Source organism: Triticum urartu, chromosome 2A, assembly GCF_056163025.1.
Source record: "Triticum urartu cultivar PI428250 chromosome 2A, HENAU_Tu73, whole genome shotgun sequence".
Taxonomy (NCBI): domain Eukaryota; kingdom Viridiplantae; phylum Streptophyta; class Magnoliopsida; order Poales; family Poaceae; genus Triticum; species Triticum urartu.
Window position 1 is genome coordinate 28,579,264 of NC_141874.1, and position 72,089 is coordinate 28,651,352.

At 44.9% G+C, this 72,089-nt stretch overlaps 1 pseudogene; it reads right to left on the reverse strand.

The window, feature by feature from the left end:
• Window positions 1–24,949: 24,949 nt before the first annotated feature.
• LOC125535247 (putative nicotianamine synthase 2 pseudogene) lies at window positions 24,950–26,290 on the reverse strand (annotated as a pseudogene).
• Window positions 26,291–72,089: the final 45,799 nt, after the last annotated feature.

Below are 72,089 nucleotides of genomic sequence, written 5' to 3' on the forward strand. Positions count from 1 at the left end.
CTTTTTGTGAATTCCTAATATGTATGTCCTTGGTTTTTTTTCGTTTCTTTATTCGGGTTTTTTAGTTTCTATATATATATATATATATATATATATATTTTCAGCACATGTCTACATTTTAGTACACACAGTACATTTTTTGTATACATCAAGAACATTTCTTTATACATATTGAACATATTTTAAAATATATGTTCTGATATCTATTTCTTCATACACATTTTACATTTTTATATACATATTTAAAAATTACACATGTTATAATACAAATACATGATTAGCCCTTTTTCATACACATGTTGCTTTTCAAATATTTGTTAAAAAGTTCAAGTACACAGTGAAACATTTTTTGGAATGGTGCAATTTTTAAAACTATGCATTTTTTACATTGTATATATTTTTTGTTAATATCACCAACATATTCTTGAAAATCATGAATACTTTTGGGAATGTAACATACTTTTTTAATAGTTATCCCTCCGTAAGAGAAAATGTAAGAGCATTTAGATCACTACTTTAGTTACCTAAACGCTCTTATATTTGTTTACAGAGGGAATACATATTATTTTTTATGAATTACATGAATATTGTTTTACATACTAGATTTTTTTGAAACAAGTGTACATTTTTCAAATGTCACAAACATTTTTATTGAATGATTTCACATTTTTAAAATTGCATGAACTAGTTTTTAAACTACGTTAATATTTTGCATATTCGAAGTAATTTCTTTAAATAAATTTAGCAAATTTAATAAATTATTTTTTAAAATGTATGTACATCGAATATCTCAAAATATGAACAAAGATTTATAAAGAAAAAAGAACGAAGCTGGTGAAATAAGGTCACCGGGCCGGCCACTTAGCGTGCTCGTAAGGCGAGGCATACCACTGTCGAGACAAACGCACATCCGGCATTCTCTGCTTTTTTCCAGTGTTCTCCATTTACGTCTGTCGTCAGCGAGGTCCTGAAATCATTAATTAAGGAGTACCCTTTCTAAAGATTACTATCATTGCATCAGGTTGCAACTAGGAATATTTCCTTTTTTCGTAAATTTGTTGATTGAAAATGATTTTCTCCTAAACCGTGCGTCCAAATCGTGAACCGTATCTACTGTTGAATTGAGATATTTGAAAATGAATCCCATGTTAATAGGATTCGAATAATTTTTTTCCACAGAAAAACAAAAGGAAAATACCGAGCTTGAAGATTGTTTCCCCAACTTTTTTCCTTTCCGAGTGTGCTTCTCGTGGAAGTAAAAAAAGAAATATGTTTTTCCCTTTCGGTGAGGCACAACTATGCCTCTGTGGGATCGTAAGTAGGTCTAGGGGTGATTAGACTAATTAACCAAATAAAACCTAGCCTTTTCCCATTTTAGTTCTTGGCAATTTTTAGCAATTCACACACATCAAGCAACACCCTACACATGCAAGTCTAGATAATAGGTAGCGGAAACTAACAACTTTGCATTTGAACGTAAAGGAGGGATTGGAGAAATCAAATACAATGACGAGACGATGATTTTTGGCGTGGTTCTATTAGGTGGTGCTATCGTACATCTACGTTGAACGAGACTTCAACCCACAGAGGGTAACGACTAACGAGTCCAAGGAGGACTCCATCCACAAAGGAGGGTACCAACTTTTCTTTTCTTAGTTGATTTTTGGCATTACGGAATATTAAGTTCTCTCGCTATTAGAATTTGATCCAAAACTAACCCCTCAACATTGAACGACCTCTAGCAACCGTAGCCAGCCCGTCAGAGCTGAATCTGATTATTGATGGGTCAACTTTGACCGGTTAGTGATGGTGAAGCTATCACAATGGGACTTTCCCAGGACCATTTTTGTTGAATTCATGGTTCAAAACTTTGATGAAATTTTCAGAAGTTCATGAAATCTCGTTTGTTTCGAGGGTGAGCTAAATTTTTGCATATTGTTCAACTTTTGTGGTAGGCTTGAGTATTCATGATAAAATGGTCCTCAGATCATAGTAATCAACATACTCTGCATGTCTAGAGTTTGAGTACCAGAAGACTCATATTTCTATTTAAATTTGTGTCAAATAAAATTCTACCAAAAATAGTAAGCTTGCCAAGCTTCGAAACTGGGACAACGGATATTTGCATACCAAACTCACTGGTAGACCAGAACAAGTCTTACATACTAAAGGCGCTAAGAATTCCCTTTATGAATGTGTTCTCAAAATTGTCCAAACTTAGACAAAAAATTATGAATTTGTTTAAAATTATTTTTGAATTTACCAAATATTCTGCAATTTAAGGGTCACCGAAATTTCAGAAAATTTCAACAATTTTGAGGGTCAATGAAATTTTTACCCAATCAAAATATTTTTCCTTGCTTGAATGGGATTGCCAAATCTACGAGATGACAATAGTAAGCCAGTCGTGGGCACGCCCAGCTTGACATGCCACAACATACATATCACACCCTTATGTAAGGAGGTCAACAACCTCAATCATCAGAGAAGAGGAAACCGCAAGTTACCACGTTACTACCCCGGCCTCCACCAGCCCCGAATCCTATTTGGCACCTTCAATGTTAAATAGTGTGTAATTGGTACGGGGCGCACACCTACCTGCTTGCTAGACGCTGCCAGCCCATTTCATTCCCTGCATTGGTTTTGGTAACCTTCTACAAGATTCCCACTAGTTTTACTAGGCTAGGATTTGATCGATTTTTCAGACATTTGTCTTGGTTGGTTTTTCTTGTTTTATTTTTAATTTTTCTTTCTATTTCTTTTTTTTCAATTGTGTGAACTTTACCAAACTTCTTTTTCAACTTTTTCCAAATTTGATTTTTTTTTAAAAAAATTGTGAATCATTTCCAAAATTCAAGAAGTTTTCAATTCTTCGAAAAAAATCAAGTTTTTGTGAACTTTGTTTTTATTTTTGTGAAAATTTTTAAATTATGAAGTTTCCCGTGTCTTGAAATTTTCTCAAATTCACGAAAGTTTTCCAAATTACATGACCATTTTTTGAATTTATGAACTTCTTTCAAGCTCATGAGCTCTTCTCAAATTCATGAACATTTGAAGCCCAGGATTTGTTTTCAAAGTTGTGTACTTTTGTCAAACTCTTGATTTTTGAATACTTGAACTTTTAAAATTCGTGAATTTTCTGCAAATTTATGATTATTTTTCGAGATTCAATTATTTTCAAAATAAATTCAACTATATATGTGAGTCATGTTGGTGAGTAATTATGCTCTAGTAAGAATATTGGTGTTAAGATTTGTGATTCCCTGTGCAATCACGAAAGTCAATAGTTATGCAACGAAATTACATCCTATTTGTGGCGCATTATTTAGTGTTAGTTATGTTCAATGCATGTTAATGATCGTTTTCATTTTTTGGTTGGTCGCTTCTCAATCTATTTGCTATCATTCATTTGTACTAACTGGGAATGCTACTTGTGCATCCAACTCCTTAAACCAAAGTTGTGCAAAATGAGTCCACTATACCTACTTATATACGGCATTTCCATGCCGTTCCAAGTAAACTTGTATGTGCCAACTCTGATATTCAAAATGAATTTCCATTTTGTGTGCCCATACCGCTCATGAAGCGGCAGGGGGTGGCCAATATTTTCCATGCTAGGTATGTTATTCTTAAGATGAGTGTTTATTCACTTGTCATTGCACGAGAGTGTGGCAGGTAATAGGAATGCACAATCCCGAAATGATTTTTTAATATGTTGTTAATAATAAATTCCTTGGAAAGTGTTGGTATGGAAGGCACCCGTGGATATGGCTAGCCATGGATTGTGTAAGAATGGTGGAAAGGAAATAAACTTTCTTTTCTGTTTAGGAACCGCCTATGATTTATCTAGCATGGAAGATATTGGGAATTTTCGGTCGTTTTCGTTGTTAGGAAAAGCATGCCTCTCAAAATAATTTTACTCTCAATTTAAGCTATGAGCTCTAGCACCTCTACAAATCTCTGATTTCCTCTGCGAAGGGCCTATCTATTTACTTTTATGCAATTTTAATTTTAGTTTTGAGTCTCTATCTTCTCTTATAAAGCACCAACTAGGGAACACTATTATCATACTTGTGCATTGTATGTAGCTAATATTTGAGTGTGTTTCATGAAAGGATCAATGATTGAGCATAATGGGCTAGGGATAGCTTTCTTTAGCGTTGATATTTTGAAAGAAATGGTTGCTTGTTGATATGCTTGAGTACTAATGTCTTCATGTCAAATTATAGACTCTTACTTTGATTCATTTGAAGTCCAAATATCCATGCTACAAAAGAAAAGAATATATGATGAACATGTTAGGTAGCATTGCACATAAAAAATTCTGTTTTTATCATTTACCTACTTGAGGATGATCATGAATTAAGTTTGGGGATGCTTGATACGTCTCCAACATATCTATAAATTTTTTATTGTTTCATTCTATTATATTATCAATCTGGGATGTTTTATATACATTTACAAGCAACTTTATATCATTTTTGGGGACTAACCTATTAGCTTAGTGCCCAATGACAGTTGTTGTTTTTTGCTTGTTTTTGGTTTCGTAGAATATTAGTACCAAACGAAGTCCAAATGCCATGAAACTTTTTGTAGATTTTTTTCTGGACATAAGAGACACTAGAATATTTGAGAGAATACCAGGCGTGGGAGCATGGGCCCACCACCCACCAGGGCACGCCCTGATGGGTGGTGGGGCCCACGTGGCTCCATTTGACCTAACTCCGCCTCTGTAAATTCCTAAAAATGACTCAAACAGAACTATGGTTTCTAGGTTAAACTTCAGTCCTTCACAATGAACTTATTATTATCCAGGATCTAAGACTGAACAATCGCATTGTTGATATAATTCAGATCACCCTTGCAAATAAAGTTGAATGGGCTGGAGACATAGTTCTAACATTTCATTAACTCGAAGTAGGCAATGTCCTTTTTGAGTGGTCTTCTTTCTTTCTCATATGTAAAAGGCAAGCAAACATGCCTCTGTTGAGGCTTAGAAGAATCCAAGGCATATGTGTCCAGGTCACTTTTATATACTAAGCAGTACTTTTTCCTTTGTTCCTAAATGCACATGATAGACCTGAAAGAGTTCTGTTATTTTACTATTTTTTTGTTTGTGTAGGTTTCTTCTCACCCAGCAGCTTCTAAAAAGTAGAGTTTATCGCAACTTTGGAAACTTATTGAAGATGATGGTTCTGATGTTAATGTCCAGGATGATGCGATAAGCTCATTTGATAATTTATCAGAAGAAATAGCAGAAGAAAATGGATATACTAAAATGACTCAAACAGAACTATGAAATATCTATTCCACCAAGCTAGGTATGTCCAAGGAAATAATATGATGCATTGTATTTTGTTTATATGCCTAAGTATACTGACACGACGGTAAGCGATATGATATTGTTGAACAGTGAACGCCAATCCAAAAAAAAACTAAGAACAATCGGTATGCATGAGTTGAGCTGGTATCTAGCGATGCTATTTTTATGCAAGGTGCTGAAATTCAATAGCGCATTCATGATAATCCCCAACTTAGTATCCAACAAAAGAGAAGTTATGTTACAAATTCACAACTCAACTGCGTAGACACAAGTCGATATATTGACAACTGAATTTTCAGGCATCCTTACTAATGTTGAGCTAGTGAGCTCTTATCATCAGACATGACTTTTTTTTATCATGTCGAGTTGGTGATCTCTTATCATGTTGAGCGTTGATTTTTGTGAATTAACTCAAGTTGCACCTCCAAAGATTTTGGCATGTTTTGAATGCTTCCTGAGCATTGATTTTTGTGGATATAATATCACAAGTAGAAAATAGTTTATGACTGAGTAACTATCTCCGAAAAAACAATTGCAATGAAATCCGTAGAACATCTTGTTGGGGAACGTAGCAATTTCAAAAAAATTCCTACGCACACGCAAGATCATGGTGATGCATAGCAACGAGAGGGGAGAGTGTTGTCCACGTACCCTCGTAGACCGAAAGCGGAAGCGTTATGACAACGCGGTTGATGTAGTCGTACGTCTTCACGGCCCGACCGATCAAGCACCGAAACTACGACACCTCCGAGTTCTAGCACACGTTCAGCTCGATGACGATCCCCGGACTCCGATCCAGCAAAGTGTCGGGGAAGAGTTCCGTCAGCACGACGGCGTGGTGACGATCTTGATGTTCTACCGTCACAGGGTTTAGCCTAAGCACCGCTACGATATGACCGAGGTGGAATATGGTGGAAGGGGGCACCGCACACGGCTAAGGAACGATCACGAAGAACAACTTGTGTGTCATGGGGTGCCCCCTTGCCCCCGTATATAAAGGAGGGAGGGGGAGGTGCGGCCGGCCCCTAGGGGTGCGCCTGGAGGAGTCCTACTCCCACCGGGAGTAGGACTCCCCCCTCTTGCCTTGTTGGAGAAGGAAAGGGGACGGGGAAAGAGGAAAGGGGGGCGCCGCCCCCCTTCCTTGTCCTATTCGGACTAGGGGGGAGGGGGTGCGCGGCCTGCCCTCCTCTTCTCCCTTAGGGCCCATGTAGGCCCATTAACCCCCGGGGGGGTTCCGGTAACCCCCCGGCACTCCGGTAAAATCCCGATTTCACCCGGAACGATTCCGATATCCAAATATAGGCTTCCAATATATCAATATTTATGTCTCAACAATTTTGAGACTCCTCGTCATGTCCGTGATCACATTCGGGACTCCGAACAACCTTCGGTACATAAAAACATATAAACTCATAATGAAACTGTCATCGTAACGTTAAGCGTGCGGACCCTACGGGTTCGAGAACAATGTAGACATGACCGAGACACATCTCCGGTCAATAACCAATAGCGGAACCGGGATGCTCATATTCGCTCCCACATATTCTACGAAGATCTTTATCGGTCAGACCGCATAACAACATACGTTGTTCCCTTTGTCATCGGTATGTTACTTGCCCGAGATTCGATCGTCGGTATCTCAATACCTAGTTCAATCTCGTTACCGGCAAGTCTCTTTACTCGTTCCGTAATACATCATCTCGCAACTAACTCATTAGTTGCATTGCTTGCAAGGCTTAAGTGATGTGCATTACCGAGAGGGCCCAGAGATACCTCTCCGACAATCGGAGTGACAAATCCTAATCTCGAAATACGCCAACCCAACATGTACCTTCGGAGACACCTATAGAGCTCGTTTATAATCACCCAGTTACGTTGTGACGTTTGGTAGCACACAAAGTGTTCCTCCGGTAAACGGGAGTTGCATAATCTCATAGTCATAGGAACATGTATAAGTCATGAAGAAAGCAGTAGCAATATACTAAACGATCAAGTGCTAAGCTAACGGAATGGGTCAAGTCAATCACATCATTCTCCTAATGATGTGATCCCGTTAATCAAATGACAACTCATGTCTATGGTTAGGAAACATAACCATCTTTGATCAACGAGCTAGTCAAGTAGAGGCATACTAGTGACACTCTGTTTGTCTATGTATTCACACAAGTATTATGTTTCCGGTTAATACAATTCTAGCATGAATAATAAACATTTATCATGATATAAGGAAATAAATAATAACTTTATTATTGCCTCTAGGGCATATTTCCTTCAGTCTCCCACTTGCACTACAGTCAAGTAATCTAGATTACACAGTAATGATTCTAACACCCATGGAGCCTTGGTGCTGATCATGTTTTGCTCGTGGAAGAGGCTTAGTCAACGGGTCTGCAACATTCAGATCCATATGTATCTTGCAAATCTCTATGTCTCCCACCTGGACTAGATCCCGGATGGAATTGAAACATCTCTTGATGTGCTTGGTTCTCTTGTGAAATCTGGATTCCTTTGCCAAGGCAATTGCACCAGTATTGTCACAAAAGATTTTCATTGGACCCGATGCACTAGGTATGACACCTAGATCTGATATGAACTCCTTCATCCAGACTCCTTGGTTTGCTGCTTCCGAAGCAGCTATGTACTCCGCTTCACATGTAGATCCCGCCACGATGCTTTGTTTAGAACTGCACCAATTGACAGCTCCACAGTTTAATGTAAACACGTATCCGGTTTGCGATTTAGAATCTTCTGGATCAGTGTCAAAGCTTGCATCAACGTAACCATTTAAGATGAGCTCTTTGTCACCTCCATATACGAGAAACATATCCTTAGTCCTTTTCAAGTACTTCAGGATGTTCTTGACCGCCGTCCAGTGATCCACTCCTGGATTACTTTGATACCTCCCTGCTAGACTTATAGCAAGGCACACATCAGGTCTAGTACACAGCATTGCATACATGATAGAGCCTATGGCTGAAGCATAGGGAACATCTTTCATTTTCTCTCTATCTTCTGCAGTGTCGGGCACTAATTCTTACTCAACTTTACACCTTGTAACACAGGCAAGAACCCTTTCTTTGCCTGATCCATTTTGAACTTCTTCAAAACTTTGTCAAGGCATGTGCTTTGTGAAAGTCCAATTAAGCGTCTTGATCTATCTCTATAGATCTTAATGCCCAATATGTAAGCAGCTTCACCGAGGTCTTTCATTGAAAAACTCTTATTCAAGTATCCCTTTATGCTATCCAGAAATTCTATATCATTTCCGATCAGCAATATGTCATCCACATATAATATCAGAAATGCTACAGAGCTCCCACTCACTTTCTTGTAAATACACGCTTCTCCAAAAGTCTGTATAAAACCAAATGCTTTGATCACACTATCAAAGCGTTTATTCCAACTCCGAGAGGCTTGCACCAGTCCATAAATGGATCGCTGGAGCTTGCACACTTTGTTAGCTCCCTTTGGATCGACAAAACCTTTCGGTTGCATCATATACAACTCTTCTTCCAGAAATCCATTCAGGAATGCAGTTTTGACATCCATCTGCCAAATTTCATAATCATAAAATGTGGCAATTGCTAACATGATTCGGACAGACTTAAGCATCGCTACGGATGAGAAGGTCTCATCGTAGTCAATCCCTTAAACTTGTCGAAAACCTTTTGCGACAAGTCGAGCTTTGTAGACAGTAACATTACCGTCAGCGTCAGTCTTCTTCTTGAAGATCCATTTATTCTCAATTGCTTGCCGATCATCGGGCAAGTCAACCAAAGTCCACACTTTGTTCTCATACATGGATCCCATCTCAGATTTCATGGCTTCAAGCCATTTTGCGGAATCTGGGCTCACCATCGCTTCTTCATAGTTCGTAGGTTCATCATGATCTAGTAGCATGACTTCCAGAACAGGATTATCGTACCACTCTGGTGTGGATCTTACTCTGGTTGATCTACGAGGTTCAGTAACAACTTGATCTGAAGTTTCATGATCATCATCATTAACTTCCTCACTAATTGGTGTAGGTGTTACAGAAACCGGTTTCTGTGATGTACTACTTTCCAATAAGGGAGCAGGTACAGTTACCTCATCAAGTTCTACTTTCCTCCCACTCACTTCTTTCGAGAGAAACTCCTCTAGAAAGTTTCTGAATTTAGCAACAAATTTTTTGCCTTCGGATCTGTGATAGAAGGTGTATCCAATAGTCTCCTTTGGATATCCTATGAACACACATTTCTCCGATTTGGGTTCGAGCTTATCAGGTTGAAGCTTTTTCACATAAGCATCGCAGCCCCAAACTTTAAGAAACGACAACTTTGGTTTCTTGCCAAACCATAGTTCATAAGGCGTCGTCTCAACGGATTTCGATGGTGCCCTATTTAAGGTGAATGCAGCCGTCTCTAAAGCATAACCCCAAAATGATAGCGGTAAATCAGTAAGAGACATTATAGATCGCACCATATCTAGTAAAGTACGATTACGACGTTTGGACACACCATTAAGTTGTGGTGTTCCGGGTGGTGTGAGTTGCGAAACTATTCCTCATTGTTTCAAATGTACACCAAACTCGTAACTCAAATATTCTCCTCCACGATCAGATCGTAGAAAATTTATTTTCTTGTTACGATGATTTTTAACTTCACTCTGAAATTCTTTGAACTTTTCAAATGTTTCAGACTTATGTTTCATTAAGTAGATATACCCATATCTGCTTAAGTCATCTGTGAAGGTGAGAAAATAACGATATCCGCCACGAGCCTCAACATTCATCGGACCACATACATCTGTATGTATGATTTCCAACAAATCTGTTGCTCTCTCCATAGTTCTGGAGAACGGCGTTTTGGTCATCTTGCCCATAAGGCACGATTCGCAAGTACCAAGTGATTCATAATCAAGTGGTTCCAAAAGTCCATCGGTATGGAGTTTCTTCATGCATTTTACACCGATATGACCTAAACAGCAGTGCCACAAATAAGTTGCACTATCATTATCAACTCTGCATCTTTTGGCTTCAACATTATGAATATGTGTGTCACTACTACGAGATTCAATAAGAATAGACCACTCTTCAAGGGTGCATGACCATAAAAGATATTACTCATATAAATAGAACAACCATTATTCTCTGATTTAAATGAATAACCGTCTCGCATCAAACAAGATCCAGATATAATGTTCATGCTTAACGCTGGCACCAAATAACAATTATTTAGGTCTAAAACTAATCCCGAAGGTAGATTTAGAGGTAGCATGCCGACCGCGATCACATCGACTTTGGAATCATTTCCCACGCGCATCGTCACCTCGTCCTTAGCCAATCTTCGCTTAATCCGTAGTCCCTGTTTCGAGTTGCAAATATTAGCAACAGAACCAGTATCAAATACCCAGGTGCTACTGCGAGCATTAGTAAGGTACACATCAATAACATGTATATCACATATACCTTTGTTCACCTTGCCATCCTTCTTATCCGCCAAATACTTGGGGCAGTTCCGCTTCCAGTGACCAGTCTGCTTGCAGTAGAAGCACTAAGTTTCAGGCTTAGGTCCAGACTTGGGTTTCTTCTCCTGAGCAGCAACTTGCTTGTTGTTCTTCTTGAAGTTCCCCTTCTTCTTCCCTTTGCCCTTTTTCTTGAAACTAGTGGTCTTGTTAACCATCAACACTTGATGCTCCTTCTTGATTTCTACCTCCGCAGCTTTTAGCATCCCGAAGAGCTTGGGAATTGTCTTTTCCATCCCTTACATATTATAGTTCATCACGAAGCTCTTGTAGCTTGGTGGCAGTCATTGGAGAATTCTGTCAATGACGCTATCATCCAGAAGATTAACTCCCAGTTGAATCAAGTGATTATTATACCCAGACATTTTGAGTATATGCTGACTGACAGAACTATTCTCCTCCATCTTGCAGCTATAGAACTTATTGGAGACTTCATATCTCTCAATCCGGGCATTTGCTTGAAATATTAACTTCAAATCCTGGAACATCTCATATGCCCCATGACGTTCAAAACGTCGTTGAAGACCTAGTTCTAAGCCGTAAAGCATGGCACACTGAACTATCGAGTAGTTATTAGCTTTGCTCTGCCAGACGTTCATAACATCTGGTGTTGCTCCAGCAGCAGGCCTGGCACCCAGCGGTGCTTCCAGGACGTAATTCTTCTTTGCAGCAATGAGGATAATCCTCAAGTTACGGACCCAGTCTGTGTAATTGCTACCATCATCTTTCAACTTTGCTTTCTCAAGGAACGCATTAAAATTCAACGGAACAACAGCACGGGCCATCTATCTACAATCAAACATAAACAAGCAAGATACTATCAGGTACTAAGTTCATGATAAATTTAACTTCAATTAATCATATTACTAAAGAACTCCCACTTAGATATACATCCCTCTAATCATCTAAGTGATTACGTGATCCATATCAACTACACCATGTTCGATCATCACGTGAGATGGAGTAGTTTCAACGGTGAACATCAATATGTTGATCATATCTACTATATGATTCATGCTCGACCTTTCGGTCTCCGTGTTCCGAGGCCATATCTGTTATATGCTAGGCTCGTCAAGTTTAACCTGAGTATCCCGCGTGTGCAACTGTTTTGCACCCGTTGTATTTGAACGTAGAGCCTAGCACACCCGATCATCACATGGTGTCTCAGCACGAATAACTTCCGCAACGGTGCATACTCAGGGAGAACACTTTTACTATGATAATTTAGTGAGGGATCATCTTATAATGCTACCGTCAATCAAAGCAAGATAAGATGCATAAAAGATAAACATCACATGCAATCAATATAAGTGATATGATATGGCCATCATCATCTTGTGCTTGTGATCTCCATCTCCGAAGCACCGTCATGATCACCATTGTCACCGGCGCGACACCTTGATCTCCATCGTAGCATCGTTGTCGTCTCGCCAATCTTATGCTTCTATGACTATCGCTACCGCTTAGTGATAAACTAAAGCATTACAGGGTGATTGCATTGCATACAATAAAGCGACAACCATATGGCTCCTGCCAGTTGCTGATAACTCGGTTACAAAACATGATCATCTCATACAATAAAATATAGCATCACGTCTTGACCATATCACATCACAACATGCCCTGCAAAAACAAGTTAGACGTTCTCTACTTTGTTGTTGCAAGTTTTACGTGGCTGCTACGGGCTTAGCAAGAACCGTTCTTACCTACGCATCAAAACCACAACGATAGTTTGTCAAGTTGGTGCTGTTTTAACCTTCGCAAGGACCGGGCGTAGCCACACTCGGTTCAACTAAAGTTGGAGAAACTGACACCCGCCAGCCACCTGTGTGCAAAGCACGTCGGTAGAACCAGTCTCGCGTAAGCGTACGCGTAATGTCGGTCCGGGCCGCTTCATCCAACAATACCGCCGAACCAAAGTATGACATGCTGGTAAGCAGTATGACTTATATCGCCCACAACTCACTTGTGTTCTACTCGTGCATATGACATCTACGCATAAAACCTGGCTCGGATGCCACTGTTTGGGGAACGTAGTAATTTCAAAAAAATACCTACGCACACGCAAGATCATGGTGATGCATAGCAACGAGAGGGGAGAGTGTTGTCCATGTACCCTCATAGACCGAAAGCGGAAGCGTTATGACAACGCGGTTGATGTAGTCGTACATCTTCATGGCCCGACTGATCAAGCACCGAAACTACGACACCTCCGAGTTCTAGCACACGTTCAGCTCGATGACGATCCCCGGACTCCGATCCAAAGTGTCGGGGAAGAGTTCTGTCAGCACGACGGCGTGGTGACGATCTTGATGTTCTACCGTCGCAGGGCTTCGCCTAAGCACCGCTACGATATGACCGAGGTGGAATATGGTGGAAGGGGGCACTGCACACGACTAAGGAACGATCACGAAGATCAACTTGTGTGTCATGGGGTGCCCCCTTTCCCCCGTATATAAAGGAGGGAGGGGGGAGGTGCGGCCGGCCCCTAGGGGTGCTCCTGGAGGAGTCCTACTCCCCCCGAGAGTAGGACTCCCCCCTCTTGCCTTGTTGGAGAAGGAAAGGGAAAGGGGGAAAGAGGAAAGGGGGGTGCCGCCCCTTCCTTGTGCTATTCGGACTAGGGGGAGGGGGCGCGCGGCCTGCCCTGGCCGACCCTCCTCTTCTCCCTTAGGGCCCACGTAGGCCCATTAACCCCCCCCCCCCCCCCCCCCGGGGAGGGGGGGTTCCGGTAACCCCTCGGTACTCCGGTAAAATCCCGATTTCACCCGGAATGATTCCGATATCCAAATATAGGCTTCCAATATATCAATCTTTATGTCTTGACCATTTCGAGACTCCTCGTCATGTCCGTGATCACATCCGGGACTCCGAACAACCTTCGGTACATCAAAACATATAAACTCATAATGAAACTGTCATCGTAACGTTAAGCGTGCGGACCCTACGGGTTCGAGAACAATGTAGACATGACCAAGACACATCTCCGGTCAATAATCAATAGCGGAACCTGGATGCTCATATTGGCCCCCACATATTCTACGAAGATCTTTATCGGTCAGACCGCATAACAATATACGTTGTTCCCTTTGTCATCGGTATGTTACTTGCCCGAGATTCGATAGTCGGTATCTCAATACCTAGTTCAATCTCTTTACCGGCAAGTCTCTTTACTCGTTCCGTAATACATCATCTCGCAACTAACTCATTAGTTGCATTGCTTGCAAGGCTTAAGTGATGTGCATTACCGAGAGGGCCCAAAGATACCTCTCCGACAATCAGAGTGACAAATCCTAATCTCGAAATACGCCAACTCAACATGTACCTTAGGAGACACCTGTAGAGCTCCTTTATAATCACCTAGTTACGTTGTGAGGTTTGGTAGCACACAAAGTATTCCTCCGGTAAACGGGAGTTGCATAATCTCATAGTCATAGGAACATGTATAAGTCATGAAGAAAGCAATATTAATATACTAAACGATCAAGTGCTAAGCTAACAGAATGGGTCAAGTCAATCACATCATTATCCTAATGATGTGATCCCGTTAATCAAATGACAACTCATGTCTATGGTTAGGAAATATAACCATCTTTGATCAACGAGCTAGTCAAATAGAGGCATACTAGTGACACTCTGTTTGTCTATGTATTCACACAAGTATTATGTTTCAGGTTAATACAATTCTAGCATGAATAATAAACATTTATCATGATATAAGGAAATAAATAATAACTTTACTATTGCCTCTAGGGCATATTTCCTTCACATCTGCCTTGCATTGTCCAAAAAAAACTATCTCCAAAAACAGTTGTAGCAATCTATGTGGAATTTAAACTTTTGACTGTAAAGCGTATAAAACAATTTATTATTTATCAACCGGGCCAAAGTACAATGGCTACAATGGCTAATGCTATCTTATTAATTATCAATGTGATTAGTTTATGTACCAAAATTTAGAAAACAGAGAGCATATCTGCATATGTATGGTATTGTTTGCAGGACTGAAGGAGGTGCACCTTTATTTTCAGGATCCGTAGAAGCAGATATGTTTCTGTTTTCTATACCGAAATTCAAAATTCAAAAGTCTATTATCTGAAGCAAATCGAATCCAACCTGCAACAAATAGGCCTCGAGCACTCACGTGGGGATAGTTTAGGTTGGGGAACCAGCCAACTACCATGCACAGTCCATCTGTAGATCGCGGGAGAACTGAACGAGGGTGACAACGGGAGGGCGAGCAGGACGAGCGGTCAGATCGACAGACAATATCAGGTTCTGGGTGAAACGGGTGATGGGGAGAGGCGACTACGAGTGCGATACTGGGAGACGATGATTCAGGCGACAGGTGATCGGGCAACCTGCTTGTTTCGCTGGGCTCCTGGTTTGGCTACCGTGCATTTTTTTGAGAAAGGCTACCGTGCATTTTCTTTTTCAGATTATAATGCAGTCTACCCAACACCTACTGATTTGGGGGCCCCAAAATTTTTGGGGCCCTGTGCGGTCGGCCAATTTGGCCTGCCCCATCGACGGGCCTGTAGTGTACCACAACATCTCCACACAGGATACAAACTCATTGGCCAAACACTAAGTCATTTTTCCTAATGTCAAATGTATATTTTTGAAAAACGTTAACATTTTTATAATGTGACCATATTTTTTTAATATGCTATCAACATTTTTCATATACATCTGAAACTTTTGTTTTGGATATGTTTAACCTTTTTCTCAATATATTATTAACTTTTTCTATGTCACATACATTTTTGAAACATGTGAACATTTTAAAAATTACCCAGTACTTCTTTACTATGTTATCAACATTTTCTGAATTAAGCTAACAATTGTTTTACATTATGTTAACATTTATATATACATACATACATACATAATACAATTAAAAAAACAACAAAGGAAGAACAGGAGGAAAAACGAACTTACCTCATACCCACATGGGCCGGCTCATCCTCGACGGCCTGAGACATATTTATCTCTCGCTTATAGTGCGACTAACATACGTCGTATTGAAAGTTACCTATAGTTACTAGACTGGCCTATCTTCATCTTCTTTTCTCTCTTTAGTTTCCTTCGCTAGTTTTTTTTCTTCCGTTTCTTCACTTATTTTCCTTGTTTTTCTTTTTTCTTTGTTTTTCACCGTTTTTATTTATTTCTTCCTTGGTTTTCATTGGTTTCCGTTGGTTTTCACCTTATGTTTTCCGTTGTTTTCTCACCACTTTTCTTTGTTTGTTTCTCAGTTTTGACTGTTTTCTGCTTTTCTTTTTCTGTATGTTTTTCTCGGGTTTTATTCAATTCTTTCCTTGTTTTCACCGTTTTTATGGGTTTTTCTCCATTTTATTTTGTTTCCTTCTCGGTTTTCATTGTTTTTTTCTTTTTGTTCTTTCTTAGTTTACTTTGTTTCTTTCTTGGTTTTCATCATTTTTTGTTTTTCTTTGTTTCTTTTGGTTATCACTCTACGTGTTTTATATATGTCATGAACATTTTTCTAATACACGATTAACATTCATAACATACAAGTTTAACATTATTTTAATATATGGTCAACACATTTTCCATACGTAATTTTAATATTTTAAAATGCTTGATGAACATATTTGAAATACAAGATTAACATGTATTTCATACATGGCCAACAATTTTTCTATACACATGTAACATTTTTCAAATGCTCGATTAACATTTTCGCAAATGCAGTACCAATATTTTTTTAATACATGTTCAACCTTTTTTTATGTACATTTAACAATTTTGAAATTCTTGATTATCATTTTCATATAAAATTTTAATGTTTTCTGAATAAATACAAGATTAACCTTTTCTAATACATGGTAAGCTTTCTCCTGTACACATTTTAAAATTTTCAAATGCTTGAATAATATTTTTAATTAATTATTTAACATTTTTTATAATGCTTACCTAACATTTTTTACATACATGATAAGAAAATTTCACACAGATTGTACATTTTTTGTATACATTTTTTGTATCCATGAGAAAAAATTTCTCAATATACATTTAATATTTTTCAAGTGCTTGGTTAACATATTTTTAAGTGTTTATGTAAATTGTTTTTGTAATATATTTATTTACAATATTGGGAAGTATAAACGATATAAATCAATCAAAAACATGAATAGAAAGAAACGAGGCCGTGGCCTCCCGCGTGCTTGGGCCGGTCTATCGGTGTCTCCTCTGACGTGAGGCTTTCATACGTCTCGTTATAAGTGAGACATATGGGCCCCCGTTACATCAAACGATGTATAGACGCACCTGAGGACTGCCTTGGCTTCACGGGCTCATGGCCACTCTAGAAAAACTTGAAAATAGGAGGGAAGTAAAAAAGACTACTTTGTCTAAAAAATGTAAAAAAAGTGCCTAGAACTCTTCTATATTTTTTTACTCTATAAACACATCTAGATGAGATATACTTTGGTCTTATTCAGCTGAAATCACCTCATTTTCTTTCCCAACCCGTAATTGTGTGGACAATCACCATCCTGATTCCCCATGGTTGACTGGGTTATTGTCTGTTGTGGTTGCCGATTTTGGGCTTTTTATTTGTTGGCTCGTAGTTTGTAATTTGGGCATAGTTCCCTTTCCCCCTTTTTACATCGTGTGCATGAATCACGTCTTTGATGTTGTACAAGAACACTAGCCAACACTTAGCGATTAATCAGACGAGTCGCTGGATGGAAGGTGCAGATTACTAGTTACAATGCTTACACTGGCTTGTTCCCCGGTCCGCCACTTTGATGTTGTAGAAGAATAGTGCAAAAAAGAGGAGTCCAACAAAAGCAGCTACTAAAGGTGCCCTAGATGACAAAAAAAATTCATTTCCTTCACTGCATTGTTCTTCTACCTCATATGCGAGACAAAAGAAAGCTTTTGTTTTGGGCTGTTGTCTGCTGGGTTGGTAGTACTACATGTGCAAAAAATGTTCATGAATTTGAAAAAAGTATGCTCGGAGTAAAGAATGTTTGCACACCTGGAAAGAATCACCAAATTTAGATGACCATGATTTTTAAAAATATCAAATTTAAAAACAATTAGGTTTGCAAAAACTTGATTTTTTAAAGAAGAAGAAGAAGATTAGCCGCTAGTTGCAATCGATTGGGGGTCATTGAAGTTGTAGTTAGGGTGGCAATACTTGCAGTCGCGTTGTTGACCTATGCAGTTGCAATTGGATACAATGCTTGCGGTTACAACTTCTAGTGGACATGCAATTAGCCATGGAAAAACACTACCGGACCCGATTGTAGTCCCATTGGGGCCATATGCAGTTGCACTTAGGTTGCAACACTTGCGGTTACAACTCTATTGGTGGACATGCAACTGACTAAAAAGAATAAATTTTTAAACAATATTTTTTATAAAATTTGAAAAATAATACACGGTTTTGATATATTACACAAAGAATACGACGTCGGCTTGGGGTAAGCCGACTGAAACTAATCGTCTTACACGTAGCCGATTAGGGTCCAGTCGGCTTACACCAGCCCGACTGACCAGTCGGCTTAACCACTGCCTCTAGTCGGCCTCGGGTAAGCTGATTACCCTCTAGTCGGCCTCCTGTAAGACGATTGGAACTAATCGTCTTACCCGTGAACAATTATTTCCAATCGGCTTAGGCTAAGAAGACATGGTACCAAATTTATGAGCTAATGGAACTATATTTCGGACCATAATTTTATCCCACCACCCTCGCTCGAGCCTGGCCTAATTTTCTGCAACACTTTTTCATAATATGTTCCAGGCAACCCTTTCCCGCCAACTTCTTTCCTGCCAACCCTTTCCCTCCAACCCTTCTGTTCCCGCCATCTTTCTCTTCTCAACCTATAACCCCTCCCCCATTCACAAAGGTTGGTAAGCAGCATTGTAGTCTCGTCAAGATGTCTGATTACCCTTTCGATCGTAGTTTCCACCTGAGTATGTAGAAATGTCTTCTGAGGTTAGCCAACAATTTCAAGATAGACAATAGGATAGTTCCATGGGACAAACTCATCAGTAGTGACACCGTACTGAATGAGTTGGGTCACGCATTGAGTAGGTGCGGGTGGCCTGCAAGGACATTTGAGGAGATAAGGTAAGAACTTCTCTGGTTGCATCGAAGGTGGAAGAAGCAACAACATAAGAGTGCAACTTTCCTAAGGATTGCAGCAGAACATACTTATGTATGGACTACCGACAGTGAAGACGAAGACGATATATTCATGCCAAGCACCAAGGCCAAGACACCCGCATCGTCGAAGGGCAAGAGTGCCTCATCATTGAAGGGCAAGAGTGTTGGATCGACGGAGGATGACAATGATGTCTTCATGTAGTATGTATGATGTATTATTTAAGCTCAGTCGTACCGTTTAATTCTCATGTACTTGTATCTTAATTATCTGTAGCAGTCTCTCTAGAAATGTAACTCATTAACAATGCGAATGAATAAAAATATGTGTCTCACATACATAGGTAGAAATATGTCTGCTGCATACATAGCTAGATATAAGTCACACACATACATAGGCAGAATATGTCTCTCGCATACATACATATGTACCACTCAACCCATCCCTCGTGTATCTTCCAGTATTCCTTTTGAGTGCGAGTGACCAGCGCCTCAAGCTTGCGCTCAGAACCTATCGCAGCATGATGCTTTCTTGCAATGCCAGGACTAAGCAACCACATTCCCGCCATTCCTGCACATACAAATTTCAAACATAGTGTCACACTTAATATAAATTTCAAACATAGTGCCACACTTAATACGAATTTAGAACTTAGTGCCACTCTTAATACAACTTTAGAACTTAGTGCCACACTTAATACAAATTTAGAACTTAGTGCCACATTTAATACAAATTTCAAACATAGTGCCACGCAGCCTAGCTTCTTCCTCTCCTTCTTCCTCCTCTTCCTCCTCGTCCCCGGTTGCCTCTTCCACGCCTAGTACCATTGGCAGTGGCGAAAGTGGGAGAATTAGTGTCCCTATGGCCAAATTCATTGCATAAAATGCATTGTATAGTGGCGCCTCCCGCTTCAGATTCATCCGTATCATTCCGGATGCGCCGACACTGTCGTCTACCTCTACTTGTATGCATATTCTCTAGGTCTGAAATGTACCGCCTTTCAACACGATTAATGGTGTTGAAGTTACTCATTGAGCGAAATCCTAGCAACTCACATGTCCATGTATTAAGGACGGACTCTTTCAAAAAATATGGAGACACGAACGAGATTGCGTCCATTCCAAGCTGCCCGCAAGCAACAAGTATATGGGAGCATGGTAGGTGAAGCAACTTCGGTTTGTTGCATGTGCACTCACATGTTGGCCAGACTTCATTTCTAATTTTGACCTCATGGGTCCTCAGCTCATTTGCATAGCCAAATTTTTTGTTAGCTAAGCGGATCTCAGACCTTCTTTCTTGATAACCAACGGGGACTAAAGCGTGTGACCTAGCTTTTTCCATCTTTTCTTCCATGTACTTCATAATCCTTTCACAGTAACGTGTGCTTGGGTTGTTCAAGCTATGTTGCTATGCTTTTTAACATCTATCTCTGAAATACTTCACGGTTCCATAGAAAATACCCTCAACGATGGTTGTAAGTGGCAATGCCTGATTTCCTCTGAGGACAAAGTTGTATGTTTCTATGAGGTTGGTAGTCATGACACCCTACCTTGCTCCCTGTGTGTCATGTAGTAAAGACCACCTCTCCAGAGGCTCATGCTCTATCCACTGCTCGAAGGTTTTAATCGACCTCCCGAGCCTTCTCCTATTACCAGGTGGGTCAAATCCTAGCAAGTCACAAAGCCCAACAAGCTCCTCCACGGCCGCTGTTCTAGTTGCTAACTGTGCTGCTACTACTTCAACATGTGCTCTCACCGCTGCATCTCTTGCAGCTTTCATGTCCCTAACGTGTCTCTGCGTGCACACATTAAGTCTGTCATGTATCAAATTGTACTTCCATAGCTGGTTCTACTTGCGGAGTTTTTTGAACAGATTCATCAAGTACATGACATGTGCGATATAACAGATTAGATCACAAATCAGCGATAGGTGGACGAGGGGGGAATCAGGAAGGACCGAAGGAAGGATAGGTCGCCGCATATTGACGCGGAGCCGCAGAAGAGATGCACCAAGAAGTGGACGAACTTGGCCCCTCGAATCGAAGTACAAGGTGGATGCGGTGGTGTAGGCCAAAAGCTAGGGTTCGCAGCGATACGACATGGTCATGTCGGATCTCTAGGGTTGCAGCAATGAACGATCTCAGTGTAGCATTCGCGTGGTCATTTCCGTAGCTGCTAGTGCGTGCGTCTAGGCCTTTGGGCGATTGAGGCCAGGTTGGGGGCCCGGGGCGGTCGCCCCTCCAGCCCCCCCGTCAGAGGGCCGGACCTTATTGGAAGGAGTCCTCCAACTCATGTTCTCCCTTATATCGTGGGACCTGGAATACCCTATTTGTCTCTCTTTGCGACAAGTTGTCGCTGTTTCGCACAAGGGATCGAGCGACCGTTTTGGGGTGGGCCAACCCATTTAGTGCTTCAGGGATACCGGTTTTGGGAACCTTCTATGATGTTTCCAAGCGTTTTTATTTTCTGATTTGGAACCTTCTAGTAGATTCCTGAAACTGGTTTTTTCTTTTGCAATTTCTGTTTCTTTTTATTTTTTCTATTTCTCTTCTTTTTCATTTTTCACTTTATTTTCTTGCACTTTTTCTTTTTTTATTTCAAAATTCCAAAAAACAAATCTTCAGAAATTCCAAAAAACTAGAATTTCAAATTTTGTTCGCTTCAATAGAAAAAATGTTCGGAATTCTAAAAAGTTTAAAATTTCAAGTTTTGTTCGCTTTTTGAATTGTTTCCTAAAATTCATAAAAACAGATTTGAAAAAAGGTCCGCATTTTAAATTTTATTCACAAAATAAAAAGTATTCAAGAACTTCAATATAAATTCAAAATTTTATTCACAAAAAGGTCCTTTTTAAATTCTTTTTGCATAGTAAAAAGAATGTCCATGATACAAAATTTGTACACAAATTCAAAAATGTTTGACAACTTTAAAAATGTTCCAGTTATCCATATTTGTTCACAACTTCAGCAAATGCTGTTTCGGAATTTTTTTCTCAACTAAATGTCACATTGAAAAATTCGCAAATTCAAAAATGTGCGTGAGAATTTAAAAAAAGTTTCGTGTTTTTCTAAAAGTTGTTCGTAATTTTTAAAATATTTTTTAAAAAAATTCACGTTTTGAAAAACAATTCTTGTTTTCCAAAAACGTTTGCATTTTCAAGAAAAGTTCGGAATTTCGAAAAATGTTCTCCTATTCAATTTTCTTCCGTTTTTCCATAAAAATAATGAGTTTTCCCAAATAATGTTCGCGTTCCAAAAAAGTCAGTTTCAATCTTTTAGAAAAAAGATCAAATCTTCAGCGGCTTATGGTATCTTTTCAGACCTTTTCACAACTTTTCAGCAAATGTTCAGAATTTAAAATTTTGTTTGCATTTTATCACTTTATCCACAAAATGATCGGTAATTCCAAAAAAGTTCCCACTTTTATTTGTTTTAAAAAAAATCATGTTTATGAAAATTAGTTGGCAAAGTCAAAATATGTTCGAGGAATTTGAATAAATGTTCTCATTTCTGAAATTTGTCATAAATATGGAAAATTTTCTCTAATTTTAAAAAATATTGCAGCTTGTCCAATTTTGTTCACATATTCCAAAAATGTTCATGTTTTTGGAACTTTTGAAAAAATTGCGTTTTGGAAAAATTCATAATTCCAAAAAATGTTCGTGTTTTGAAAAAATTGTTCGTAATTTTGAAAATATTTTGCGTTTTCAAATTTCGTTGACAACTTCAGAAAATTTTCAGGTATTTCAAATCTCCAAAAATAATCACATATTCAAATCTGTATGCTGCAGTACATGTACAGAAAATAACATGTAAGAGAAATATCCCACAATACAAAGTTCTTAAATACAATCGCGATGCGGTATAGTTCATATGCGGCCGTTCAGTCCTGTGGTTAGCAGCGCTTGTTGAGGATAGGGACGTCGTAGGTTTGATTCCTCATGGCGTCATTTCCTGTTTTGCAATTTTTTACCGCTGTAGACACACCTCGGGGTCCTCATACTGGGCCGGCCCAGTCGGACGCCTCCTGTGTGCATCACGCTGGCTATTCGCCGCAAAATGCGGCACATAGGACCTCCTATACCATGCATTATGCCTTTTTTTAGAAATATACCATGCATTATGCCTCAAACAGAAGCTCGACGCACATGCACGATGCACGACTGGGCCGGCCCATCGACGCGAAAGCCACCTGTGTTTCGTGTACAGCGGGTGACCTGAAAAAACGCCGACAAACAGGTTGGCTACGCTAGGATTCGATCCCACCACCTCACGCACACGAGATAGCAGAGACCGCGACCAGCTACCCACTAGACGACAAAGGTGCTATTGAATGTTTAAGCGCGGAAGACTAAAACAACATCCAAAAGGGTTGAGAATTTAGAAAAAATAGTTTAGAAACATTTCTTCAAAATTTCAAACAATTCAAAATGCCACAAATATTTTCTGATATTCTAAGCTTATTTTCTAAAAAAATGTGATCAATTTTTCTAATCCGAATTTTGAAAAAACTCGGACATTTGGTACAAAACCTAACAGTTTTCTAAAACATGAACAATTTTGGAAAAATTGAAACTTTTCTGACGTTGTGAATATTTTTGAAAACAAGAAACATTTTCTGAAATTCTTGAACTTTTTTTGAAGCGTGAACATTTTTCTGAAATTGGGAGCCAACTTTGGAAATGAGAACATATTTCGAAATCCTGTACATTTTCTGAAACATGAACATTTTATGAATGACATCCTGAACATATTTCGAAAAAGAGAACAAATTTTTAAAACATGAACATAACAAAAATTTGAAAACGAGAACATCTTTTTGAAATTAATGAACATTTTTCAAAACATGAACGTTTTCTGAAATTTTGCACAAAATTTATAACAAGAACATTTTCTGAAATTCCTGAAAGACTTTTTGAACCATGAACATTTTTTGAAATTGTGAACAAAATTTGAAAACCGGGAAATTTTATCAAATTCCTGAAAAAAATTCAAAACATGTACGTAACAAATTATTTGAAAATGAGAACATTATTTTGAATTTACTGAACATTATTTTAAATTGTGATAAAAATTTAGAACAAGAACTTTTTTTGAAATTCCACAAATACTTTTTGAAACACATACATTATTTGAAATTGTGAACATAATTGGAAAATGGGAGCATTTTATGAAATTCCTGAACATTTTTCAAAACATGAACGTAACAAATATTGGAAAACGAGAACGTTTTTTTGAATTTATGGAACATTTTTTACAACACAAACAGTTTCTGAAATTATGAAAAAAAATAAAACAATATTATTTTGTTGAAATTCCTGAAAGTCTCTTTGTAACACAAACATTTTTTTGAAATTGTGAACAAAATTTGAAAACAGGAACACTTTATGAAATTCCTGAACAGTTTTTCAAAACATGAACGTATCAAATATTTGAAAACGAGAACATTTTTTTGAATTTACTACACATTTTTTGAAATTGGTAACAAAATTTAAAAGAATAACATTTTTTGAAATTCCCGAAAGACTTTTTGAAACATGAACATTTTTTGAAATTATGAAGAAAATTTGACAATGGGAACATTTTATGAAATCTCTGAACGTTTTCTGAAACTGAGAGCAAATTTTGACAACAAAAATATGTTATAAAATTCTGAATAAATATTTGAAATCTTGAAACAAAAGAAACATGAAAAAATAAAAAAATGAAAGAGCAAAGAAAAGAAAAGAAAACAGAAAAAGAATAGGAAAAATTAAAATGAAAAAATAGAAAAAGAAAAGAAACAAAAAGGAAATAGAAAAACCGGTTCAGGAACTTCTAGAAGGTTCCCAAAACCAGATTCGCACAATTGTTTGAACGGGCTGGCCCATCTGAACGCTTGTCAGATTTGCCCCTGTGTGTTGCGTCGACTACTTGCCGCAACGAGCGGCAAATAGGAATTTCCTTATATCGCCTCTCTAATTGACAATATGAATTTCCCGTACGAGTATGTACTCTCTATTTGTGAACTAAAATTCATCATTGTCCACACTTACACGTACAAAGGTGTACAAGAAATTCACGTGTAAACATCACACTTACATTATTGAGTACAAACAACACATGACTTGAAATGCAGTAGTAGTAGTAGTAAGTAGTAGTAGTAGTAGGGAAAATAACACGTACAGTTGCAAGCGATCAATCAGCGAGGCATGGATGATGATCGCACATGCACAACCACTACTGCCTCTGGACGATCGATCAAAAGACCACTTCGGCGTTGGCAAACTCCTCTCTCTTCTGGGTCATGTCTGTCACCATTTCACCAAACCTGCACGGTGGGTTGACCACTGGCACCGTGCCATGCGCGCACTGTCCACCATGCCCACGGTGAAGTCCATTGGCATGCAAGTCCTTGGACTTCTGTGCGATGATAACGGAGTTCACCACGTCGTCGTCGGGGTGGCACACGGCCAGCACCTTGAACCCGCCTCCGGCGATGTCCTGGGGGTCTACGATCGGGTACAGGAACCCCCGTGCCCCTTGCGCACTGCGTACAACGAGGGCCGCCCCGTCTGCCATGTGTGCACCGAGGTGCGCGATCACCTTGGCCTTGTCCTCCGCGGCCATGCCCACGAGCGCAGCCAGGAAGACAACGTCATACTTAGCGAGCTCGCCGGCGAGGTCCGCAACATCGGCCGTGTGGAACGACATGCGGGCGCCCACGTCCTTGTCCGCGCGGAACAGCTTGCTGGCGCGATCGTTGGCCGCGCCGCACAGGTCGTAGTTGTCGAACATTGTGTTAGGCAAGTGGCGCGCAGCGAGGACGAAAGAGCTGAACGGCAGTGGGCCGGAGCCGATGAAGGCGACGCGGGCCGGGGCGATGCCGCCGGGCACGTAGCGCGCCAGGAGCTCGTACTCGAGCTTGCTGAGGTTGATGTAGTTGTTGTAGTAGGGGAACATGCCGAGGTGGTCGAGCGGGTTGTCGAAGGCGGCGAGTATGTCGGAGTAGTGCGCCTCCAGCTTCCCCTCGGCCTCGGAGCAGAGGCGGATGAGGCCCTCCCGCATCTCCTGCGCCTCCGGGCCGAGCTTGGTCACGTCCACGGGGCTCGGGGGAACGCACGAAGTGACCAGCTCGGTGAAGAGTGCGTCGACGTCCGGGGACGGGCTGAGCGACGGCAGCTTGGCGATGGCGGCGTGGAGTCCGGTGATCTTCTGGACCAGGGCATCCACCTCCTTGTTCTGGGCAGCCATTTTACTGGTGTTTTTGGTACCTCAGGCACAGGTGTGGAGTGGAGAGTCTTTGATCGAGCTGCTTTCTTGACGAGCTATGGTCCATGGAGCGGGCAGTACAGGGATATATATATGTAGCTGCCGTCTAAAGAGGACCGGTGGAGACGCAAAAGGGCGCATGCATGCACGCTTCACGCGTCCCTGCCCAATGAGGCTGGTTTCATGCCTCTGTTGCGACCTGTTCAGTGTTCACGTTCTGTTGTTGAAGTGGACAGCGTTTTCTATGTCTATTTGTAGACAGCATTGAATAAAGAGCTTAGGGCAAAACAAGGAAGCAATGATCATCGTCTATACCAAATTAAATTAAAATTTAATTAATAAATTAATTATGAGACATTTAGCATAATTAAGAGTGGATGTAAAAAACTCACAACTAAGAATATGTAAGCATACGATGTGAAAGGTAGGACAGATACCTCAATCATTGCAGGGTTAATCATTAAATTGGTGTAAAATTATCGGATGAACATTTAATTTGTATTCCACGAACACTTAACTTGTGCTCCACTTATTTTGATCTTTATTTGATGAACAGTTAATTGGTGTTCCACTTATTACAATGAACACTTACTTTATTGCTTAAGGAGAAGTTTGGTCCTTTATATGAGGCCTATGTCAGCGGACTCATTTTAAACCCGGTGGATCTCACAGGATTCGGCCGGCTATTATTGTCTTTGATGGATCTACGTGGATTCGATCTTTGTTCGTTTGTGTTTATGTGCCTACATATTGGATTCTTCTGATCTACACATCTCTTCATCAGCGGCGGTTGTTGTCCTGGTGCGCTGGTCCTATGAGGCTTAGCACAACGTCTTTCCAACTTTCTACTAAAGCAAGGTTTGCCCGTCTCCGATGAGGGTGGAGGGCTGACGGCGGTGCACCTTTGGCTTTTTTTTGCAGGGAACTTGTGAGAGCTTTATTCAACGAAAGCATTCGCCGAGCAGTCCGCCAACAGGCTACTGATCAGGAAGCTTGGAGTAGAGTCTAGCCAGCTATCAGTCACTATAAGCGTCAATCCACGCTTAGCACAGAGATGTGCACCTTTAGCTTGCTCCAGTGCTTGTAGTCGTCGTTAAATGGTCTACGGATCTGGATGTATTGTTTACTTATATGGTATTCTTTATACTACCTTGATAGTTGATGAATAAATAGGAAATTTTCCTCGCAAAAAAAGATATTTTTGAGGGCTAATTTAAGAAGATATAACCAGCGAATCTTTCCGAGAAAATGAACCCGTAACTTCTTAGCTGATCCTAGTTGTTATCCCGCCACATTCGATATCCACCGTTCTATTTTATTAATGTCTTTGCGCAGCGGTATGCTCATTCTGAACTTAACTTAAGAACAGGAGAGCGATCCTGAACATTCAGAGCTTTGACACCCATTCCAACAACAGAAAAATAGAGTTATGACACCAGTGACTTGGAGAGGCGTCAAGATCCTGTGCTTGACCTTGGTTAAGTTTCTTGTTATCTGAGGGGAAGTTCACATCGTCAAGAGCCAGACAAAAACCTATTTGTTGCGGAAAAAGTAGTGTGAAAAACGCGAGAGAATGGATGGATTCCGTGCATGGAACTGAAACTGGTCGGTCTCCTTAATATAACGAGTCATGATGTACAGGAAAAGGGAGGTCGATGTGCCGAACAACCGGATCGCAATCGTACTCGTACCTGAGTTAGTTAGTTAGGTGAGATAGTAACAACTGTAGAACATGAAGTATAGGCTGTGCAAACACATTGCATTGATCGGTGCACCAAACACGTATATATGAGTACAGAAAGGGGCCACAACCTCGACTATACAAAGGAAACAGGAGGTGGACTCAATACACAATATACACGTACACAATATACTCAACCCCCCCCCCCCCCCCCCCCCCCGTCGAAGCGGCGCCAGTGACGCAGAGACTGGAACGAAACTCCTCGAAGGTGGAAGTCGGCAGGCCCTTTGTCATCACATCGGCGAACTGTTGTGCAGCTCGTGCACAAAGTGAATGCCCAGCTCAATGTGCTTAGTCCGGCGATGATGAACGGGGTTGACGGAGAGGTACACCGCAGAGACGTCGTTGCAGTAGACAACCGTAGCCTGGGAGATATCGTGATGCAGCTCCTGAAGTAACTGTCATAGTCAGGTGCACTCGGCAACAGCGTTAGCCACATCTCGGTACTCAGCCTCCGCGCTGGAGCGCGATACTGTGGGTTGTCACTTGGACGACCACGAGACGAGTGAAGGACCGAGGTAAACGCAGTAGCCGGAGGTGGACCGACGGGTGTCGGGGCAGCCAGCCCAGTCTGCCTCGGAGTAGGCCACCATCTCTAGAGAAGCGGACGCCGTGAGGGTGAGCCCAAGAGTTATCGTGCCACGAATGTAACGAAGGATCCGCTTCACGAGAGTCCAATGGGAGTCACGAGGGGCGTACATGTGGAGACACACCTGCTGAACTGCATACTGTAGATCTGATCGGGTGAGAGTCAGATACTGAAGAACACTGACAATGGACCGGTAGAAGGGAGTATCCGACGCTAGCGAGCCCTCAAGAGCAGAAACCTTGGCCTTCGTGTCAACAGGAGTAGCAACAGGGTGACAGTTGAGCATGCCAGCACGCTCAAGGAGCTCGTGTGCATACTTCTGCTGACGAAGAAAGAAGCCATTCGGTCGCCGAACGACCTCAATGCCAAGAAAATAATGTAGAGCACCCAAGTCCTTGATGGTGAACTCGTCACGCAGCCGGAGAGTAATCTGCTAAAGAAGAGCTGCGGAGGAGGTCGTCAGGATGATGTCGTCGACGTAGAGGAGAAAATATGCAGTCATGTCACCATGGCGATAGACAAACAGTGAGGCGTCCGAGCGAGTGACGCTGAAGCCCAGTGTCTGAAGAAACCCGGCGATCCGCTGGTACCAACTGTGAGGTGCTTGCTTGAGCCCGTATAGAGACCGGGAGAGCAAACACACATGGCCAGAAAGAGATGCGTCGACAAAACCGGTGGGCTGCTCACAATAAACCTGCTCCTCAAGATGGCCGTGGAGAAAGGCGTTGAAGACAACCATCTTTTGAACTGGCCAGCCTCGGGACACCGCAAGTTGGAGGACGGTATGGATCGTGCCCGGTTTGACAACCGGTACAAACGTCTCAGTGAAGTCAACTCCAGCGCGCTGTCGAAAACCACGAATCACCCAGCGAGCCTTGTAGAGCTCAAGTGTACCATCCGAGCGGGTCTTGTGGCGAAAGACTCACTTGCCGCTGATGACATTGGCGCGAGGAGGCCGGGGAACCAGTGTCCAGATGCGGTTCCGATGGAGAGCGTCGAACTCTTCCTGCATCGCGGCAAGCCAGTGAGGATCACGAAGGGCTACGCGAGCGGAAGCAGGAATAGGGGATGGCTCCGCGCTGCAGGCGGCGAGGAGGTACTCGTCGCTCGAGTAACGCAGACTCGGATGATGAACGCCAGCTCGGGCCTGTGTGACGGGGCGAGACGGGCGGCGAGACGGCCGGCGATGCTGCCTGCGAGGCAGCCGGCGTGGCAGCCGGCGATGGGGCCGGCGACGGGGCGGCCCCCGAGGTGGCCGGTGAAGATACCGGCGACACGGCGGCCGGCGAAGAGGCCGGTGAAGATACCGGCGACGCGGCAGCCGGCGAAGATGTCGGCGACGCAGCGGCCGACGAAGATACTGGCGAAGCGGCGGCTGGCGAGATGGGTGATGCCGAGGCCCCTAAGGAAGTCGGCGAGGGCGACGTGGGGGCGCGAGGCATAGCTTGTCCCACGGCGCGAGGACCACCAAAGCCCAGAGGCGGTCCAAGAACCGAGTGGGGCCGTCCACCTGACGGGGTCGCTAGTGGGCCGCCGGTGGCCGGCGGCGACGGGGCGACGGGAGGTACCTGCTGAAAGGGAAACACCTTCTCATCAAAATAAACATGCTGGGAGGTGAATACACGATGTGAGACGGGATCGTAGCAGCGGTATCCTTTGGTGTTAGGTGGGTAGTCGAGGAACATGCAAGCGACAGAGCGAGGTGCAAACTTATGAGGCACAGTGGCGGCGATGCTAGGATAGCAGAGACAACCAAAGATGCGAAGGCCATCATAAGATGGGGGCGCACCAAACAGGAGATGATGAGGGGCATAGTTCCAGCATGGGCGACACAGACGGATGTTGATGAGGAGAGTGGCGGTGGCGAGAGCGTCCAACCAAAATCGGGGAGGCACGTTAGAGTGAAAGAGCAACATGCAGACGCAGTCGTTAAGAGTGCGAAGGATACGCTCGGCACGGCCATTTTGTTGGGACGTGTAGCGACAGGTGAGGTGGAAGATAATGCCGTGAGAGGCTAGAAGGTTATGAACAACGATGTTGTCAAACTCTTTTCCGTTTTCAGTTTGTAATGCAAGGATAGGACGACCGAACTGTGTGGTGACATAGGAATAAAAGGCGGTGAGTGTGGCAAGGGCGTCGGACTTGCGACGAAGAGGAAATGTCCACACATAATGAGAGAAATCATCAAAGATCACCAAATAGTATAGGTAGCCCGTGTTGCTCGCAACCGGGGATGTCCAAACATCACTATGCAATAACTGAAACCGAAAAGTGGAAATAGTGGTAGAAGCGCTAAAGGAAAGACGAATGTGCTTGCCAAGACGACAAGCCTCACAAGTATGGTCGTCGATCTTATTGCATGAGAATGAAAAACTCTGAATAATTTGACGCAAAGTGATGGGGTTTGGGTGTCCCAAACGAGCATGCCAAAGGTCGACACCTGCAGCGAGGGCGACTGGGGTGGTGGAGGCGGTGGCAGAGGAGTGTGCCAGATAGAGCTCGTCAGGACTATCACACCGGTGAAGGACCATCCGAGTACGGGCGTCCTTCACAGAAAAACTGACATCATCGAATTCAACGGTAATGGTGTAAGTGCATCTAGTGCCACCCCTAGTTGGTTTTGGAGTATTGACGACAAACCTAGTTGAGGGACTAATGTGTTTGTGAGAATTGCAGGATAACACAGGTAGAAGTCCCTCATTGATTTGGTTTTCCTACCAGAGATGACCCCTAAAAATGTATGAAGACATTGAAGTCAAAGGTGGTATGTGAAGATATTCACATTGAAGACTATGACAAGAGAAGACATCGCATGAAGCCTATGGAGCTCAAAAACTTAGATCTTTCGTAGCTCTTTTTTTCTTTGTTGAGTCATAGGAACCACCGTACTGTTAAGTGGGGTCCAAGAGAACCAGTCAGAATGACTGAAGTGATGCTTAACCAAAATCCTATGTCTTCGAGTGAAGACTATGAGAGCGAATCTTGTCCAGAGTTGGACAAGTCAGCTTTGCTTGTAGCCCAAGTAAAGTTGCCGTGTGTGTTTGAAATCTGACCGTTGGAATACGTGTCAGTTCCTTAGTGACCCAGGGTCATTTCGGACAAATCAGGTCGGGTTGCCTAGTGGCTATAAATAGCCCACCCCCTACAACCATAAATGGTTGGCTGCTCAGAGTTAAAGTACGGCTGTTGTCGTTTGAGAGCAACCCACCTCAAAGCCTTTGAGAGAGAATTCCTTGCGAGGATAAAGTCCTAACCACCCAGAGCCAAAGAGTGTTAGGCATCACTTAAGTCGTCCTGTCTGTGTGATCTGAAGACTTATTACACTTGAGGACTATGAATCCTCCAGCCGGTTAGGCGTCGCGTTCTGAGCATCCAAGAGTCATTGTGGACCGCCGGTGAACGAAGTCTGTGAAGGTTTGGGAGTCTACCTTGAAGACTTACCAGAGTGATTGGGCGAGGTCTGCGTGACCTTAGCTCAAGGGGAATACGGTGAGGACTAAGGGTTCTGAGCTGCGTGTTTAGGACTGGGTGTCCGGGACTGTGTGTCCTCAGGTTTAAATACCTAGCCGCCCTAACCAGATGTACAGTTGTCACAGCAACTGGAACTGGTCCAACAAATTATTGTCTTCAACGAGTCACTGGTTTCATCCTTCCCTTCCTTTACTTACTGTTGGTCCTTGTGAAGTCATTGCATGACTGCATTATCTTTTGTCTTCACTGAGTGACTGCGTGTTCTGATTGGCTTCACAATATCTTCCTACCTGATCCTTACTGCCTAGCTACTATAGGTCATTGTGCTTTCACTTCGTTGATTACCTGACTAAGGTTTGCCTAGTGTAGTCTACCTTCCGCTGCGTAGTAATAGGTTTACTTCCATCGTTTGTCTTCAAAACTTCCCTGTTTAGAAGACTTTCATAAAAATCGCCTATTCACCCCCTCTAGTCGATCACTAGCACTTTCAATTGGTATCAGAGCAAGGTACTCCCTTGTTCTGTGTGATTCGGTTTAACCACCTGGAGTTTTAGCTATGTCGACTGTAGGGATAATTAAAGTCTCTGCTGCGTGCCCCGTCTTCGATGGAACTGAATATCCCTACTGGAAGAATAAGATGCGCATGCATCTTGAAGCCATTGATGTCGACCTATGGTATGTCGTCAAGAATGGCGTTCCCAAGGCTGGAGAAGGTGTCACTGCTGCTGATGTCAAGAAGTTCGTTCAACTGGACTCTACTGCCAAGAATATCATCTGTGGTCATCTGACCAAAGGACAGTATGGCCGTGTGAGTACGTTGGAGACTTCCAAGCTAGTCTGGGACTGGCTCTCCAAGGTCAACGAAGGCGTCTCCACCCAGAGAGATCAGAGAATCAGTGTCCTTCGCAACCTCTTCAACCGCTTCAAGAGAAATGACAATGAGAATGTCCAGCTCACGTTTGATCGACTCACTGACATCACAAATGAGCTTCAAGCCCTCGGCGCCACTGAGATCACCAAGCATGAAGTCGTCAAGACACTCCTGAGATCACTTGACAGTTCGTTTGACACTCTAGCCCTGATGATTCAAGAACGCCCTGATTTCAAGACACTCGATCCGTCTGACATACTTGAGAGGCTCAACACACACGAGTTTCAGCTTTCTGAGAAAAGAGACATCTACGGTCCCAGCTATGGGCGAACTCGTGCCTTGAAGGTAAAAGCTATCTCCTCATCTGAAGAAGAATCTGACAGTAGTTCTGATGATTCTGAAGACATTGGAAAGGAGCTTGCTATGCTTGTGAAGAAGTTCCAAAAATTCACCAAGAAGAAAGGGTTCAGAAAGTCTTCACGATCAAGCTCAAGGAATGATGAAGTTTCTACTCATGACTACAAGAAGAGAACATGTCACAAGTGCAAGAAACCTGGCCACTACATCTCTGAGTGTCCACAGTGGGACAATGAGAACAAGAAGATGAAGAAGAGCAAAGAGTATGATTCTGACGACAAGAAGAAGAAGAAATACTCAAAGTCTTCTTCCATATCTTCCTCAAAGTCTTCATCACACAAGAAGATCTCATCTGGCAAGGCACGTGCATTTGTTGGCAAGGAAATGGATTCTGAGGAGGAGTCTGCTTCTGAGGAGGCAGAGGTGGAGTCTGAGGAGGAGTCCGATTCTGGCATTGCGAGTCTGGCTACAGCCTACGTTGCCAAGTCCATCTTCAACACTGAAGACAATGACTTCATCACCGACACCGATGCGAATGACAAGGACTACTCCGCTCCTTCATACTGCTTCATGGCACGCGGTGCCAAGGTAAACACACACGCGACTCACTATCAAACATCTAGTGACGATGACTCTGATTGTGATTCCAAACCTAGCTAAAAAACACTAGCTAAAATTGCAACTGAACAACAGAAAGCTATGGAACACATTCAAAAACTGTTAGACAAAAGCGATGATCTGTTAGACGCTGAAATGACTCGATCTCAGTCCTTGATTGAAGACATAAAAAATCTTCACGTTAAGTATGAGGAACTTGAAAGTCGTCATGAAACGCTCTCAACAACTCATGAAAGGATTTCCTATGATTATCTTCAAAGGAAGCAAGACCTTGAGAAATTGAGAGCGGCTCATGAAGATCTTCAAAAGGAAAACGAGTCACTTCGCGCCAAACAGATCAGTTCAGCTCAGGAAGGATTTGAACCACCATGTCTTAAATGCAATGAGCGTGATAACGCTACTTCTGTTGCTGAATGTTCTACTGCTGCCACTGTTGCAATATCTTCACCTGTTGATGTGGTAACTAACCCCTCTACTGAGGATACCACTGCTATTGCTGATGAGAATGCTAGGTTGAAGACACTGCTTGAAACAGGGATGTACAAAAGTCTCAAAGGACATCAGACACTATGTGATGTCCTCAAAAGGCAGATCCTGAACCGAAACCCTAGGAAAGAGGGTGTTGGGTTCGAAAGGAAAATGAATGCCGATGGCTCTTACTAGAAACCTGAGCAGTACCCCAAAACCACATGGGTTGCTGCAAAGGAACCTTCAGTGGATCCATCCACCCTATCTGGCTTCACTTGTGCTAATCCCATTGTTATTGATGAATTCTTTGATGCAAACTACAAACTGTTTAAGAATCAGAATGGTGAAGTGTTTGCCAGGTATATTGGTACTAACTGCAGGAATGGACCGCCTATGAAAAAGATCTAGGTGCCGAAAAGGTGTTTGGGGAATCTTCCTGTGAATGTCATCATGACACCACATGTGAAGAAGACAAACCCCAGACCACAGGCTTCATATGGTCCAAAGGCTTCATACAGACAGAGGACTCACCGGAGTCGCACTAACACAAATGTTTTGCAGGGAAGCCATACTCAGGCCTATGAATATGAGCGTGGTTCATCAAACCGCCATGTTCATAAGACCAAGAACTATTCCTCTTATTATTATGAGTACTATTGTCCACCTGCAAGACTTTTTGCTAGGGCTCCAAAGCCAAAGTTCTCAGATGCTGCACTTAGACTCATTGCTTTAAAGCCACCCTTGAAGATGTGGGTGACTAAGAAAGCTTAACTCTCTTTTGCAGGGAAAGGTCTCCACACTAGTAGAAAAAGGGTCAAACGTGAAGCACATTAGTGCCGGTTTGTAAAAAAACTGGCACTAATGTGATCAATAGTGCCGGTTCGAATGGCTATGCATTAGTGCCGGTTCGTAATGAACCTTTAGTACCGGTTCGTGCCACGAACCGGTACTAAAGGGGTGGTGGCAGGCAGGCCAGGGCCCCACGAGCACCTTTAGTGACGGTTTGTGACACAAACCGGTACTAAAGGTCTAACCTATAGTACCGGTTTGTGTTACCAACCGGCACTAGAGAGTCTTAACCTATAGTCCCGGTTGAAGACACAAACCGGCACTATAGGGCAATTTTCAAACTCTACTCCCCCCTGTGTATCGCCATTTCAGTTTTGAAAAAATCAAAAGAAAATGATAAAAACTTCAAAAAATAAAATCCTTCGAGAGGTAGTTATATTACTACATCTACACGTTAGGAAAATTTGAAAACTTAAATTTGGACATGTTTTGCAAAAAGTGTAGGAAAAATGTAAAATGGCTATAACTTTTGCATACGATGTCGGAAAAAACGTATAATATATCAAAAAATTCAGCACAAAAATCCGCATCCGATGGAAACTGCCTACGGCCTGTTTGCAATTTTTTAGAATCCTCAAATTCCAAAAGGAAAAAAAGATATGGTCAAATTTAAGTTTATTTAAATTTTGTTTGTTAAATCTGGTCAAACTACTTATTCAAGAAGTATTAATGTTACTACATAATTATTCAAGAATATTAGTGTTACTAAATAATTATTTCAATTTTTTGAATTTTGGTCAAATCTGGTCAAACTTATTCAAGAAATATTAGTGTTACTAAATAATTACAGTTTTTTAGAATAGTAGTTTCAAACTCAAACAGTGAAATGTATGACTTCATGCTCAAGCTAAACTCCTGAGGGTTAATAGGATTGACATCTTACTATTGTTAGGAAAACAACAAGTGCATACTTGGAAACGAAGGAGAATAGAACTCGAAAATTAAGCGTGCTCGGGCTGGAGTAGTGAGAGGGATGGGTGACTGGTCGGGAAGTTAGATGATTTGGAATGAGTGATCCACACTTGAGCAGTTAAGAAAGGTGATTAGAGACTAAATCACCAAATAATTCAGAAAAATTAAAAATAAAAAAAATAATAAAAAAATTCCAAAATTTTCAAATTTTTTTTCAAAAAAAACCCTTTAGTACCGGTTGGTAACACCAACCGGTACTAAAGGTCCCCCATACCAGGGCGCGAGCTCACGCCACGTGGTGGCACTTTAGCACCGGTTCGTGCCGAACCGGTACTAAAGGGGGGGGGGTTTAGTGCCCACCAATTAGTGCCGGTTATGGAACCGGCACTAAAGGCCCTTACGAACCGGTTTTAAAGCTCCATTTTCTACTAGTGCCAGCAGAAAACCAAAATCGTCTGACGCTATTGCTGGGGACCTTAAACATCTTGTAGGGCGCAAGATCAAATGCCCAAATGGTCTTATTATGTACTTTGTTACTGAATCGCTTGCCACTCGCCCTATCAGTCCAAATCTTGATCTAAGCTTTCATAACCCACTGGTTCGTCAAATGTTTTTGCTTCACAATTCTCTTCATGAAGCCTATCCCCCTAACTACACTGTAGGGCATGACACCAGCAGCTTTAGAATGGATTATTGGTAGTGGGTGTACCAATCACATGACTGGCAAGAGAAGCCTTCTTATGGACTCAACCTTATGTCCATTCGACAAAAGTCACATCACATTTGCTGACACTGGTAAAAGTAAGGTATTGGGTCTAGGTAGAGTTGCAATCTCAAAGGATCAACACATGGATAAAGTCATGCTTGTTGAATCCCTTGGCTTCAACTTAATGTCTGTCTCAATGCTTTGCGATTTAAACATGATTGTGATGTTTGGAAAATATCGTTGCCTTGTTCTAATGGAATCTGACAAGTCTCTGGTGTTTGAAGGGTATCGGAAAGATGATTTGTACGTGGTAGATTTCTCAGCAGGACCACAACTTGCCGTATGTCTTCTAGCAAAAGCTTCAGAATGCTGGCTCTGGCATCGGAGGCTAGGGCATGCTGGCATGAGGAACCTGCACACCCTTGCAAAGAAGAAGCATGTCATAGGCATCGAGGGCGTCAAGTTCAAGAAAGATCACTTATGCGGTGCATGTGAAGCAGGAAAGATGACGAGGGCCAAGCATCCCTCGAAGACAATCATGACAACGACTCGACCCTTCGAACTGCTCCACATGGATCTTTTCGGTCCCACTCATTACTCAACTCTTACTACTACTGCTAGTCTCTATGGCTTTGTCATTGTTGATGATTATTCTAGATATACTTGGGTGCATATAATCCTCTACAAGACTGAAGTGCAGGATGTCTTCAGACGCTTCGCCAATCGAGCAATGAACAACTATGGCGCCAAGATAAAGCACATCAGAAGTGACAATGGAACTGAATTCAAGAACACTGGCCTTGATACATATCTTGATACTTTGGGCATCACACATGAATTATCAGCTCCGTACACGCCACAGTAGAATGGCGTCGTCGAACGCAAGAACAGAACACTCATTGAGATGGCCCGAACGATGCTTGATGAATACAAGACTCCAAGAAAATTCTGGCCTGAAGCCATTGATACTGCATGCCATACAATCAACCGTGTTTATCTTCACAAGCTTCTGAACAAGACATCTTATGAGCTCCTTACTGGCAAGAAGCCAAATGTCAGTTACTTCAGAGTATTTGGCGCCAGGTGCTGGATCAAGGATCCACATCACACTTCAAAATTTGCACCAAAAGCACATGAGGGTTTTATGCTTGGATATGGAAAGGATTCGCACTCCTACAGAGTCTTCAATCTCTTTCATTATAAAGTGGTTGAAACAGTGGATGTGCGGCTCGATGAGACTAACGGCTCACAAAGAGAGCACCTGCCAAATGTGCTAGATGAAGTTCCATCTAGTGAATCAATCAAACTTATGGGAACTAGAGAAATCATACCTTCTGAAGCTCAACCTGAAGAGGAACTTATCATCTCCGCACCTGATCAACCTGAAGACAATGCTCAGCCTGAAGACAATCCCTCTAACAATGACAATAATCAACAAGAGCAAAATCTTCGCCCTGTACATCCTCGTGTTGCCAATGAAGTGCAGATTGAGAGAATAATTGATAGCATCAATGCACCCAGTCCACTCACTCGTTTAAGGGCAACACAACTAGCAAATTTCTGTGGGCACTTCGCATTCGTCTCAATAATAGAACCCAAGAAAGCTGAAGAAGCCTTCATGGAACCTGAATGGATTCAAGCTATGCAAGAAGAGCTTCAATAGTTTGAGCTGAATAATGTATGGGAACTGGTTAAGCGTCCTGATCCTCGGAAGGACAATATAATAGGCACCAAATGGATATATCGCAACAAGCAAGATGAGCATGGTCAAGTTGTCAGAAACAAAGCTCGTCTCGTTGCTCGAGGATATACTCAAGTTGAAGGGATTGACTTCGATGAAACATTTGCTCCCGTGGCTCGACTTGAAGCCATACGCATACTGCTGGCCTATGCAAATCATCATAACATACTTCTATATCAAATGGATGTGAAGAGCGCTTTTCTCAATGGCAAGATTGAAGAAGAAGTGTATGTTGCACAACCGCCTGGCTTTGAAAATCCAAAACATCCTGACATGGTATACAAGCTCAACAAGGCACTGTATGGCCTCAAACAAGCCCCTCGGGCTTGGTATGACACACTCAAATACTTCCTGAAGAGCAAAGGCTTCACACCTGGTTCCCTCGACCCCACTCTCTTCACGAAGACATATGATGGTGAACTGTTTGTGTGCCAAATATATGTGGATGACATTATCTTCGGCTGCACCAATCAAAAATACAGTGAAGAGTTTGGATATATGATGCAAGAGCAATATCAGATGTCCATGATGGGAGAGCTGAAGTTCTTCCTTGGTCTTCAAATACGACAGCAACGCAACGACATCTTTATATCTCAAGAGAAGTATCTCAAAGATTGCCTGAAGAAGTTCGGTATGCAAGACTGCAAAGGCTTCACGACGCCAATGCCAGCAAAACATCATCTGGGTCCCGACGACAATGGTAAAGAGTTCGATCAAAAGGTATACTGCTCCATGATTGGTTCTTTACTTTATCTATGTGCATCTAGGCCAGATATTATGCTTAGTGTTTGCATGTGTGCTCGATTCCAAGCGGCACCAAAGGAATCGCATCACTTAGCTGTGAAGCGAATTCTTCAATATTTGGCTTACACCCCAACTCTAGGATTATGGTATCCAAAGGGCTCAGAGTTTGATCTGGTTGGATTCTCAGATGCTGATTATGCTGGTGACAAGGTGGATCGCAAGTCTACATCAGGCACATGTCATTTTCTGGGAAGATCACTTGTATGTTGGTCTTCAAAGAAGCAGAACTGTGTATCTCCCTCCATTGCTGAATCTGAACACATTGCTGCTGGATCTTGCTGCGCTCAGCTTCTGTGGATGAAGCAAACACTCAAAGACTATGGCATTCATCTGAAGCAAGTACCACTCTACTGCGACAACGAAAGCGCCATCAAGATTGCCAACAACCCAGTTCAGCACTCGAAGACAAAGCACATTGAGATCCGTCATCACTTTTTCAGAGATCATGTTGTGAAGGAAGATATTGATATCATACACGTCAACACTGAAGAGCAATTGGCAGATATCTTCACCAAGCCCTTGGATGAGAAGAGATTTTGCAAGTTACGATGTGAGCTAAATATCTTGGAATCCTCAAATGTCCTGTGATCAGGCACACATCCTAACACTTATGCGTATTGATGACTTAGATGTGCAACACATGAAGTAAAGTATATCTTCAATCAATGAAGACATACATTCTAAGTGTAAATACATTAATGAGGAATTTGACTTCGGAGCGCCATGACAATTGTGTGCCGTGTCCGGGTCTAATACTTCCTATACGGTGGGTAACGACACCACCAAATGTTCTGTTTGAAGTATTTCACTCATGGCGTTACATTTGCTATGTCTTCACATTTGGTTTGACTTCAATCTCAACATGTCTTCATGATTATCTTCATTATGTTGATCATATATATATATACTAGTGTTCTGTCCTCTATAGTATTCACTTATAGCTATGTCTTCTTGTTGAATCTTTTAAACTAAGTGAATGTGATCGGACCCTAACCTCTCTATGCTTTCTATCTCAAACTGTATCTCTCCAAATCACATGCATTCTATTGAAACTGCCGAATGTCTTCTCTGCGTCCTTGTTAGCGGAAGATACAGAGACAAACATTAAGTCCGTTTTCAATGCTAATTCCTTCACCTGAAACCCGGCGAAGTGGGAATGACCACCCGACAATCCAGGCGTGCGTGGGAACGTGGAACAACCTCTGATATGCTGCATGATGGCCACGTGTTCCTCAAATGTGAATCGCTAGGGGCACCTGTGTAATAACACTGAGCCGTCCCTGTCCCTATAAATACACGCCCCACCTCAGTCATTATCCTTTCTTCCACTCTCACACGAACCCTAGCGCCACCGCTAGCCCTCGACGACGCCGGCGACGAAGCGCTTAGCTGCCGCAACCTCTCCGACGCCGTCTTCACGCCGACCGCGGACATCGTCTTCTCCGCTGTCGCCGTAGGTGTCCTCCGTCGCCAAGTTAGGGCACGGACGATCAAACTGCTCGGCCTCCTCTTCCACTCCGTCTAGCAGTTCTTCGTGTGGTAAATAAAACTTCCTTTTACAGCCCCTTTTGATCCTATAGATTCGTCACTTTCTACCGCAAGCAGTTTCTGTTCACACAAGTTGGATCTATTTCATACTGCATCTCATAATATGCCTAGTATATTCACTTATGCTTCACAAAGTAGTTAGATTCCTCACTTGTATTGATCTGTGGATTCATACAAATTTGGAACCAACTCCTTATCTATGAGTGAATGTCTTCGCACGATGAGGTCAATGTCTTCTAAACTGATTTATCTTCAAAATCTTCTGAGAATGCATATGACCTCTTCTCCTTCCCTCGCACCTTAATGCTGTCACAGGTACATGTCCGAGGGAGAATCCCTTGGTTCTCATAGTCTGCATTCATTTGCAGAATTCTTACAGCACCACATAAATTCTCCCGAAGCCAGTTCCTGTTTGTCCAGCAAGCGAAAGCCCTTGAAGCCTTTGAATGTATTGAAGCCATTTTGTTTAAAGTTCATGGCTGCAGAGAAATCAGCAAGGAAGGGTGGTAGAAAGCGGCAAGGTGAGACATCAAGAGATCTGCCCGATGACCTCTCAGAACTGTACAAGACAGATCCAGAAGAGGATTACAATCAGCGCAAGACACGAATCCAATGAATTCGACGATATTGGGCAGAATAGTGGTTCAAGTACAGATTTGTGACAAAGGAATATGCTAAAAAGAATGCCATCAAGCGACCATGGGGAGACATCCTATACAGAAATCTTTAATCCAGGTCTAGAGATGAAGCCATTGAACAAGGCTTCTATCCCTGCATGGTCCGTGGACCACAGCCTGCGGATGCTGACCCATCGTCACTGCTATGGTGTCATGACGACAATCTGTTCAAGCGCAACTTCCAGTTTGCCCAGAATTCGGCGAAGCAGAACAAAAAGTCTTTGGGATTAGACTTCAACCCTGGTCCCTCTGCTCCCCGTGCCGATGGGACCCGCGAAGCTGAACCCAATCTTGTTGGGCCCTTCTACAACCTGGAAGGTCTCATCTCTCATATCGTGGTTCAAGGGACAGCCGTGGATGAGCCTGCAGATGACGCTGAATCAGATGAAGCGCCTGCAGCGCCGAAGCCAAAGAAACTGAAGCAGCCTAAAGCTTCAAAGCCTGCCTTAGCACCAAAAATCTCACGGGCGAAGCCACTGGCTACTGCACCTCCTAAAGACAGTGTGCAGTCTGAAGATCTGTCATGCATCTCCAAGCCCCAGAAAGTCAAGATGCCTCTACCACACACCAGCCAAGAACTGACTGCTGCTGCTATTCTGCGCAACGATGCCATTGATCTGTCCAGTGATGAAGATCTTGCAGATGACGCTCTTGAGCAACTGATCAAAAGCAAAGAAGAAGCAGAAATCTTCAACAATTTGCCTCTATTTGACGTGGCAATCATCCACAACTTCATCGATGAGTGGTTTGACACGCCCAACCTCAGCTTTGAAGATCTGCAACTTCCCATTGGCCTCAGTGTTGCCTTCCATGGCGCCATTGCTTCAGAGTTAGCTATAGCCCAGCGCATCGTTGAACTGAAGCAGAAGATTGACTTTGAGAAAGCTCAGTTCAAGACGCATATGGCCAAGCTCAACGTGCAAGAGGTCAAGAACTTCAAGATCATGCTGCACGAGCTCAAAAAAGCCTTTCTCAAGAAGCGTGAAGAAGCTCAAGGTTCTCGTGAGCGCATGAAGAGCCTGGCTGACAAGTGTGTCCAAGCCTACAATGAGGCTGAGAAGCGCAAGGCCCTTGGGCTTCCTGGCATCGACCCCAGGATGGCTGCAAAGCAGAAGAAGAAGAAGCCCGCTATGGCCGAACCCGACGCACCAAGGCAGGAAGCACATCCCATTGTCTTCCCAACCAGCATGACTAGCTCGAAGCCAAAAGCCAGGTCTACCGCTTCAGAACTGAAGAAGACGAGGACTGCTGGGGCTGAAGCTAGAAAGAGGAAACATCCTGAAGCCTCTGCTGCTGCTCCCTCCAAGAAGAAGCGGAAGACCAAGAAGGAACGGGCAGCTCCCACAAAGCCCTTAATTGTTGAACCTATCTCCATGGTTCGCCCTGCCGCTGAACATCAAGAGCGCCAACTGACTGTCCATGAGCCTGCTTTCACAGAGGCTCATGAAGCTGAAGACATTCCAGTAGCTGATCACACCGCTGCTGAAGACATTGGTCACCAGACAATGTTGAAGATGATGTAGTTCTTCCTCAGATCAAGCACCAATAGGTATCATCGCCTGTGCTTACGCACAGCGAACTCATCAGCATTGGTCGTCCTCTGACGCCAACTGCTCAGGATGCATCATGGGCTGATCACCCACAACAACAAGAAGAAGATGACCGTGAGGCCCAGCCAACTCCATCTCCAAAGGCGTCGCCAGCGTTACGCAGGCTTCGCAAAGGACCAAGGCCACCAGTCTCCGATTCTGAAGCTAAAGCTGCTGAAGACATTTCGGCTGCATCAGCCGATGACACCCAAGAAGAAGAACGTGTCCCCACTCCCCAACTACTGAAGAAGCTGTTCTCGAGGAGAACGTGTCTGTGCCCGACCCTCCAGCTCATCAAGTGGAGGTAGAAAATCTTGAGGCTGCCACCACCAACACGAATGAAGCCACTAACGTCGTCGTGGCTGAAGCAAATGTGGAGCCTTCACCAACCCAGGAACCAGATGTCAGCGAAGCCAATGATGCTACAGCTCCTGTTCCTGCGCCTGCTGCTGGTCCTCAGTTTGACTATCATATTGAGCACGGGCCTCAGGTACAGAAGCCAATGCCAAGGTTGCCTAGGTTTCCAGGTCCTACATCAGCACCTGGATCCTTCAATGTCAACGGCTTCAAAGCAGACAACACCTTCTTCAATAGCTCCAAGAACCCCTACTCAAGGGAACGAATATCTTCAGATCGGTTCTGGAGCTATCCGTAGCGAAGCTATTAGTCATGCATTCTGTACAATTAAGGTCGCATCTTCCCACATATGCGTCTTGACACCGAAGCAATAGCTGGTCTGCCCTGCTTGGAAGAAGCTCTGGACTGCTTCAAAGAGGTTGGATTGTTGCCTTTCGTCACCGACCAAGAGCACTGGAACGAAGAGTTGCTGCTCCAATTTTATGCCACACTTCACATACGTGGTTACAACAGAGATCCGAAGACTTGGGCCCTTGAGTGGATGACAGGAAATGTTCATCACGAAGCCAAAACCTTTGATATCATTGAGCTCACTAGTCTACCCACTCCTGGAGATCTCTATGAACCTGGATGTCAACTTCACAGTGAAGCTATGGAGAGCATCTTTCAGAAGCCTGAACCGAACATGAGTCAGATGCTCAGTATGATGAAGCCTTTGCCACAAGACGCTCCATATCCTAAGGAGTTCCTTGTTGAAGACCTGGAGTATCTGCCAAGGACCATCTATCACATTTTAAGGCGAACTCTCTGACCCATCAAAGGACATTCCCCATATGCAAAGCTGGAAGGTGCAATGAAGACTTTGGTCTTCTATATTCTTCACGGCAAATGCTTCAACGCACAAGACTTCTTCATCCGCTAACTTGCTGCTTCAGGATCTGACCTTTTTAGCTTGAAGTTCTACGCTCCATGGATAATGCGGCTGATCAAACTCCACTCAGCTATTTCATATCAGCCTTCTGCTTGCAATCATCGGATCTTTATGCCTGACGTGGATATGTCCGTTGAAGCCCTCTATCCAGAGCCTGCCAAGGAGCCTCTTAGTCTTCAGAATGCGGAGCATCAAAGTTTCTCTCAGAACATTGAAGGAGTTGAAGCAGTCACTCGTGTTTATCCTCTGGCTGGCACTACACGCGCACCTCATCGTGCCCTCACTGAAGCCACTGAAAGCACTATTGCCCAACGGCCCAAGAAGCGATCTCGTGTTCTCAATGACCGAGAGCTTCTGGTTGCTCTTCATCAGAAACAGGATAGGCATCATGACTGGCTAAACCGCCAAATGCACAGCCTCTTGGTGGATGTCAACCGCATTCGCAACCTTGCCACCAAGAATGCCTTTGTTGCCCATGAAACTTGTCGGCGTACATGGAAAGGGATGACGCTTATGTGCTCTGAGGATGATCTTCAAGAGGATGACTTCTCTGCACGTTTCAAGTTCGACTCCACACCTCCCCGAAGGGCTGTGCTGCGAGAACTCCCTCACTTGAAGACTCTGAGTTCTCTTCCTCTGCGGCAACTGTGAATGCCAGAATGATCGAGGACGAAGACGATGCTACTTCACCGCCCCCTCCTTCAGCATGCGTCGACACTGCCCCGAGCTCGTCTGCACCGCCTAACAACACCGACGACCTTGCTACTTCACCTACTCCTTAGGGGAACGAGTAGATTCTCTATGTCTTCAAACCTTTTTGGTCCTTACTGACAAAAGGGGGAGAAGCATATGAGTTTGATAGTCTTCAAGCGGGTCCATATGGGCGGTTACTTTATGTTTTGCCTAGTGTTTACAACTATCATTTTGATACATTTGGTTCTTTGAGTTGTAAACACTTAAACTAGATGGTCGTCTGCTACTCATTTGCTACTTTGTGATGAGATGATAAATTCCGCATGTGCGACGATAAATTCCACACTTAGATCATTTTGCAGACGTCCATTTTCCATTATGCATGTCATTATCTTCACATACTTTTCATGCATGATGAGTTGTCATCATAAGTTGAAGAGGATCTCCACAAGTACAACCTGCCATGTGCATTTGCATTCCAAAAGCTTACTTATATGCACATCTTCAGAGGGAGCCCTTACAACTTATGAAGACAATTCCTTATCCTTTACAATTTCACATATTATATTCCCCGTTGAAAACTTCAACTAGTTTGTCATCAATCACCAAAAAGGGGGAGATTGTAAGTGCATCTAGTGCCATCCCTAGTTGGTTTTGGAGTATTGACGACAAACCTAGTTGAGGGACTAATGTGTTTGTGAGAATTGCAGGATAACACAGGTAGAAGTCCCTCATTGATTCGGTTTTTCTACCAGAGATGACCCCTAAAAATGTATGAAGACATTGAAGTCAACGGTGGTATGTGAAGATATTCACATTGAAGACTATGACAAGAGAAGACATCGCATGAAGCCTATGGAGCTCGAAGACTTAGATCTTTCGTAGCTCTTTTTCTTCTTTGTTGAGTAATAGGAACCACCGTACTGTTAAGTGGGGTCCAAGAGAACCAGTCAGAATGACTGAAGTGATGCTTAACCAAAATCCTATGTCTTCGAGTGAAGACTATGAGAGCGAATCTTGTCCAGAGTTGGACAAGTCAGCTTTGCTTGTAGCCCAAGTAAAGTTGCCATGTGTGTTTGAAATTTGACCGTTGGAATACGTGTCAGTTCCTTAGTGACCCAGGGTCATTTCGGACAAATCAGGTCGGGTTGCCTAGTGGCTATAAATAGCCCACCCCCTACAACCATAAATGGTTGGCTGCTCAGAGTTAAAGTACGGCTGTTGTCGTTTGAGAGCAACCCACCTCGAAGCCTTTGAGAGAGAATTCCTTGCGAGGCTAAAGTCCTAACCACCCAGAGCCAAAGAGTGTTAGGCATCACTTAAGTCGTCCTGTCTGTGTGATCTGAAGACTTATTACACTTGAGGACGGTGAATCCTCCAGCCGGTTAGGCTCGCGTTCTGGGCATCCAAGAGTCATTGTGGATCGCCGGTGAACGAAGTCTGTGAAGGTTTGGGAGTCTACCTTGAAGACTTACCAGAGTGATTGGGCGAGGTCTGCGTGACCTTAGCTCAAGGGGAATACGGTGAGGACTAAGGGTTCTGAGCTGCGTGTTCAGGACTGGGTGTCCGGGACTGTGTGTCCTCAGGTTTAAATACCTAGCCGCCCTAACTAGACGTACAGTTGTCACAGCAACTGGAGCTGGTCCAACAAATCATTGTCTTCAACGAGTCACTCATTTCATCCTTCCCTTCCTTTACTTACTGTTGGTCCTTGTGAAGTCATTGCATGACTGCATTATCTATTGTCTTCACTGAGTGACTGCGTGTTCTGATTGGCTTCACAATATCTTCCTACCTGATCCTTACTGCCTAGCTACTATAAGTCATTGTGCTTTAACTTTGTTGATTACCTGACTAAGGTTTGCCTAGTGTAGTCTACCTTCCGCTGCGTGGTAATAGGTTTACTTCTATCGTTTTTCTTCAAAACTTCCCTGTTTAGAAGACTTTCATAAAAATCGCCTATTCACCCCCCCTCTAGTCAATCACTAGCACTTTCAAATGGGATTCTCACAAGCAAGACGACAAACAGAGACAAGGTTCGTAACTAAATCAGGAGAAACAAGAACATTAGACATGGTGACAGGCGTAGATGTGGAAGGAAACGAAGTACGACCAACATGTGTGATAGGTAGAGAGGAACCGTTACCAACGATGATGCGAGTAGGAGTATGAACCGGAGTGAAGGAGTTTAAGGTACCGGGATGAGATGTCATGTGGGCGGTGGCGCCCGAGTCCATGTACCAAGCGCCGCCGATGCCGAAGGGGTTCGGTGATGAGGCCGAGTGAGCCAAAGGAGTAGGGCCCCATGGGGGGAGACCGGCAGCGAGGCGAAGCCGGCGTAGGGCTGAACCGGGGCGGGCGGAGCATGGCCGCCGGCCATCGGCGGGGCGGGCAGAGCCGCGGAGCCGGCACCGGTCGGCTGCTGCAGCACGTCGAAGTTGGCCGGATGGCCTGCCGGGAAAGCCGTCGGCATGGTGTAGCCGCCGAGGGGCTGAACCAGGGTGGGTGGAGCGTGGCCGCCGGCCATTGGCAGCGCCGGCTGCATGTGGGTGAAGGGAGACGGAGCGCCCGCGTACATGGGCCCAAGGGAGACGACGCAGTAGAAGACATTGCAGCGGCGATGGCGGTGGCTGGGGAAGGAGGCGCGGCGACGGCCAGGAAGGCGGCAGCGGCTGGAGGGGGCGCGGCGGCGGCCGGGGTGGCGACAGTAAGAGGAGCGGCGGCGGTGCGGATGAGTGGCCGCAGCGGCTAGATGAAGAGAGGGCAGGAGCGGGGGTGGGGAAGGGCGGCTATGAAGAGCTGCGGCGGCGGCGGCGGCGCGAGGGAGGCGCGACGGCGACAGCAAGGGTTAGGGTTGGAAGGAGAAGGTTGCGGAAGCGGGGAGCAGAGTGCAGCGGCGACCGGAGGTGGCGGCGGCGGCGTGGAAGGCGCGTGGTGGCGCGGAGGACGCGCGGCGGCGGCATGAGGTGGGCGGGGTAGCGGCGACCGGCGACAGTGGCGGCGGCGCGGAGGGCGCGCGGCGGCGGGTGGCGGCGGCAGCGGCGCGGAGGACGCGCGGCGGCTGCGGCTAGGATTAGGTCGACCGATCTGCGATAGATACCATGTAGAATATGAAGTATAGGCTGTGCAAATACACTGTATTGATCGGTGCACCAGGCACGTATATATGAGTATAGACAGGGGCCACAACCTTAACTATACAAAGGAAACAGAAGATGAGCTCAATACACAATATACACGTACATAATATACTCAACACCAACAATGCTAACTGCATAGATTTGATCTACAAGCTATACAACCAGTTGCTCTTATCGGCCTACAGGGAGCAAGCCTTCAGCTTTTGTTTGAATTGTTGAAGAGAGTGCAGCAGATCCGGAAAAGACCCGCACTACCCATTGTTGGTCTCACATTCATGTGGACAGAATTCTAAGTGGAAACTGAACACTAAGATGAGGTTTGATCTCGTGGGAATCCAAATCCTGTTCATACTGGAGCACACCCAGTTTTGGTAAATATACTATTACTCTTACAGAAATGATCCCAATGCCTCACATGCCTGATCATGGCCAACGAAGTGACCTGCTTGTTGCTAAATGGATCACAGTACTGGCTTACAGAATAGCAGTAACCCGGTGGCAAATAGCATGTCCCGTATACTGGTTGCTCCATTCATGCTCGTTATGTATAGGGGCTGAGAAGTGAAAGGATCCCGCTTTACATTTAGGACTTTATCATGCACAGTTACTTAGTGATGATCCACCTATCAGAGTAGTTCATCTTTATAATAGTTACACCATTCACATAAAAGTTAAAGGGGATGTATGGAAATAGATGTGTGGAGGCAATCTAGGTGCAACAATGATATGAGAATGAACATATCTTTTGGATGTTGCAAACATGGTCAAACAGAAATCCGTGGTATGCAGTGGTAATAATGTATACAACAAATATATTGGCCCAATTTGAAAATAGGAAAAAAAATAGGAATTGTTACGTCTTGTGTGTTTTACAGAAATGGGAAAGACATAAATTACACTTAGATATTGTTTGGATGCCCTACATAAGTTTTGCAGGAAACCATTTCTTTGATTGGACAGAGAGGGGATGAGAGATAGACACGACTTGTCCTGCACATCTAAAGAAACACTATATTGCAGCCAGAATATCTTCCTATAGCGTCAATAATGTGTAGAGAGTTTGGATGCGACCTAACTAAAACTCCACAACATAAAAAGAAAATACGGCCAAATAAATCTCTACTTGTACAAGAAATGTTTCCAATTTTGTAGTTTTGTTTGAGCTCGTGTTTAGAATCCTGCAAATTATGAAGGAATGGAATGTCTTAATGTCTTATAGAAATTCATAGGTCGATGTCTGGAACCTAAGGAACTTGTATAAAAAATTGTGTAGAATGCTATGAGATTCATATAAACTTCTTGTTTTTTTTTCAGAAAAGGAGGAATATCCCCGGCCTCTGTATCTGGACGATGCATACGGCCAATTTATTAATTATTAACACAAGAACTTACAAAGTCGTACAATAGTAAGACCAAAGCCACCATCTTCGCAACCTCTGTCGCTACTCCTATCTAACCATGAAGGGGCGCTGATGGTCTGGGCCTAATACCAAACAGACCTCGCAGCCAAACCTAACATCTAAGACCTGAGGTCCCAACCAGGACACCTGCCGGATATGGGCACCTACCAGTCCGGCGTCCTCCTCAACCAGGACGCTTGCTGGGTATGAAGCCGCCACAGCCACCTGCCACATATCCATCTTCAGAGCTGTACTGTTGCATCGGCCTTGCCCGGCCTCGCTGCCGCCGACGCCACCACGACGCCAGACAGCGTCGACCTCCTGCGCGTGTCCGTCACCACACATCTGACGCCAAGCCCCTGCTGCTCCATGTCGCCAAGAGCCGCCGCCAAGAATATGTAGAACGAAACACCGCTCCACCGAAAGGGAGGCAGCACACCCCCACCCTTCACCTGCAGACCCTTCCATCCGATCCCAATGTCCTTGGCGTCGTCTCCAGGAAGGTCACGGTGCACGGGGCGCCGCCGACGCCCGATCCGCATCGGATCTTGGGCTTTAACCCAGACACGGGTCGGAGTGGAGAGATGGTGCCCTCAGCAGCGCTTCGAAGGAGGAAAGCAGCGCCAAAAAGCGGTGTCGCCGCTGCCGGCCAGCCAAAGCGGCCAAGGTTTCCCCCGGACACCGATCTGCTCCAACAGAACACACGGGAGTTGTACCGGCAAGATCCAAACTGAACCGGGGACTGCGAGGGATGCATGGACGGGAAGGGGGCAATACCTCCAGATCTGGCACGCCTGCAGCTCGCCATCCTCACGGCCGAACCCTCAGACACACCGCACGCCACGCCAGCAGGGGCCGCTGCCCCTGGATCCGATGGCCTCCGTGAAGAAGCGTCGAAGACCCCACCGCCACCTTCCCCGGCGCCCGCGCTGGCTTTCCTGACGTTCGACTCCGATGGCGGCGAGGGGGGTGGGGGAGGTGGGGGGAGGCGGCGGGGGGAAACCCTAAACTCCCCCGAGTCGCCCTAGGGGCGACGCGAGGGACGGGAGGGACGGCGGACGAGTCGTCACATGGCTCCAGCTTGTTCTATAAACTTCTTGTTTAAAGCCCGGCTCCAATTCCAGTAAAAAAAATACCTAGCCCCATTGATGACACGGTAGTGGAGCATGCGTCAGATCCTCCGATGGCAAAACTGATCTCATACTGATGTCAGATCATGATGTGAAATTTATCCTAATGAAATCACAAGCTGCGACGAGGGTTCTAAAATTCGAAGCATATGTGTAGCTGTCGTGGCTGAATACGTGCAAAACACGCGTTTCTTTTTCCCGATAAAGGGTGGTTTTATTAACTCAAAATGAAGCATCAAGTCGGCACAAACACAATGAGCACTTAGGTAGGATGAGCATTTAAGAACTTTTTCTTTCCCCTACGCCAAGGCTAGGGTTTCTCTCCTCGCTGGCGATCGCATCGCCCGTGAGTTCCCCTACGGATTGCTGACCCCTCCGCCGAGGTTGGCGAGGCCCTGATCGGTGCGTCCTCTCTGCTAGCGGGGATGGAGCCGGTAGCCGATGCCCTGTCTGGTACTAGCGCTGGCGGCGGCGCCGCCAAAGCTTCAGATCTGGGTAACTTCATGGAACAACTCAACCTGGGTGAGGAGGAATTTGACGATCTGATCATCGAGGAAGACGATCCGGTCATGAACGAGGGAGTGCGTTGGTTAGCCCTAGCTAGGGTTCACACACAAAAGAGTTTCAGTCCGACGGCGTTCTACAAGGATATGCGCGCGACATGGAACACAACGAAGCCTGTGAGGTTCAGACCCGTCGGACCGAACGTGTTCGTGGTGCAGGCGGAGTGCCTCGGGGATTGGGAGCGTTTGGTGGAACAAGGGCCTTGGCTGTTCAGGAATTTAGCGGTGCTGATGGTCCCGTATGATGGATTCACGAAGGCGGAAGATGTGCCCATGCTGTTCTTGCCGATATGGCTTCAGATTCACAAGTTGCCCGATGGGTTTTGCAAGAAGAACATAGTTGAATCCTTGCTGAGGAAATCTGGTGAGATCATGGAGATGAGGTTGAACGGGAATATACTTGGTGACTATGTGAGGGTTAGGGTTCGCCATGATATCCGAAAGCCCCTCACAAAGTTCGTGAGCATTGTCCGTGGAGAAGAAAGGCAAGTGTTCCTGGTTCGTTATGAAAAGCTAGCTCGCTTCTGCAGCGTATGTGGCCTTATTGGACATGATCATAAGGAGTGTGGTTCTGGCGTTCATGATGAAAAGGATAGGAAGATTGGTCCTTGGCTTTATGCAGATGGGCCAAATAAAACAAGAATGGATGAGTTTGGGCGTGGCAATGATAAGCAGCAACAACAACAATTCACACCATCAAGGGAGAAGGGTGTGCAAAAGGTCCAGGACCCCGATCTCGCTGACACGGCCACTAGTCCATCGAAACAGGTGGGCAGGGATATGCAGGTGGATCTGGGGGCGCGGAAGCGCCTGGCCTTGGAGCTGGAAGCGGTGGGTAATTAGAAGGGAGCTGTGCCCACAACACTAGCTTTAACCCAAGGTTTTGGGGAGGATGGGGGGAAAATACATCTCCTACCAATAGCTCAAACAGTAAGAGAGCTAAGATCAGTTCGCAAAAGGTGTCTGGGGAAGAATCTGCGGCCTCCCTCGAGGAGGACCGCCGGACGATCTTATCCTGGAACTGCCGGGGGGGGGGGGGGAGGGGGGGAACCCCGGACAGTTCGTGAGGTTGTGGCCCTCTCAAAAGCCAATAACCCCAAGCTTGTCTTCCTTTGCGAAACCAGGCAAGCGTCAAATAAAGTGGAGAAACTGAGATGGAGACTTGGTCTGAAGGGTTTCCATGGTGTGTGTAGCGACGGTCGGAGTGGAGGTTTAGCGCTCTTTTGGGACGAATCTCTCTCAGTCACCGTCCTGGATTCTTGTCAGAGATACATTGATGTGTCAGTAGCAGATATTGGTGCTGGTACAGAGTGGAGGGGTACTTTTGTTTACGGGGAACCACGAGTTGAAAACAGACATAACATGTGGGATCATCTAACCAGACTACGGGCTGCATCCCCGTTACCTTAGTTCGTTTGTGGAGATTTCAACGAAGCTTTGTGGCAACATGAGCATCTGTCTAGGACGATGCGAGCAGAACCCCAGATGGCAGCCTTTCAAGACTGTCTTATTCTCTGTGAGCTCGATGATCTAGGCTTCAGTGGGATTCCCTACACATACAATAACGGGCAAGATGGTAACCACAATGTGCAAGTATGGCTTGACCGTGCATGTGCGGATGAATCGTGGAGAGAGTTGTTTCCAGCTGCTAGGGTTGTGCACCTAGCTTCATCGTGTTCTGACCATAGTCCACTTCTAGTGCAGCTGCAAGGAGTGCAGGGAGACCGAAGGAGGTGCGCAAACCCTAGGTACGAGATCATGTGGGAAAGGCATCAGGCGCTCCCGGAGATAATTGCAAAATCATGGGCTACTAGCAAACCTAGTGGGAACCTGAACTCGGTGGCGGCTGCTTTAAAGCAGCTCATGACAGACCTGAAGCAATGGAGTTCTGCAAATTTCGGAAATGTCCTGAAGGAGATAGAACTCCTACGATCTCAACTTGCTGACCTACAGCTCTCTGGCGCGGATCGGGCTCTCCTTCGAGCCAAGATGAACCAGCTAGACGAGTTGTTATACAGAGAGGAAATGATGTGGCTTCAGCGTTCCCATATCACATGGTTGGAGGAGGGGGAACATAATACTCAATATCTACATCGCCGGGCCGTGTGGAGAGCTAGGCAAAATCATATCCAGCGCCTGTTAAAGGCGGATGGCGCCTGGTGCTCGGCTCCTACGGAGATGGAGAGGATGGCGTCCTCCTACTTCAAGGAGATTTTCACCAAGGATCCTACCTTGGTCGCAGATGAGGTTCTTAACTGCATAGCTCCTAAAGTAACTTTGGAGATGAATGAGGCCCTCTGCAAGGCGTTTTCTGAGCAGGAAATTTCTGACGCCCTCTTCCAAATTGGCCCCCTGAAGGCCCCTGTACGTGATGGCTTTCCTGCGTGTTTTTATCAACGCAATTGGGCTGTGCTTAAACCGGAGATCACTGCTGCAGTTCAGGAGTTTTTTAGCACCGGGATTATGCCGGAGGGTATAAATGATACATCTATTGTGTTGATCCCTAAAGTTCCTCACCCCAAGGAACTAAGGGATTTTCGCCCAATAAGTTTGTGCAATGTGGTTTATAAGATTGCGTCGAAGTGCATGGTGAATAGGTTCCGTTCGTTGCTTAATGAACTTATCTCAGAGAACCAGAGCGCTTTTATACCAGGGAGACTCATCTCTGATAATTCTATCATTGCTTTCGAGTGCATTCATCACATCCAATCAGTGAAGGAGAATTCTCCGGCTTTATGTGCGTATAAACTGGATCTCTCAAAGGCCTATGATCGGGTTGATTGGGACTTTCTTGAGAAGGCCCTTCTCAAATGGGGCTTCTCAAAAATCTGGATTTCGCGAGTGATGGCGTGTGTTAATTCTGTCAGATACTCAGTAAAGTTCAATGGCAAGTTACTGGAATTATTTTCCCCCTCGAGGGGACTGCGACAAGGTGACCCTCTGTCCCCCTTTCTGTTCTTATTTGTGGCTGATGCCCTTTCTGCCTTGATCAGTAAATCTATGAGGGAAGGGGGGTCTGCAAGGGGTGAAAATCTGTCGTGGAGCTCCTGAGATTTCTCATCTTCTTTTCGCGGATGATTCGCTGTTATTTTTCCAAGCAGTCGAGCAGCAAGCGGTACTGGTTAAAGATTTGTTGAACACCTTCGCGATGGCCACGGGCCAGTTGATAAACCCTTCGAAGTGTTCCATTCTTTTTTCAGACAACTGCTTGCAAACAGTTGTTGCAAATATTAAGAATGTGTTGGAGATTACTCAGGAAGTCTTTGAGCCTAGATACCTAGGCCTTCCAGTGCCCGAAGGACGTATGCACAAAGGCAAGTTTGAAACAGTTCAAGAACGCCTAAGGAAGAGATTAGTTGATTGGAGTGAGAAATATATGTCATCAGGTAACAAAGAAATCTTAATTAAATCTGTGGCTCAAGCTATTCCTGCTTATGTTATGAGTGTGTTCAAGCTTCCAGCCTCGGTTTGTGATGAGCTGACCCGTATGATGCGCCAATATTGGTGGAGAGTGGAGAACGGGAAGAAGAAAATGGCATGGCGGAGTTGGGACAAAATGATGCTCCCCAAAGCTATGGGGGGCATGGGCTTTAGGGATATGAGAGCATTCAACCAAGCACTGCTGGCTAAGCAAGCTTGGAGGCTCCTCGATTCCCCTGACAGCCTATGTGCGAGACTCATGAAGGCAAAGTATTACCCGCAAGGACAGTTGCTAGACACAGTTTTTCCAATATCTGGTTCAGCAGTGTGGAAGGGTATTCTGCATGGTTTGGAATTGCTCAAAAAAGGTGTTATATGGCGGGTGGGAAACGGGGAGCATATCCGGACGTGGCGAGATCCTTGGATCCCACGGCCGTCTTCTTTCCGGCCGATCACCCCCAAAGGCTCCTGCCGTCTTAATCGTGTTTCAGCGTTTCTGGATGTTAATGGGGCTTGGAGGGCAGAGCGACTCCGTGAATACTTTTGGGAGATGGATGTTCAACATATTCTCAAAATTCGAACTTCTCCAAGACAGCGTTCTGACTTCATCTCATGGTATCCAGAGAAGAGTGGGGTTTTCTCAGTTAGAAGTGCATACAAATTAGCTACATGTGATCACAACACAACATTTTCTGAAGGGGGAACGAGTGCGTCGGCGAGTGGAGCCCACTCCCTATGGAACTGCGTATGGCAATCATCGGTCCCGCAGAAGATGAAGATCACTGCATGGCAAGTTATAACGGGGGCCTTGCCTACGCAGAAGTGCAAGGTGTTACGTCACATACCCACAACATCCACTTGTCGGCTGTGTGGACTTGAGGAGGAGAGCACCTTCCATGCCTTGGTTGCATGCGATCAAGCGAGAGAAATCTGGTTACAGATGCGGGACAGATGGCCTCTCCCATCGGACGAGTTTCTTATTGATAACGGAAGGGAATGGCTGATGCACCTACTGTATAGAGTCTCTACTGATGTACGGGACATGATCATCATGCTAGTGTGGCGCATTTGGCAGCTAAGGAATGACCAGACCCATGGCAAGGAGGCTCCGCCGGTCCCAGCTACGGTGGACTTCCTAGAAAGTTACTACAAATCAATCAAGCTTGCTGGTTGGTATTTGGTGGACGAAATTCTGAAAGGAAAAATGCCATCTTTGGCGGTTCCTATAGCTCGTCAGGAGAAGGAAAACATACCACTACCTTGGCCGGCGCCGGATCCCGGATATGTTGCCCTAACCGTTGACGGCTCTTTCCAGGAAACAGATAGTTCGGCGGCGGCCGGAATGGTGCTGCGCGACCACCAAGGACAGATCATCTTTGCAGCGTACCGTGTCCTGTTCCACTGCAACGACGCTCTGGAGGCTGAACTTCACGCGATCATGCAGGGTATGGCCTTGGCCATCCAACACTCGGCTCTTCCGGTCGTCGTCCAGCCGGACTCTTATGAAGCCTTGGTGAGTCTCTCAAGCGATGCTTTATCTCGCTCTGTCTACGGTCATCTGGTTCTAGAGATTAAGGAGTTGATGAGTAATAGGGAGTTTGTACCTCTGAAAATTTGTCGGTCTCAGAATAGAGTTGCCGATCGTTTGGCCAAGTATAGTCGTTCCGAATGGACTACAACAGTGTGGCTGCGTTCGGTTCCACTTTGTATTGAGGATTTGTGGCCTCTCGACTGTAACACTATGACATTTGAATAAAACTCCCTTTACTCTGTAAAAAAAAGGATGAGCATTTAAGAAGCCAGAGCTGCCAAACCCCACAAAGAGGCCTTCCAGCAACATCCCGTAAGCTTGTTAGTTCAAGTCGTCGCCTCGTCGGCAGCAACCATCAAACGGATCTAGAGGGAGGAACCCTGTAAAAGATCCTCTGGTGGCCATAACCACTGTGGATCGCCACCCGAATGCCCAACCACCACTGAGCGCCGAAGTGAGCAGGCGCGAGGGAGCATGATTCAGCAACTGCAAGGATGGTGTCTAGGACCAGGACTGCTTGCAGACCAACAGCCAGGTCCGTAAGGGGGGCGCCAGAATATGCAGCCTTGCAGCGCGTCCGGCAGTCCTCCTCATGCGACCCAAGCCACTACAGCCTGATTGCCACGGCAAATTTGATAAATCTGACTTATAGACGAAATCAAATCATGGAATGAACTGCGCGTGAAACTATTTCACACGCCTGACCTTTTTTGTAGCGCCCGCCACGACGGCGCCACACTACACTGTGCAACGCCTCACAGATAGGCGCTACACGGCCAGCGTCATACCCGAAAATTACTAAAACAGTGTGCAGCGCCTGAGAGCTAGGCGCCACACTATACAGTGCAGCGCCTAGCTCCCGGGCGTTGCACTAGTGCAGCGCCTAAGAGCTAGGCGCCACGGGTCAGCTGCGTGAAATAGTTTGACAGACAGTTCATTCTGTGATTTGATTTCGTCTATAGGTCAGATTTGTCAAATTTGCCGATTGCCACCAGAACAAGAAGGAACGCCGCTGATGAACAGCTAATTGGTGTTCCACTTATTACAATGAACATTTAGTTTATTGCTTAAAAATAAATTTGGTCCTTTATATGAGGCCTATGTTAGTTGAACGAACTCATTTTTAACCCGGCGGATCTCACGGGATTCAGCTGGCTATTGTCTTTGATGGATCCACGTGGATTCGATCTTTGTTTGTCTGTGTTTATGTGTCTATAAATTGGATTCTTTTGATATACGCATCTCTTCATCAGCAGCGGTTGTTGTCCTTGTGCGCTTGTCCTATGGGGCCTAGCACAGCGACTTTCCAACTTTCTACTACAACATGGTTTTCCCAGCTCCGATGAGGGAGGAGCGATGACGGTGGCGCGCCTTCGGCTCGTTCCAGTGCTTGCAGTCATCGCTAACTGGTCTACGAAGCTGGATGTATTTTTATTTATGGTATGCTTTGTACTACCTTCACAGATGATGAATAAATGGGATATTTTCCTTGCAAACAAAGAAAGATATTTTTAGGGCTAATATAAGAAGATATAAGCAGCGAATCTTCCCGAGAAAACAAAACCGTAACTTTTTAGCTAGTTGATATCCCACCACATTCGATATCAACCGTCCGATCTTATTAATGTCTTTGCGCAGCGGTTTGCTCATTCCGAACTTAAATTAACTTAAGAACAGCGCAGCTACACTGAACATTGAGAGCTTTGACAGTTGACACCCATTCCAACAAAAAATAAATAGAGTTATGACACCAGTGACTTGGAGAGGCGTGAAGATCCTGTGCTTGACCTTCTTGTTATCTGAGAGGAAGTCAACATCGTCCAGAGCCAGACAAAAATCTATTTGTTGCGCAAAGAGTAGTGTGAAAATCGCGAGAGAATGGATGGATTCCGTGCATGGAACTGAAGCCGGTAGGTCTCCTTAATATAACGAGTCATGATGTACAGGAAAAGGGAGGTCGGTGTGCCGAACAACCGGATCGCAATCGTACTCGTACCTGAGTTAGTTAGTTAGGTGAGATAGTAACAACAATGCTAACTGCATAGATTTGATCTACAAGCTATACAACCAGTTGTTCTTATCGGCCTACAGGGAGCACGCCTTCAGCTTTTGTTTGAATTGTTGAAGAGAGTGCAGCAGATCGGAAAAAGATCTGCACTACCCATTTGTTGGTAAGGCTGGTTGTAATGGGAGTATCATATATTAGTATCATGCATATGATACTGGTGTATGATACTACTTCTCTAATGCATAATATCATATATTAGTATCATGTAGTACTCTATTTATTGCCATGCATGACACAAAGTAGCATAACATTTATTATGATACGGTATCATGATATGATACTCCACCCTCTCTTTCTTTATTTAATGCTATGACACCTCATCAAAATTGCCTAGTTGGCATGAATATGACACTAGTCTAAGTTACTATCTTCATAGTGCAAAATAATATAGTAGTAGTGTCATAGATGACTTCATTTTCATTCTTTTTCGGAAAGCGCTATGTTACAGTAACATATTATGTTACTACCTCTCTCTCAGTTTATAGGGCGTGCGCGTATCCTTAGATCGTCAATTTGACCAACCTAATACAAGTCATATATTACAAAAAATATACCAATATAAACTTGAGATGTTCTATTTTCAAACCGTATAATTTTTGTGTTATATAGTTTATGTTAATTAGGATGCTAAAATTGGCAACCTAGGTATACGCGCAGGACTTGTAAACTGAAACGGAGGTAGTACTCTAAACATCTCTCTCCTTATTAAATATATGCCACATAAGCAAAAAATTCTTGAAGTGCGCTATGTTAATACCTAAGTTACTCCCACTATGACTAGCCTCATAGTTACACCGTTCAAATAAAAGTTAAAGGGGATTTACAGGAAGTACGTACATGCATGGAGGCAATATGGGTGCATAATGATATGAGAATGAACATATCTTTTGGGTGTTGCGAACATGATCAAACATAAATCTGTGGTATGCAGTTGTAATCATGTACACAACAAATATATAGGCCCATTTTGAAACAGAGAAAAAATAGGAATTGTTACGTCTTGTGTATTCTATGGAAATGGGAAACACATAAAGTACACATAGATATTGTTTGGATGCCCTACATAAGTTTTGCAGGAAAACATTTATTGATTGGACAGAGAGAGGATAAGAGATAGACACAACTTGTCTTGCACATCTCAAAGAAAAAACTAAAATGCAGTCAAAATATCTTCCTAACATCACTAATGTGTAGAGAGTTTGGACGCAACTTAGGCCGTGTTCGGTTTCCCTCGGCTCCATGGCTCCGCTCCCGGAGCGGTAGTTAAAATCCTTGGAGCCAGCAAACAGCTGCTCCGCAGATTCTAGAATTTGAAGGAGTTGGTGGACTGCCGAACGCGTCCTTAACCAAAACTTAACAAAATAAAAAGAAAAGATGGTCAAATAAATATCTACTCATAGAAAAATGTTTCCAGTTTTGCAGTTTTGCTTGTGCTCGTGTTTAGAATCCTCCAAACTATGAAGGAATGAAAAGTTTTATAGAAATTCATAGGTCAATGTCTAGAAACTAATGAACTCGTATAAAAAACTATGTGGCATTCTCTGATTGATATAAACTACTTCTTTCGAAGCCTGGCTCCAATTCCCGCAAAAAAACGAAAAACTAGCTCCATTGTTGACACGGTAGTTGAGCATGCGTAAGATCCTCCAATGGCGAAAATGATCTCATACTCATGACAGATAATGATACGAAATTTATCCTATTGAAATGACAATCTGTGACGAGGATTCTGGAATTCAAAGCATATGTGTAGCTGCCGCGGCGATGCATCACACACCTATTTTTTCTCAATAAAGGGTGGTTTTTATTAACCCAAAATGATGCATCAAGTAGACACAAACATAATGAGCACAACTGGCCTCTGTGCAGGTAGGATGCACACAGCCAATACCAATGCACGCACACACAAAATACACGCCGGCAAACAGGAAAGTCATCCAAGACCAAATCTATGCCTAAGCGAAGAAAAAGAAAAAGGAAACCTAAACGATCAAAGCAATGATCAACAAACTACAACCACGACCATATTCACACTAAGTTTATCTTGCCACCAGAAGGACAATGAGGTTCTTCAACAGAAATGCCTTCAGAAAGGAGTGATGCACGAGCACCGCTGTCATCCGATTCAACCACTAGAGGCCAGAATCTAGAGTCTCACTTTAAAAAACAAGTCCAAGCATATCCGAGAAATGTCTTCAACAAGGTAACGACATAAAAACATCTCCATTGGCAGATAAAACGGACTGGGATCAGACCTAGGGTTTTCATCCACAGCTCGAGACCGGGTTCTATAAAAGCATCACCAAACCGAAGTCAATCATGTGTTGTCGCCATGACTTCTCCATGATCTTAGCAGCTACATGTCTTGAGTTAGAAATCCCACGTCCACCGCCGCGCAACCACATCCTCTGCGCCAAGCCATCATCCATAGATTGCACCTCACTTCTGAAGGTAGACTAACCGGAGCGAGAGCCGCGAAACCCCACAAAGAGGCCTTCCAGCAGCATCCCGCAAGCTCAGTTCCAGTCGATAGCTGCAACCACCAGATCCGGAGAGAGGAACCTTAAAAAGATCCTCTGGTTGCCACAACAATCCACAGGGCACGGGTGGCCGTAACCAGTGTGGATCGACACCCGAATGCCCAACCACAACAGAGTGCCGGGGGAGCAAAGCAGCAAGCGCGATAGAGCACGATTCAACAACTACAAGGATGGCGTCTAGCAACAGGACTACTTGCAGGCCAACGCTGCAAGCCAGATCCGTAAATGGAACGCCCGAATATGTATCCATGCAGAGCACCCGCCGGTCTTCCTCATGCGAGCCAAGCCGCTAAAGCCCGATGCCCACCATGGCAAGGAGGAACACTATTGCAAGGACCGCGCTGACTGTTGTTGCCGAAGCCTAGCTAGCTCTCTCTGACGTGTATGGATGGAGGTAGACGAAGGAACAAGAGATAGTTTTCTGGCGACCAACGCCCCGGCGACTTCAACGCCCCGGCGTTAAAACGCCATTTTTCCTTTTGAGCTCGCCACAAACTCAAACAGAATACATACGGCTTTGTAGCCTGGAGACGCAGCGCCCACGCTTCCTGCCTAGCTGCATGCGAGCGATCCGCTGGCCTCGCGCACGACGCGGCCGGCCGCTGCTAACAGCCCAACAACTACCACTACGCGCACGCGCACACTAATGCCACAAGCACACATGCACACGCATGCATACTAGTCAATCCACTAACCAACTAACTACATGCATCAAGATTAGTACTAACACTGACATCCCACACTCAAAGCTCTCCACCTTTGTTGCTCTGCCATTGCCACCACGTCACAACGACTAGCGTGTGATAACCACCACACGGGAGTAGGGCCGTAATGAGGACTAGCAGGGACACAGGGGAGTGTGCAGGAGTGGCCCCGCTGCCGCCACCGGCCGATGGATGGATATTGACAGCGGCATAGAGGGTGGGGTAGAGGAGGCGGCGCCCTAGGGTTTGGGACATGGGGTGCCCCCTGAGTCGCCCGGGTCGGTTCATCGGACGTTTGGTTTGTTCAGGGACGGACTCAATTTAAATTCAGCTTATAAGGCCTCGTATAATGCAAGGTGCTAAGAGTAGTGCTTAGTAAAATAAACGTAGTCTTTTAAGCACCCGTGCTTATCTCTACAGAAAAAGTGCTTAACTAAGAATGTATTGCCTGCAAATGAGCACCGATGCTTAAAGAAAAATTAGTTTATTTCCCTATAAACACCCCTCTAAACATCTTGTAGTGTACAAGGCCTAAGAAGTTAAGCAGTGAATCTTTTCGGAAAAAAAAAAACTCGTGAGATGATCCTAGCTGATGGCTTGCCCAGTTCGATCTTCACCGCTCGATCTTATTAATGTCTTTGGGGAGCGATACACTCATTCAGGAATCAGGAGTTTACTTAACTGAACAACTTAACAGTGCGCCGTACTACACTTTCAGAGTTATGATACCCATTTAAAAGAAAGTTATGACACCAATGACCTGGACAAGCGTGAAGATCCTGCACTTGCCCTGCTTGGCCAAGCTTCTTGTTATCGGAGAGGAAGTTAACATCCTCCAGACATAGACTAAAAGCTATTTTCGACGATAAGAAATGGACAGCAGCTTCTGCTTGAATTGCTGACGAGAGAGCAACAAATCAGAGAACCAACACTACACATGTGTCGCAACACTATAGTACCCAAAACTTGGTGTGCACACATCTGTGTGAACAAAATTCTAAGTGGACACTGAACGGACTGATGAGGCTTGCTCTCGCTGGAATCTGAATCTTATGCAGGCCGGTCACTCTTGCAGAACTGATCCCAATGCCTCGCATGCCTGGCGACGACCAATTAAGCGGACTCGCTGCTAAATGATTCATCATACTTACTTGCAGGACAGCACTAACTCCGTGGGAAATATCATGCTCGTACACAAGCTGCTCCATTGGTGACTATAATGTATTTATAGGGGCTGAAGAGGGAAAGGATCATGCCTTACATTTACAACTTCATGCTGACAGTTACTTGATGGTCCACCTACCGCACTAGTTCATCTTTAGGATAGTTACCTCGTTCAAAAGAAAGTTAAATGGAATGTAGAGAAAGCAGATGCATGGAAGCAATCTGAGTACAACAATGGTATGAAAATGAACATATATATTGGATGTTGCAGACACGGTCAAACAGCAATCCGTAGTCTTGTATATGCAAAATATATTGGCCTAATTTGTAACAGGGAAATAGGAGAAAAAACAAAAATTAAGTGTTTGTGCATAACTGTTTCTTGATTGGAGAGAGCACTACCCGACGAACCTATGTACCTAGGATAGGGTCATGGATCTGTCCAAGATACCCTCCCCAAGGACACCTCTAAAAGAACCCGAATCAGTCGAAGAAAAATCATCGTCCACTCGACCATAAAGCTATATTCCACTTGACAGTCTTGAAGACACTCGATGATACAAGAAACCACTCGGAGTGTAGAAGGCCTAACGTCACTCAGGATGGCAACGGTCGGTCATTCACTCTGTAACCTTAAAGATCATTTATATCTCTTTATTACTAGTGTTACCAACACTAGTAGAAAAGGGGGCTTTGGTCCAGGCCGGGTAACCCCATTAGTCCCGGTTCAGTCCAGAACCGGGACCAATGGGGGCATTGGTCCCGGTTCGTGAGCCCAGGGGGCCGGCCGGGCCACATGGGCCATTGGTCCCGGTTCATCTGGACCTTTTGGTCCCGGTTGGTGGGATGAACCGGGACCAATGGGCCTCGCTCCTGGCTCACAACCATTGGTCCCGGTTCGTGCCTCAAACCGGGACTAAAGATTAGACCTTTAGTCCCGGTTTGAGGCACGAACCGGGACTAATGGGGATGAGACCTTTAGTCCCGGTTCGTGCCACGAACCGGTACTAAAGGTCCCATTTTCAAACTCTACCCCCCCTGTGGATCGCCTTTTCAGTTTAAAAAAATTAAAAGAAAATGATGCAAATGTCAAAAAAATAAAAGAAAATAAGTTTCCCATGTGATATGTGGTCTAGTTGTTGGGAAAATTTGCAAATGTGAATTTTGACTTTATTTGCAAAATCTCTCTGAAATTTGTAAAAATGGGCATAAAATTTTTGCATACTAACTCGGATGAAAAAGTTTTTTATATGAAAAATCATCTACTCGAAAAGTTACATCCGAATTTAACGGGGGGAACCCCGTTAAACATTTTCAAAATCCTCAAAAACCTAATAGAAAAAAAGTTACGGGGCTTTTAAGATCTAGAGTGAAAAAAATCGAAAAAAATTCAAACAGTGGGCAAACTGTGGTCAAACAATGGTCAAACTAATTATTCTAGAATATTAGTGTTACTAAATAATTATTTCAGTTATTTCAATTTTGGTCAAATCTGGTCAAACTGTGGTCAAACAATGGTCAAACTAATTATTCAAGAAATATTAGTGTTACTAAATAATTATTGTTTTTTTAAAACAATAGTTTCAAAATAAAAATATGAAATGTGTCACTTCATGCTCAAGCAAAATTCCTGAAGGTTAATAGGATTGACATCTTAGTATTGTCAAGAAAACAACAAGTGCAGACTTGGAGCGAGGGAGAATAGAACCCGGAAGTTAAGCGTGCTCAGGGTGGGGGAGTGGGAGGATGGGTGACCGTTCGGGAAGTTAAATGATTTGGAATGATGAGGGGTTGTTAGAGAATAAATTGAGAAGTGATGAGGGGTGGTGATTACAGACTAGAGGTTAAAATAATTCAGAAATTTGAAAATAAAAAAAAATTCAAAATTTTTTTCAAAAAAAAAAATCATAAAATTACCAACCGGGACTAAAGGTGGAGCCCCACGTGGCCGTGCCCTTTAGTCCCGGTTCTGGATTGAACCGGGACTAAAGGGAGAGGCATTAGTACCGACATTTTAGTCCCGGTTCCAGAACCGGGACTAAAGGCCCTTATGAACCGGGACTGAAGGCCTGGAATGATGAGGGGTTGTTAGAGAATAAATTGAGAAGTGATGAGGGGTGGTGATTACAGACTAGAGGTTAAAATAATTCAGAAATTTGAAAATAAAAAAAAATTCAAAAATTTTTTCAAAAAAAAAAATCATAAAATTACCAACCGGGACTAAAGGTGGAGCCCCACGTGGCCGTGCCCTTTAGTCCCGGTTCTGGATTGAACCGGGACTAAAGGGAGAGGCATTAGTACCGACATTTTAGTCCCGGTTCCAGAACCGGGACTAAAGGCCCTTATGAACCGGGACTGAAGGCCTTAATGTACATTGAACCCTTTGTAACGTGGGCTGGCTGGGGTCCTGGCGCACTCTATATAAGCCACCCGCTCCTCCGGGACAAGGGTTCGCACCCCCTGTAACTCACATGCATATATCCAGTCGACCGCCTCCGGGCTCCGAGACGTAGGGCTATTACTTCCTCCGAGAAGGGCCTGAACTCGTAAAACTCGCGTGTACAACTCCTCCATAGCTAGGATCTTGCCTCTACATCCCTACCCCCATTCTACTGTCAGACTTAGAACCACGACAGTTGGCGCCCACCGTGGGGCAGGTGTCTTAGCGACTTTTTGGATAAGTTGCAATTTTTCCGATCCCCTTCATCATGGTTTCAGGCGGAGGTTTGGTTGAGAGCCGCGAGATCCATCTCTGCGAGCTCGTGTTTGTCGCCGACGACTTCGCTTGGCTTCAGGAGGCTCCCCTCGACGTCGATGCACTCCCCGTCCGCGGGGCAATGCACTTTTGCGCGTGCGTCCTCCTGCGGCAGCCGTCGACACAATATCGATCGGCTCCTATGGCTTCCCCTCTCCCTGCGGCTCGCCGGAGCAAACGTTCCGGTCGATCGAGGTTTCAGCGGTGGGTGAAGCATGCAGTGGCTCGCCAGTTGGCCACCCCTCAAGTTGCGGCAATCGAGCCCGACGAAACCCTCTACGGCCTATTCGATCTGTCGACTAGCTCCGTAGAGACATCATCCGAGTGTGATAGCAGCGACCCCGCGGCAGAAGTTTTGATGGTCAATGGACCGTGCAGTCCTCCTGGCTTCACCCGTGAAGACGGAGGTGATGGGGGCGGCGATCTGTCGCGTATTCATGAAGAGTACCGCCCCGAACCCCTCTCCTCGCAGCGGAGAGAAGAACTTCGCCGCCGGAACATGGATGCGCTTCACACTCCTATCGTTGGAGAAACCCCTGAGGCCCAGGCCTTGGAGGAGGCGCGCCTGGCCAACTTGGCTAAGCGCACTCGACTGGAGAATCTCCAGCACGCACTCGACGAGCGTGCTCTACAGCGTGCTCCTGAATCCAATCGACGTCAACTCTTTCCGCTTCCGACTCAGGTATACCGAACTCCGATCCAGAATCTTGCAGCTGCAGCCCGGATAGCGGAGTCGATCCAACCCTCCCAGTCAGAAGCTGGTCGAGGTCTGGTGCAGATCCGAGCTTTGCTCCGTGCGGCAGCAGAGCCAAAAGCCAGGTCTACCGCTTCAGAACTGAAGAAGACGAGGACTGCTGAGGCTGAAGCCAGAAAGAGGAAACATCCTGAAGCCTCTGCTGCTGCTCCCTCCAAGAAGAAGCGGAAGACCAAGAAGGAACGGGCTGCTCCCACAAAGCCCTTAATTGTTGAACCTATCTCCATGGTTCGCCCTGCCGCTGAACATCAAGAGCGCCAACTGACTGTCCATGAGCCTGCTTTCACAGAGGCTCATGAAGCTGAAGACATTCCAGTAGTTGATCCCACCGCTGCTGAAGACATTGGTCACCATGACAATGTTGAAGATGATGTAGTTCTTCCTCAGATCAAGCACCAATAGGTATCATCGCCTGTGCTTACGCACAGCGAACTCATCAGCATTGGTCGTCCTCTGACGCCAACTGCTCAAGATGCATCATGGGCTGATCACCCACAACAACAAGAAGAAGATGACCGTGAGGCCCAGCCAACTCCATCTCCAAAGGCGTCGCCAGCGTTACGCAGGCTTCGCAAAGGACCAAGGCCTCCAGTCTCCGAGTCTGAAGCTAAAGCTGCTGAAGACATTCCGGCTGCATCAGCCGATGACACCCAAGAAGAAGAATGTGTCCCCACTCCCCAACTACTGAAGAAGCTGTTCTCGAGGAGAATGTGTCTGTGCCCGACCCTCCAGCTCATCAAGTGGAGGTAGAAAATCTTGAAGCTGCCACAACCAACATGAATGAAGCCACTAACATCGTCGTGGCTGAAGCAAATGTGGAGCCTTCACCAACCCAGGAACCAGATGTCAGCGAAGCCAATGATGCTACAGCTCCTGTTCCTGCGCCTGCTGCTGGTCCTCAGTTTGACTATCATATTGAGCACAGGCCTCAGGTACAGAAGCCAATGCCAAGGTTGCCTAGGTTTCCAGGTCCTGCATCAGCACCTGGATCCTTCAATGTCAACGGCTTCAAAGCAGACAACACCTTCTTCAATAGCTCCAAGAACCCCTACTCAAGGGAACGAATATCTTCAGATCGGTTCTGGAGCTATCCGCAGCGAAGCTATTACTCATGCATTCTGTACAATTAAGGTCGCATCTTCCCACATATGCGTCTTGACACCGAAGCAATAGCTGGTCTGCCCTGCTTGGAAGAAGCTCTGGACTGCTTCAAAGAGGTTGGATTGTTGCCTTTCATCACCGACCAAGAGCACTGGAACGAAGAGTTGCTGCTCCAATTTTATGCCACACTTCACATACGTGGTTACAACAGAGATCCGAAGACTTGGGCCCTTGAGTGGATGACAGGAAATGTTCATCACGAAGCCAAAACCTTTGATATCATTGAGCTCACTAGTCTACCCACTCCTGGAGATCTCTATGAACCTGGATGTCAACTTCACAGTGAAGCTATGGAGAGCATCTTTCAGAAGCCTGAACCGAACATGAGTCAGATGCTCAGTATGATGAAGCCTTTGCCACAAGACGCTCCATATCCTAAGGAGTTCCTTGTTGAAGACCTGGAGTATCTGCCAAGGACCATCTATCACATTTTAAGGCGAACTCTCTGGCCCATCAAAGGACATTCCCCATATGCAAAGCTGGAAGGTGCAATGAAGACTTTGGTCTTCTATATTCTTCACGGCAAATGCTTCAACGCACAAGACTTCTTCATCCGCTAACTTGCTGCTTCAAGATCTGACCTTTTTGGCTTGAAGTTCTACGCTCCATGGATAATGCGGCTGATCAAACTCCACTCAGCTATTTCATATCAGCCTTCTGCTCGCAATCATCGGATCTTTATGCCTGACGTGGATATGTCCGTTGAAGCCCTCTATCCAGAGCCTGCCAAGGAGCCTCTTAGTCTTCAGAATGCGGAGCATCAAAGTTTCTCTCAGAACATTGAAGGAGTTGAAGCAGTCACTCGTGTTTATCCTCTGGCTGGCACTACACGCGCACCTCATCGTGCCCTCACTGAAGCCACTGAAAGCACTATTGCCCAACGGCCCAAGAAGCGATCTCGTGTTCTCAATGACCGAGAGCTTCTGGTTGCTCTTCATCAGAAACAGGATAGGCATCATGACTGGCTAAAGCGCCAAATGCACAGCCTCTTGGTGGATGTCAACTGCATTCGCAACCTTGCCACCAAGAATGCCTTTGTTGCCCATGAAACTTGTCGGCGTACATGGAAAGGGCTGACGCTTATGTGCTCTGAGGATGATCTTCAAGAGGATGACTTCTCTGCACGTTTCAAGTTCGACTCCACACCTCCCCGAAGGGCTGTGCTGCGACGAACTCCCTCACTTGAAGACTCTGAGTTCTCTTCCTCTGTGGCAACTGTGAATGCCAGAGTGATCGAGGACGAAGACGATGCTACTTCACCGCCCCCTCCTTCAGCATGCGTCGACACTGCCCCGAGCTCGTCTGCACCGCCTAACAACACCGACGACCTTGCTACTTCACCTACTCCTCAGGGGAACGAGTAGATTCTCTATGTCTTCAAACCTTTTTGGTCCTTACTGACAAAAGGGGGAGAAGCATATGAGTTTGATAGTCTTCAAGCGGGTCCATATGGGCGGTTACTTTATGTTTTGCCTAGTGTTTACAACTATCGTTTTGATACATTTGGTTCTTTGAGTTGTAAACACTTAAACTAGATGGTCGTCTGCTACTCATTTGCTACTTTGTGATGCGATGATAAATTCCGCATGTGCGACGATAAATTCCACACTTAGATCATTTTGCAGACGTCCATTTTCCATTATGCATGTCATTATCTTCACATACTTTTCATGCATGATGAGTTGTCATCATAAGTTGAAGAGGATCTCCACAAGTACAACCTGCCATGTGCATTTGCATTCCAAAAGCTTACTTATATGCACATCTTCAGAGGGAGCCCTTACAACTTATGAAGACAATTCCTTATCCTTTACAATTTCACATATTATATTCCCCGTTGAAAACTTCAACTAGTTTTTCATCAATCACCAAAAAGGGGGAGATTGTAAGTGCATCTAGTGCCATTCCTAGTTGGTTTTGGAGTATTGACGACAAACCTAGTTGAGGGACTAATGTGTTTGTGAGAATTGCAGGATAACACAGGTAGAAGTCCCTCATTGATTCGGTTTTTCTACCAGAGATGACCCCTAAAAATGTATGAAGACATTGAAGTCAACGGTGGTATGTGAAGATATTCACATTGAAGACTATGACAAGAGAAGACATCGCATGAAGCCTATGGAGCTCGAAGACTTAGATCTTTCGTAGCTCTTTTTCTTCTTTGTTGAGTCATAGGAACCACCGTACTGTTAAGTGGGGTCCAAAAGAACCAGTCAGAATGACTGAAGTGATGCTTAACCAAAATCCTATGTCTTCGAGTGAAGACTATGAGAGCGAATCTTGTCCAGAGTTGGACAAGTCAGCTTTGCTTGTAGCCCAAGTAAAGTTGCCATGTGTGTTTGAAATCTGACCGTTGGAATACGTGTCAGTTCGTTAGTGACCCAGGGTCATTTCGGACAAATCAGGTCGGGTTGCCTAGTGGCTATAAATAGCCCACCCCTACAACCATAAATGGTTGGCTGCTCAGAGTTAAAGTATGGCTGTTGTCGTTTGAGAGCAACGCACCTCGAAGCCTTTGAGAGAGAATTCCTTGCGAGGCTAAAGTCCTAACCACCCAGAGCCAAAGAGTGTTAGGAATCACTTAAGTCGTCCTGTCTGTGTGATCTGAAGACTTATTACACTTGAGGACTGTGAATCCTCCAGCCGGTTAGGCGTCGCGTTCTGGGCATCCAAGAGTCATTGTGGATCGCCGGTGAACGAAGTCTGTGAAGGTTTGGGAGTCTACCTTGAAGACTTACCAGAGTGATTGGGCGAGGTCTGCGTGACCTTAGCTCAAGGGGAATACGGTGAGGACTAAGGGTTCTGAGCTGCGTGTTCAGGACTGGGTGTCCGGGACTGTGTGTCCTCAGATTTAAATACCTAGCCGCCCTAACTAGACGTACAGTTGTCACAGCAACTGGAGCTGGTCCAACAAATCATTGTCTTCAACGAGTCACTGGTTTCATCCTTCCCTTCCTTTACTTACTGTTGGTCCTTGTGAAGTCATTGAATGACTGCATTATCTTTTGTCTTCACTGAGTGACTGCGTGTTCTGATTGGCTTCACAATATCTTCCTACCTGATCCTTACTGCCTAGCTACTATAAGTCATTGTGCTTTCACTTTGTTGATTACCTGACTAAGGTTTGCCTAGTGTAGTCTACCTTCCGCTGCGTGGTAATAGGTTTACTTCTATCTTTTTCTTCAAAACTTCCCTGTTTAGAAGACTTTCATAAAAATCGCCTATTCACCCCCCTCTAGTCGATCACTAGCACTTTCAAATGGGATTCTCACGAGAAAGACGACGAACAGAGACAAGGTTCGTAACTAAATCAGGAGAAACAAGAACATTAGACATGGTGACAGGCGTAGATGTGGAAGGAAACGAAGTACGACCAACATGTGTGATAGGTAGAGAGGAACCGTTACCAACGGTGATGCGAGTAGGAGTATGAACCAGAGTGAAGGAGTTTAAGGTACCGGGATGAGATGTCATGTGGGCGGTGGCGCCCGAGTCCATGTACCAAGCGCCGCCGATGCCGAAGGGGTTCGGTGATGAGGCCGAGTGAGCCAAAGGAGTAGGGCCCCATGGGGGGAGACCGACAGCGAGGCAAAGCCGGCGTAGGGCTGAACCGGGGCGGGCGGAGCATGGCCGTCGGCCATCGGCGGGGCGGGCAGAGCCGCGGAGCCGGCACCGGTCGGCTGCTGCAGCACGTCGAAGTTGGCCGGATGGCCTGCCGGGAAAGCCGTCGGCATGGTGTAGCCGCCGAGGGGCTGAACCAGGGTGGGTGGAGCGTGGCCGCCGACCATTGGCGGCGCCGGCTGCATGTGGGTGAAGGGAGACGGAGCGCCCGCGTACATGGGCCGAAGGGAGACGACGCAGTAGAAGACATTGCAGCGGCGATGGCGGTGGCTGGGGAAGGAGGCGCGGCGACGGCCAGGAAGGCGGCGGTGGCTGGAGGGGGCGCGGCGGCGGCCGGGGTGGCGACGGTAAGAGGAGCGGCGGCGGTGCGGATGAGTGGCCGCAGCGGCTAGATGAAGAGAGGGCAGGAGCGGGGGTGGGGAAGGGCGGGTATGAAGAGCGGCGGTGGCGGCGGCGGCGCGAGGGAGGCGCGACGGCGACAGCAAGGGTTAGGGTTGGAAGGAGAAGGTTGCGGAAGCGGGGAGCAGAGTGCAGCGGCGACCGGAGGTGGCGGCGGCGGCGCGGAAGGCGCGTGGCGGCGGCATGAGGTGGGCGGGGTAGCGGCGACCGGCGACGGTGGCGGCGGCGCGGAGGGCGCGGCGGCGGTGGGTGGCGGCGGCAGCGGCACGGAGGACGCGCGGCGGCTGCGGCTAGGATTAGGTCGACCGATCTACGATAGATATCATGTAGAATATGAAGTATAGGCTGTGCAAACACACTGTATTGATCGGTGCACCAGGCACGTATATATGAGTATAGACAGGGGCCACAACCTTGACTATATAAAGGAAACAGAAGATGAGCTCAATACACAATATACACGTACATAATATACTCAGCACCAACAATGCTAACTGCATAGATTTGATCTACAAGCTATACAACCAGTTGTTCTTATCGGCCTACAGGGAGCAAGCCTTCAGCTTTTGTTTGAATTGTTGAAGAGAGTGCAGCAGATCCGGAAAAGT